The sequence below is a fragment of the Cyprinus carpio genome, chromosome A21 (genome assembly GCF_018340385.1).
Source record: "Cyprinus carpio isolate SPL01 chromosome A21, ASM1834038v1, whole genome shotgun sequence".
Taxonomy (NCBI): domain Eukaryota; kingdom Metazoa; phylum Chordata; class Actinopteri; order Cypriniformes; family Cyprinidae; genus Cyprinus; species Cyprinus carpio.
The window spans coordinates 4,411,670-4,483,758 of NC_056592.1; the positions used below are offsets into that span (position 1 = coordinate 4,411,670).

The 72,089-nt window shown below is 35.5% G+C and overlaps 5 protein-coding genes, 1 long non-coding RNA gene and 2 other non-coding genes across 14 annotated transcripts in view; 6 read left to right on the top strand and 2 right to left on the bottom strand.

Moving 5' to 3' along the window:
• Positions 1–1,236: 1,236 nt before the first annotated feature.
• LOC109047227 lies at positions 1,237–13,063 on the bottom strand. Of its 6 annotated transcripts, none has more exons than XM_042778646.1 (8): positions 11,057–11,461; positions 10,646–10,678; positions 9,842–9,958; positions 6,875–7,647; positions 5,603–5,920; positions 5,301–5,447; positions 3,757–3,860; positions 1,237–1,647 (listed from the first exon to the last, which is right to left on the bottom strand). In XM_042778646.1, exons 4-8 carry the CDS (start codon positions 6,930–6,932, stop codon positions 1,591–1,593), a joined length of 684 nt encoding a protein of 227 aa, XP_042634580.1. In that variant the 5' UTR covers positions 6,933–7,647; positions 9,842–9,958; positions 10,646–10,678; positions 11,057–11,461; the 3' UTR covers positions 1,237–1,590. The 6 variants fall into 6 exon arrangements, with proteins under 6 accessions (XP_042634580.1, XP_042634579.1, XP_042634582.1 ...); XM_042778645.1 differs by having other exon boundaries at positions 6,875–7,651; XM_042778648.1 differs by lacking the exons at positions 9,842–9,958; positions 10,646–10,678; positions 11,057–11,461 and adding an exon at positions 7,720–7,829 and having other exon boundaries at positions 6,875–7,651.
• Positions 13,064–28,065: 15,002 nt separating this feature from the next.
• On the top strand, positions 28,066–35,960 carry LOC109056727 (protein phosphatase 1 regulatory subunit 26-like). Its single transcript, XM_042778641.1, has 2 exons — positions 28,066–28,225; positions 30,802–35,960. Exon 2 carries the CDS (start codon positions 30,869–30,871, stop codon positions 34,271–34,273), a length of 3,405 nt encoding a protein of 1,134 aa, XP_042634575.1. The 5' UTR covers positions 28,066–28,225; positions 30,802–30,868; the 3' UTR covers positions 34,274–35,960.
• Positions 35,961–37,489: 1,529 nt separating this feature from the next.
• On the top strand, positions 37,490–40,689 carry LOC109056741 (28S ribosomal protein S2, mitochondrial). 2 transcript variants are annotated; one of them, XM_042778649.1, is made up of 4 exons: positions 37,490–37,638; positions 37,859–37,948; positions 38,538–38,667; positions 39,825–40,689. In XM_042778649.1, exons 1-4 carry the CDS (start codon positions 37,614–37,616, stop codon positions 40,357–40,359), a joined length of 780 nt encoding a protein of 259 aa, XP_042634583.1. In that variant the 5' UTR covers positions 37,490–37,613; the 3' UTR covers positions 40,360–40,689. The 2 variants fall into 2 exon arrangements, with proteins under 2 accessions (XP_042634583.1, XP_042634584.1); XM_042778650.1 differs by having other exon boundaries at positions 37,575–37,638; positions 37,863–37,948.
• Positions 40,690–41,210: 521 nt separating this feature from the next.
• On the top strand, positions 41,211–44,187 carry LOC109056725. The gene is made up of 4 exons (XR_002012170.2): positions 41,211–41,271; positions 41,932–41,990; positions 42,918–43,063; positions 43,792–44,187. It is a non-coding gene; the product is annotated as an uncharacterized LOC109056725 (long non-coding RNA).
• Positions 42,683–42,812, top strand: LOC122134820. Its single transcript, XR_006153116.1, has one exon. It is a non-coding gene; the product is annotated as a small nucleolar RNA SNORA17 (small nucleolar RNA).
• Positions 43,094–43,232, top strand: LOC122134819. The gene has a single exon (XR_006153115.1). It is a non-coding gene; the product is annotated as a small nucleolar RNA SNORA17 (small nucleolar RNA).
• Positions 44,188–47,280: 3,093 nt separating the features above from the next.
• On the bottom strand, positions 47,281–57,299 carry LOC109056723 (divergent protein kinase domain 1B-like). Its single transcript, XM_042778651.1, has 5 exons — positions 56,755–57,299; positions 53,732–53,866; positions 52,224–52,331; positions 51,090–51,263; positions 47,281–49,642 (listed from the first exon to the last, which is right to left on the bottom strand). Exons 1-5 carry the CDS (start codon positions 56,818–56,820, stop codon positions 48,830–48,832), a joined length of 1,296 nt encoding a protein of 431 aa, XP_042634585.1. The 5' UTR covers positions 56,821–57,299; the 3' UTR covers positions 47,281–48,829.
• A 5,939-nt stretch (positions 57,300–63,238) lies between these two features.
• LOC109056722 (1-acyl-sn-glycerol-3-phosphate acyltransferase alpha-like) overlaps positions 63,239–72,089 on the top strand; it is a 12,085-nt gene continuing 3,234 nt past the window's right edge. The window contains exons 1-4 of the mRNA XM_042778652.1: positions 63,239–63,697; positions 68,865–68,998; positions 69,196–69,371; positions 69,536–69,631. Coding sequence (XP_042634586.1) covers positions 63,516–63,697; positions 68,865–68,998; positions 69,196–69,371; positions 69,536–69,631 — 588 coding nt within the window. The 5' untranslated portion in view covers positions 63,239–63,515. The remainder of the gene's footprint in view (positions 63,698–68,864; positions 68,999–69,195; positions 69,372–69,535; positions 69,632–72,089) is intronic.

Consider the following 72,089-nt stretch of genomic DNA (forward strand, 5'->3'; position numbering starts at 1 on the left):
CATGAGCTTGCGTCTCAGTCCCACATATCTATGTGTATGAAAATGAATGGAAGGAAAAAGTTTCGTCAATCATGTGCTTAAAAACAATATAAGTGGTCCGATTCATAGTGGTTTCACACCTCAGTGTTCAACCATACAGACCATAACTTTTAATAAGCTAATGATGACGCATTTAAAACCTGCAGTTTTCATGACAGCAAACAAACATATGCTGGTGTCGGAGGTCAGTATAGGCACTGATAGGCTAGTTGAAAACTGCAGCTATCTTGGCTAAACTGCCTGTGTGTGTGCGCTTTAATGAGTAATACTAATGCCCCTGCACATGTACCCTGAATAAAGTAAACTAAAGTCAAAATGCTCCCTTACTTGTGTGTGAACTTCACTGTCTTAAGTAGTTGTTTTCTTCAAATTTAACTATTATGCTCCCTGCTAAAATACAGTTATGTTGTATATGTCTATAAAATGAGTAGGTATAGAAACAAAATATTCTCTGTATTCTTTATTTGTCTCACTCTTTCTCACTTTATTTCTTATTTTCTTACTTTGTATGATGTCTGTCCTTCCTCCAGGGGAAACTCCCGTTTGAACAAGCAAACAATATCAGTCTACTGTAAATATCCAATCAAGATTGACTACCACAAAAACGTTTGTGAAAGCGAAACACATTCTGGTCATTCATGTGTTTTGGACAACAGATTTTACAGCCTATAAAGAATGACTTTAAACTTTCTTGTGGTGAAAACTGTGCACAGTGCGATGTAGACAGATGCAAATTCTTAAGTATGAGGTGTGGAAGAGTACAACTTGATGTTGCATTTGTTGTTGGCCATCTCTTTAGATTTAGTCAAAATCTGAAGATATTTGATGATATCATCAGTTTTATTTTCCTATAAGAAATAACCTGTGTGACTACTAATAAATTGTATTTATTTTTTATTACTTGTTGCTTTGTTTGTTTGGTCAACAGAAGTACCCACAAGTGCATCATGTTGAAAATAAGGTCAAAGGAAACCAGATGCACTGCAGTTTCCATTTCCTGCCATTGACCCGTCAATACCATCACAGTTTCCACCCTTTAACTCAACATCTACCTCACTCTCCTCTGTCTCACGTACACAAGTATCACAGTCAATGGTTTTCACAGACCTTTTTTGTAAATGGCAAAAGAAACCACAGTAGTGTCAGAATCAAGTCTAAGAAACATTTCTAAGAAGCCTGAAAGACGTAGCCGACATCTGTACAGCATAAAACTCTTTATTATAAAACTTTTTTACATCTGTCTGGGCATGAAATCCAAGTAGTTTTTCATGCGTGTCAGTATGACACATCTTCATTTTAATTAAAGAAATCTCTCATAAAAAAAATGTAAAAGAAATTAAAATAAGAAAAAACAAATCAACAGAGCTGCTATACAAACAGAGAGATTAACATCTGCTAGCACAATCAAGAGCTTTAACTGAGGGTTTCAAGAAGCCTATCTGAAGATTAAAATCACTTCTGCTATTTACAAAAATGCTCTCATGAAAGGGGAGAGAATGCAAAATGCAATCCAGTGAACTGAACATCATGTTTGTCTTTCCTTTCTGGTTGTCACTGGTCTTCACCCCTCTGTAGATCAAAGTAAGACCAGTAAACAGGCACTTGATACTGTAGAGAGAGAACGAGAGCATGCATCAAACAGTCTTGTCATTTGAAATATAGATGTAATATGGAATATTTTCATCAGAATCCTAGAGAATTTAAAGAGACGTGATACAAAAGAGCAGGTTTGACACAGAATGAGGCTCAAAAGTGTGTCAGTGAGATCTCGCCTCATGCTCTCACTGTGGAATTGCAGATGTTGCTCAGAAATTGTGCTTTATGACATCATGCAATAATATGGGAAGCAAAACAATCCAGAGCAAAAACATTTTTAATTCATTCTAATTCAGAAGAAAAACATGTTTTTTAAGATCAAACCGGCTACTTGTGTCTACTTGGGACACATTTTATTGTGCCCTGTATTACAATGCATTATTGTTGATTTGGGTCAAGGGTCCTTCATAAAAAATCTGTTTTGGAATTTGCATTATGCTAATTTTTGTATGCATATGTATGAATAACTCAAATGACCTACTACATTTCCCAAAATGTTACAACAATCCAGAACACACTCCCAGATGTCTTTTTTAGTGTTTATCCACAGTTAAACCAATTTTATGGATCAAGGTTCAATCACTTTTCGATTTTGTTGAATTAACGTTGATTTGTGACATTGTTTCAACACCTTTTCGACAGAATGAATTTTAGCCTGACTTAAAGTATTTTGAGAACCTTTTTATATCCATTTAGCATGAAATATTATTTCAATGTTTTTTCAATGTTGAAACTACAACTGACATTATTGCAACTATTTCAACATTAAAGGTCAGCCACGTGCCGACTGGGACTTCAGTCCAGTGTGTGACATATTAACAGCTAAAAGTTTTTTTTTTATGTGATATAAACCGCTAAAGGTTTTTTTTTTTTTTTTTTTTTTTACAATAAGAATGCAAAATAACTCCATGGAGCCCTAACACACCCGGCGCAAGGTGCGGCACAAGTGTTTTAGCTAGTTTCAGCCCGATGCAGTTCTCATTTTCCCATCCTGCGCTGTGTTATTTAAATAGCAAACACATTTGCACCCATTTGTGCACCCATGAGTGTGCTGGTCTAAAAAAGAGGTGTGTTCAGGCACATTGCTGGCACGTTGCTATGTTGAGGAACTGAAAATAGACTGCGCCATAGACCAACTCATACCTGGTCTAAAGTCTGGGGCTATATTATTTCTTTGTTATTTAAAGAGCGCATTAATAATATGCGCCTATAGGTGGGTGCACAATGCGCATACACTTTGCTTATTACATACACAGCAGCACGCAAATATTTTTAAAAATGAAAAATTACATTCCGCCATGTAAATAGCGAATGTTGGCACAAGTGCAACTGGCTTTTAAAAGGGATGGGTGATGAGTGAGAAGACTTTATTAATCCCGAAAGGGAAACTGAGAAGACTTTATTAAGGGGATGGGAGATGAGCCTCTGATTGGTTTATTGCACGTTACGCCTAAAAAACACCCATTACTCATTAAGAGATTGGACAACCCGTTTAGACCATGTGTCCAGGCACACCAACCTTTTTCCCATCATTAAACTAGCAAAAGTGCTGAGTGCACCTGCGCCGTGCGCTTTAGACCATGCGCTTAGATCATTAAAATAGGGCCCTATGTATTTCCATGATGATAACTGCACACAAATCATTTAACTAAGAAATTAGTCTTAAGAATTTAAGACAATTTAAGACATTATTTTCCTGTAATGCTGCTTTGGAACAATGTCCACTGTGAAAATGATACTGAAATAAAAGGAACTTGACTGTACATGTAACATCACAAGGTCATGTGACTCAAAACACCTTTGAGTTTTTACAAAATAATACACAAGACATAATTTTCAGTATGCAGTAGGCTAGTATTCTATTTCAAACAGAGCCAAACACCAACATTTGGCGCCATGGGTGTGTTTAGAAACCAACCAACACACTCAAAAAACCGTGTCTCACCAACACATTCATGAAAACAACTTAGTTCAACATATAGTTGTTTTCTGTTACAAACATGTTTAGGCTTTTTAGATAGACTCAGGTTAGAGTTGTATGTTTTTGCATGACCCAACGCATATAATTTTGCCATCTTGTACCAATTATTTTAACTTCTGATGAGGTTGGATCTGACTTACCCATTGGAGGGATCCTCGAGAGGAGCCCGTGCTGCCGTCCTCTTCTTCCATGTGCTCATGCTCCTCACCCTCACTGTTAGGCGTCTGGTGAATGACCACTCGCTCTGAGGTAAGATACAGACATTGAGATTTAGGGCTACATCCAAATATCTATGATGACAATTCAAAACCATACATAATCTTTTAAACAAGACTTGTGTTATTATAGAATTTTTGATCTAGTAAATCTATGTTTGTGCAGGTAAAATAATTACCAGACTGCTCTCATCTCCATTACTGATTGTATTTTTTAAGCAAAAGTAACAGGTATGCCTTTCAAACCTTTCCAAAAAACCAATACGGTTTTCTTTTCTTCAGTTTTATTGGTTTACTCACACATAGAACCAAACAGCTCGCCTTGCCCAGTAAGCTACATAAGTCTATGCAGTGTGCGTGACAACATGTCTACACTGCAAGCGGGCAATGTGACACAACAAAAATATACTGTTCCCATTATAAACCAACAAAGCTGTCTATACTATAAGTAGCATTGCTTATATACAGAGGTATTAAAGTTGTCACATGCAAGCTATGTCCAGATGACAAAAAAAAAAACTGTCTACAACAACAAAAAATTAAATTCCCACTTCACCACAAATAAAATAATTAAAATAAAAAACAATCACCTGCAGGAGTGTGCGAGATATATTAACCATAACACCAAATGGCAAAATGTATGGTAAAATACCAGAGTTTGATTATTTATTAATTGCATAGAAAAAAACATTTATTTCTTGCTTGCATGACTGCAAAATAACCCTAACCCTAAAATGCATGACTGCAAAAAGTAACAATATAACACTTTTTTTTTTACATAAACATAAAATATTAAGTCAAATAAAATGTATATATTTTTTATTAATACACATATATACAAATATTTGAAAATATAATATATTTTTATATAATATAATAATTTAAATATTTTTAAAAGTAATGTTTTGAAATTTTTGTAGCAATTATTTTTATTTTATATTTTTTATTTTAACTAGAATAATAACTGTTACTTTTAAAAAGTAACATTAAATGTGCATTTGAATAAGCTCAACAGTTGCACTTCCTGTGCGGGGGGCCACATGGCTACAAAATCTAACAAGTTTTGACATAAAAGACCTGCTCACACAGCAACTTTGTGACATAGGATACATTTTTATATTACATGCACTTGCATCATTCACTTTACTGTTAGTCAGTGTTTGCAAGTTTTTTTTGTTTGTTTGTTTGTTTGTTTGTTTGTTTGTTTTTTTAGTGGTGCTGTTGTTTAGTCAGCTAAAGAAAATGTCCAGTTCGTCCAATCCATGAATGAATAATAAATAGACACACTGGCTGTGATTACAGTATTGAACTGGGTATAATTGGTGTAAAAAGCCTTATAATTCTTAAGGAACTTTTAATGAGTCTAAGCTTTGCAGGAAAACATAAGTACTGTACAGCAATACCACAAATGATGAAAACAATGCAGCAGCACAAACACACCAGTAATGAGTCTCAGTATTGAAGTGTACCTGATTTTTTACAGGAGTTTCTCATCTTGCACACACTGAAGGCCAAGCAGAGGGTCAGCAGGCCGACGGCAGCAGCCAGAGACAAAGGCAGAGATAGAGGTGAAGTGTCACTGTGTGCAGTCTGAGTGGTTTGAGGCTGGCTAGAAACTTCAACAGAAGAAATAGACTGAATTAGTTGAACTGAAATTATATTTGCATTTTGATTGCATATGATTTTAATAATGGTGGTATTTTAGCTTTTTTTTATTATTATTGTATTGGGATTTGTAGTAAAAAATTATATTGTGAAGGAAGAATCTTACCAGTCTCTGTTTTGTTATATAGTATGTCGCTGACAGTTATGACTGTTCCACTACCATTCTCCTGAAGCAGGACTGGTATGTCTTGAGTCACTTCACAAACATAATGACCTGAAGCATTTTTAAGTATGTTTGTGAGGTTCAGAATTGCACATGTTTTATGTTCTTGGAGATCCTGGTTTAGTTTTTTCTCATGTATGTACCAAGCAACTTTAACATTCTGTATGATTTCATTCCAGCAGCATTTGATTTGAGCAGATTCTCCTTCATTCACAGTGATGTTGGGTGGACTCTGAGTCACAGACAGATTCTCACTTGAAACTGTGAGAAAAGCATAAACACACACAAAACACATGAACGTTTTGTTGTATTATCTTGTGGCTTTGAGGACTTTCCTGTTACTCAAACTGTTAGTATTTAAAACAAATAAATAAATACTGGTAATGGTAATTTTTTTGCCAGGACATTATTCAGCAATTTTACAGACATTTCCGTTAACCCTAAAACATAACGCAATGAAGTGCAAAATTTTAAATACAGGTAAAGCATGCACCTGTAAAAAATAGATACAACCCACTATAAGAAAACATCTCTTAAAAAATAAAAAACCCATCATGATGGTGCAAAACCACTGGTTAGAATCTGAAATAAGACCACATCAAGGTGGGAAAAAAGAAAAGAACATTGTAACAAAATTGTTTTTAAATAATGTCAAAAATAATGGGTGATAATTGTGAAAAAAATAAAGACCACAAAGTCTATCTCTTATATACATATAAAAGCTCTTACAGATCACATCGGTCTAATCAACTCAAATTGGACCGCTTGTTGTTCACAGTATGTTGAGTTCATGCCTACAAATGAGTGACTTAGCTAGTTTTAAAAAATGTTTTACAACAATTTATATGTGCAAATCTTCCACCTTCCTTAGTAGTAGTACCTTTTCATTTCTTATACAGCTCTACCTTATAAAACATATGTTTAAATATCAACAACAAAGGAATAACGAAGAAGAAATTTGTTTTTCTAAACAGATTAACAACACGGCAGAAAAAATTACCATATGCTCTAATTATACAACTAGACAGCTCTTCAAAAGTGTTTATTAAAATAGTCCAAAATGCCACAAAAATGTCTCCTGATGAATACAGAAACGCAGCATCCTCGCACAGCTCTACAGACAGTTGATTTATTTTATTTTGTACTATACAGAACAGTATCCTGGAGCATCTGTGCTGGGTTTTCACTCAGGAAGGAGTTTCAAGTGGCACTTACCTCTGAAATAAAGGCATGACACGAGGAGCCCACACAGGAGTCTGGAGGAACACTTCATTTCTGAGCATCTGCAGAGAATCTGAACTCTGCTTTACTCCCACATAATAACCTTTCACACGCATGAGACACTCGTACTCTCAGAATTTCACCCCCTCCCCACGCAACTAATTTTATCACAGTGAAGCCCACAGTAAACCACAACACTGATCTCGCATTCGATTCACCCAAGACACACTGAAAAACAACCATATACACAATCCCACAATACACACAATCCAACAGAAAGATTCATGCATGCACAAGACATACTATATTTCACCTACTTTCAGGATTCAGTGTAAATCATTGCAAACCATTATGAGTCTGCAAACAAGCAATTATGCAGGAAGTGGCATCATAGACCTGAACAACACACCCATAACTCCATTTCCTGTATGTCTCACAGAGCTGAAACAAAGCCGCCCAGCACAGAAACAGTCACTTCTTCAGCATCAGTCATTAGTGTCTTTTCATCAGTGTTCAGAACAGATTCAGTCTTGTTTTTTTCATCGTCACGCATTGGAGATGTACCTTGTTCAGTGTCTACAACTACATCTGTTTCTTCATTTTCTTTTTCTTCTTCTGTTGCTGCAGTAGTAACTTCAGGTTTCTGGTTGTTGACCCTCCTTTTCTCCTGTTCAGAAACATTCTCACCCTGTTTCGCTACTTCAGTTTCACTCCTCTGTGTCTCTCCGGCCTCCAGGTCTTCATCCATTTTTTCTCCTGACTCCTGACTTTCTAAGAAAGAAAGAAAGAAAGACAGAAAGATCTAAGGGTATTAACTTTTACTTTAAAAATTTACTCACCCTCAAGCAATCCAAGATGTAGTGATTGCTCACCAGTTGATGCTCTGCAGTGAATGGGTGCCGTCAGAATGAGAGTCCAAACATCTGATTAAAACATCACAATAATCCACAAGTAATCCACACCACTCCAATCCATCAGTTAATGACTTGTGAAGTGAAAAGCTTTATGTTTGTAACAAATAAATCTATCATTAAGACATTTTTATTTCTATCCATAAAGTCCTTTATCCATAATAATGATTTCTCCAGTGAAAAAGTCAGGAGAAAAATATGCACATATCAAGCACTGTTTACAAGTGAAAATGGTCCAAAACAGTTCTAAACAAATGTGTCAGTGGATTATGATGTGAGAAAACAACCGATGATGGACTTTTTCACCAGAGGAAGCGTTATTATGGATTCTGGACAAAAGCAACAGTTTAAAGTTCAAATGGTTTGTTTCTTACAAACACGCAGCTTTTCACTTTACAAGACATTAATTGTTGGTCTGGAGTCATGTGGATTACTTGTAGATTATTGTGATGTTTTTATCAGCTGTTTGAACTCTCATTCTGACGGCACCCATTCACTGCAATGCTAAATTTCTCCAAATCTGTTCTGATGAAGAAACACATCTACATCTTTGATGCCCTGAGGATGAGCACATTTTCAGCAATTTTTTCATTTTTGGGTGAACTATTCTTTTAACTACTTCAACTGGTACAAACACATTATTTAACTTTGCTTACCACACTTTGTCTTAACAAAGAGACAATAGTCTATTGGTGCTCATGCATGAAAACAAACTGTCTGAGATGTTGTTAGACACTGACCTCTGACCACAAATTCATACACCACTGCTGCGGTTTTAAAATCTGAATATGCTGTCAAGTGTTTCAGAAAAAATAAAATAAAATCTTATTAAAGATGTCTGTAATGAAATGTATTTGTAATTAACTGTAGACCTTTCAAGATAAGAACTCAGAGGTTGTTAAATAGGGACTTTAATTATATTTATTGGTTGTTTTTGCATGAATTGTATTTCTAATCATCATCTTGGATTTTTTAAATCACTGGAATGCATTCTGGAATTCTGGGATTCTATCTTTTTAGGATGCATGTGATACTTGTAAAATCAAAGGTGTTAAGCATACAGTCTTTTACCTTAATCAGTTTTCACATATATTTTTGTTTCAGATTAAATGTTGTAATTAAGTTTGAATCAAATTCTTCATCACAGAGCTGGTTTGTTCAGTTAAAGGGGTCATATGATGCTGCTAAAAAGAACATTATTTTGTGTATTTGGTGTAATGAAATGTTTATGCGGTTTAAAAAACACATTATTTTCCACATACTGTACATTATTGTTTCTCCTCTATGCCCCGCCTTCTGAAACGCATCAATTTTTACAAAGCTCATCTCTCTGAAAAGCAAGTTGTGCTGTGATTGGCCAGCTATCCAGCGCATTGTGATTGGCTGAATGCCTCAAGTGTGTGACGAAAATGTTACACCTCTTAATATATTGTGATGCCTTGTCCGGCTGTAGCAACAAGACAAAAACATAAAACCCATTATAAATGTGATGAAAACATGATTTCTAGTCGTGTCTTCTTTTGGAAGGCCAAACAAAGTAGTTTCACTTTCTCAACGAAACAGCGTCACACAACGCGGCCATGAGTGAGCAGAGCGACCAGCATGGATCAGCTCCAGGCATGACGAAGCGGATATTGTCCTCTTTTGGAAGGCCAAACAAAGTAGTTTCGCTTTCGCAGTGAAACACACAGCGTCTATATGACATGACGGCGGAGGCAACAACAATACTACAATGAGAATAAAAGGTACGCCTTATTTCTTTGCGTGAACATCTGGGCGGCGTTATGCAAATCTTCCCACATAGTGACGTAGAGATGTGGGGGCGTGTTAGAATGAGCCGTTTCAGGGGGGCGTGGACGAGGCTTAACTTTTATAAAGAATCTTTGGGACTCTTGAGACTTTAGTCTTTGCAACTTTACAGATCTTCTTTATTCACCAAGAACTTGTAACACTCCAAAGAGAAAGAAAAATTTTAAATTGCATCATATGACCCCTTTAAAGGCTAAACAAACAGCTAAACTATATTGTGAAGTTTGTGTTGAACAGTAACCTGGTCTTGATGCTGTGACTTGTTTTTTGTCCCTGTTTAGGTAAAAGAACACCACCAGCAGACAGATGAAGGGCAGACTTCTGAAAATATATATGATCACAACCTCCCGCGAACTACCTGTGAAAAACAATTGATCTTTTTAAGATCTTTTACAGAAACATAAAACCTACCCAAGGGTCTTTGTAGTTTGTTTGTGGCACATCCTACTTTTTAGAGAGGATTTAAGGGAATTCTACAAAAGGGGAAAGCCTAACTTAGGCCTGGGACTCACCAGACGATTTTCAAATCTTAACCAATTTTATAACCATGGTAGACCACAGACAAGAAGACAATTTCAACTGATTTTTAGCCTTATGATCCTTTAAATTTTTTTATAAATAAATAAAAAATTCTGGGTTCATCACTGATGTTTCTATGCTATCAGAAAAAAATGTACAAAAGCTGTCACTGGGGTACCTTTAAGGTACCAATATTCAACCTTTAGAGGTAAATAAAGTGCACCTTTTGAAAAGGTACCTTTCATTTGTACCTAGAGTGTACAAATGAAAACCAGTTCCTTTAGTTTAAAATTTACAGAATCAAATTACTGTATGTTGATATTTACATCTATGATAAAAAAAGCATCAATATTCTTCTGGATTTCGCTTCTCTTCCACTTTTATTAGACACAGAAAACAGAGAGTGACAAAAAACCATTGAGAAACCCAAATCATCCACATGATCCCTGACTCAGCACATTCAGACAACATGGACTAACTGCTACACAGAACAGTACGTTTTCAGTAAAATGTTGTAAGTACTCACCAGCTGCTGGGTTGAAAAGTGTGTGAACACTGACTGAAACACAGCAGATAAATTGGATTATCTCTTAATGCAACAGTCCTTTAATCTGATATTGCTTAAATGACATTATGTTGCATATCTTACAACAACAAATACCATTTTTATTAGACTGTAATTTGTGTGATACAATCTCAGTTGTTGAATGAATGAACATATAGTGATGTTTTGATTTCCTCATATTCAAGCAGGAACTGTATGTACTGAATCATTTTACAAACATAATCACCTACATTGTATTTATTTGGGATTTTTAGAATAAAAGGCACTTTTATGCTGGCATACTTTGCAGGACAATACTTCCAGACTGCTTTTATTCCAGCAGCAGGTGATCTGAATCAATAATGGTGGTCTTTTAGCCTTTTAATAACTTACCAGTTGTTGTTGTTTCTACTAGTATGTAATTGACAGTTATGACTGTTCCACTACCATTCTTCTGAAGCAGGACTGGTATGTCTTGAGTCACTTCACAAACATAATGACCTGAAGCATTTTTAAGTATGTTTGTGAGGTTCAGAATTGAACAGTTCTGTGTTTTATTTTCTTGGAGATCCTGTTTTTCCTTTTTCTCATTGATGTACCAAGCAACTTTAACATTCTGTATGATTTCATTCCAGCAGCAGCTGATTTGAGTAGATTCTCCTTCATTCACAGTGATGTTGAGTGGAATCTGAGTCACAGACAGATTCTTACTTGAAACTGTGAGAAAACCATAAACACACACAAAACACATTAACGTTTAGTTTTATTATCTTGTGGCTTTGAGGACTTTTCTGTTACTTAAACTGTTAGTATTAAAATTTTATTTATTTTTAAATAAAAAATAAATAAATACTGGTAATGGTAATTTTTTTGCCAAGACATTATTCAGCAATTTTACAGACATTTCTGTTAACCCTCACAGAGAGATACTCACTGGAACCAATGAAAGAATTAATTTAAAAAACCCATTAACTACTATTTTTGTGTGTCTGATCAGTATTTCTGATTATATTATAATGTACATTTGATATTTAGAAACATTTTGTGCTGTAGGAACATCTACAGAAGCATACAATATGATAAAGTTTGTCTTAGTATTGGATGAAAAGTGAACTAGAGGTGTGATTGAAGCATATAATGTAATTGTGTTCCATAAAAAAGACCTTTATTTAAAATAAAAAAAACAGCTACTGTAAATTGTAAAACAGAAATATCAACATCTTCCTCACACTAGCAGTATATAACATACACTGCCTGGCCTAAAAACAAGTCAACATTTGGATTTTAATGAGCAAATATTTAAGAGTCTCAGTTAATGTCTTGTAACAGAGTCTCGACTTGGATTATTATTGCAGTGATTAATAAATTTCTAGCATGTTATGTGCTTTCAAATTCTTATAACCATGACCAATTCAGTGCATAACTTTTAATTTCTTAAACAGCCATATTGGAAGACATAACAATGTCCATATTGCAGCATGAAAATGCTAGGATTAATTAGGCCCAAATTGTGAAATAGTAGTTCAGTGAGCATGGGGAATCATTTTCATGCATGAATTGGCCATCACAGAGTCCTGAACTTAACCCTATTGAAAGTTTTTGAGATGTGCTAGAGTTGACTTTTCAGAGTGGTTCGACTCTCCCCTTGTCAATAACAGATCTCAGCCAAAAATTGGAAATAAATGCTGTGATGTTGCATAAGGCTGTCGAAACAATGCCATGATGGATGCACACTGTTATCAAAGCTAAAGGAGAGCCAATGAAATACTAGAGAGTATGACTTTTTTTTTAAATGTTAACACAATTCATTCAAATACATTCAAAGCTAACACAACCTAACCACACTTGTTAGTTCATGCTAATTCTCAGTTTTTGATTTTAATAATCCATTAGTAAATGTTGGAATTAACTTTAGCTAAGATTAATAAATGCTGTAGAAGAATTGCTAATTCTCAGTTCATGTTACCTAATACCTAATATAAGTGTTACCAAAAATATATTATAAAACAGAAGGCAGTATGTAATAAAGTTTATTTAAAAAAAATGACTTTGCATGAATTATGGCTAATTAACATGTATAGACAGATAAGAAAGACAAAATGCCATCAGGGTAACATACCAAATAATAAACACTACCTAAACAAAAGGCACCTTAAACCCAAGATTTGAAAAAAAAAAAAAAATATAAATATATATATATATATATAGCTATATATTTAGCAGCTTAGACTCGATGTGGCTCTTACCTCTGAAGCAAATCCAGGACAAAATGATCCCACAGATCAGAGGGCACGAGAGCTTCATTTCTAAGCGTTTAATCACAAATCCAACTAACATAAGTGCTGTCACACTCGCTCACATTAAAACACACAATCAGTCGTGACTTCGTCAGTGTGCCCATAGGTTCATCTCATGCAATCTCCACCCTCTCTTTCACTTCTGCCTTCTGGTCAAGGTGAAGGGTGAAGAGTCTGGTAAATCATAGTTAACCAACAACACCATTTGTTGTTCTCAGCATTCTCAAAATGGATCTAACTTTACCCAATACTGACAATGAATTGCTGTGTAACTCAGCACGACTGGCTTGATTTGATAAAATAAAATAAAAGTATAACATCAGATTTAAAAAAATAAATAAATAAAATTATAAACTATGCATTTTATAACTGTTATATTTTAAAATGTTCTGCTCATTCTGATGTTGATGGAATTTATTTGGCAGAACTTTACAATGCAATTAAATAAGCATGACACAATCAATGGATGCAAAGGTACAGTAGTTTGTCAAATGTAATGATGATATTTTAGTGTCCTGTAAAGTTCAACATATCAGTTTAACTAATGGACATTCTTAACACTGACCTCCAGAGTGGCTCTTAAATGTCTAAATGCATGCTGGGCACTTCGTTAAAAAACATTATGCTCTCCTAGCTGTCTGCAGTATTTGCGTGTTAATGAACAATATTTGTTTGATCAAACCGACACTTATTCCACAAGACCTTCCAGATCTGAGATCTAAATTATTTTAAAGATTATACCTCAGCTTCATCCATTTGATACATTTGATACAAACTTGCCAGGAAGTGGCTAAGACAACATCTTGTTAAACAGGAAGTCCATCAGTGACTAGGTGGGCTTGTGGTTATCTATCATCTGTTTCCGTATATGTCTTTTAAAACCTTTCAAGCTAGTCTATTAAAGAAAGCTGTAGGGAGACTTATTTCCAGTTGTTTTCAGTTAGTCCTGTTCTGATCAAAAGGCTGAATTTATTACAGTAAAAATAGTAATATTGTGAAATATTATTATAATTTAAAATAACTGCTTTCTATTTGAATATATTATAAACTATAATTTATTCCTGTGATGCAAAGCTGAATTTTCAGCATCATTATTCCAGTCTTCAGTGTGATTCTTCAGAAATTGTTCTAATATGCTGATTTGATGTTCAAGAAACATTTATTAGTATTATCAATACTGAAAAAAAATTTTTAGCAAAAGAATTCACCATTTAAAAAGTATGGTATTTTTACATACTTTGAAGAACAATGAAAAACATATGAATATGATAATCTTTTAGTACCATGGTGTGTTTATCTCATTGTTTGCCATGGTGCTACCATCTGATACCACGACTGTGGCTTTAAACAACTTTGTATTCTCAGGTAGAGAGAAAGCACAAAAATACCCTTTCAGACAAAGCTCAAACAGATCTGAGACAGTCTTTCTTCAAGCACTGGCCCACTAAATCCCCAAAACAACAACAAAAACCTCAAAAAAAAAACAAAAACCTCAAAAAAATAAATCTGGTCGTTTGTTTTTCCCTGGAGAGGATTTTTTCCCCCCAAATGCTAGTTAATGTTACCATTTTTTAAAATAATTTTTGCACTTTTTTTCTCATCATTACTACACTGAAGAAACAAAAATACTATAGAAACAATTTACACTCAGAAATTGGACTTTTAGAAAGTAACACATGGAATTAAACATGACATTTTGAAGTAGGGAGACTGAAACAGTATTTTCTTGTTAAACACTACAATATTCTTGGTTTAAAAATATATATATATATATATATATATATATATATATATTATATATATATATTTTTTTTTTTTTTTTTTTTTTTTTTTCACAGTCTAGGCTACAAAAAATAAATTGCTTCCAAATTACTTGTTATGTTATATTATTACCAAATATTCAGTCTGCTTATCATCTTGTTGTCTTTCAATTAGCACAGGTTTTGTATCTATTTTTGGAACTGATTGATCATATAGGCCTCATCCAAGCCTCGGTTTTTGAGTGAATATTGATTCAAGGATATTTGAAGAATACTGATTCACAAATTATGCTTTTTTCCATTCAAAAACTGAAGTGTATAAGCTCAGATCAATAAGTCAGATGATCTATCAGTTCCAAAAGCAAATACATAAGAAATAATAAGAAAATTAACCAAAGATTAAATCCAAGATTTGATGATATTATAGTTTAACTGAAAGGTATTCAAGCAGTTATTTTTAAAAGGCTGGTCATTTTTGACCAGGAACACCAAATTAGGTAAAGGATTTTCAACAGAGCACCAGGGTTAAATGTACTTAAACAGTACTGAATATGAAAGACTGACAGTATGAAACATTGCTTATACATTTTACATCAATTTTTAATTTTGCTGACTCCTTAAACTTAATTTAAATGTCAGGTTTTTAAATGCCAGAATTTCAATGCAAGTCTTCTGAACCCCACTCTATGTTTATGAGCATTAAATCAGCTTTTCATGTCATTTTGTACACCTTATAACAGATTATAATGACCTTTCCATGTTTTTTTTTAAACCTTGGGCTTTCTGTAAGAACATGGCAACAGCATCCTGACATGAAATCATCAGTGCAGCACCACGCAGCGGTTTAACTTTAGATTTTTGACAGCACAAGAGCAGGAGACTCGGAGAAAACGCAGAAGATGATGATCTCATCTTCAAGTCAAGAGCCTTCATATAGCAGTATGCACCTGCTCTAACACTGTCTCCTAGCAACCAGAGCGCCAGAGACAGAGATTGATTCTTCAGCTGCTTTATGGGTATTGGGTGTCTGATCATGGCAGTTAAATGTTGGCTAATTGAATTGTGATTTTTTTTTGCTGAGCACTTTCAAGGCCGACGGCGCATTTGAGCTTGCATCTCACAGCTCGAGCGCTCCCAAAAACATCCTCACAGGCACTTTAGCCAAGACCGTTTAATTCAGTTCAGATGCATTCTGAGAGGCCTTATCGATATTACAAACGATCATGTGGTACTATAACACTCACTGATTTTCTAACACTCTCTGAGATTCTGGTAACAGAGCTGAACATATTTATAAATATACCAAGCTAAATGTAATCAATAAAACACATATAAATAAACACTGTTTTAGACATTCATGCTCTTAACGTCAACATGAAATCAAACTAGACCCTGTTTATTTGATATTATTGTACACAATTCATTATTTTTTCATTATAAAGAAAAAATAAATTGTTTTCATAATCTTTTCCCAAAATGACATTAGGAAATACATCTCAATATATCTCAATTAAATTATAGCCTTTAAAATCACAATGAAATCCAAATTGAACCTATTTATTTTTTATACACGTTCCTAGCATTATTTTAGTATTTGTGAGATACTAAAATAAGTATCTCAAATAGAAGTTTTTATTAACATTTTGAATCAGTTTTATTTTTATATTTTGTTTTCATTTTTTATTTCAATTAAAGTTTTAGTTTTAGTAATTTTGTTGTCTGATTTCATAATTTTTAGTAAGTTCTGTCTTTTAGTTTTTTATTTAATTTATTTCGGTTTTATTTTTAGTTATTTTAATACATTCAGTTATGTTAAAACTGAATTAAAATGAGAAATGTTTCTTTGGCAACTAGCTGAAATAAAATATTTCTTATTATTTTATTTCAAGTGTGAATTTTATTTCAAGTTTTTATTTTCTGTTTAAGTTAACTATAATAACCCTAAAATAAATTTATTTGTACACAATACAAGTGCATGTTCCTATAAAAATATAAAATAAAAATAATTAAATTAATAAATAAAATTAAAATGATTACTTTCTCCTCCGTGGGTAGGAAAAATATTGATATTTAATAATATTAATCAGTAATATAACATGTTTTAACTTTATCGAATGCCAATGTGCAAATTAAAGTTCCTATCAAAGTCAATATCAAAGTTGAATTTGTTGTGAATGCAGTTTCATGTTTGAATTTTGTAAATGGGCTCAAAAGCTGCTGTAAGGTCATTTGTACACATCTTTTCATCATTTAATTGTTTCCCTGTTCTGCTGTTTATGAATCTGCTTATAAATTATGCACAAAACTTTAGGGGGAATGTCTCGCTTGAAGGACAATGTGTGAAAAAGAAAATCAACTTAGGAAAAGGAAGTGTATTTTCCTTAATTCCCAATGTGAAACTCCACAGAGATGTTTGAGTCAACACCAAACATTAGACTCACTACAGAAGTAAAAATTCATTTTTTGAAGAAAACATTAATGTTTTTGTCCATGCAAAACTCGTCACTACACTCTCAGAGAAAAGAGGTACAAAAGTTGTCACTGGGGCGGTACCTTTGTACCTAAAGAGTCCATATTGGTACCTTAAAGGTACATATTAGTACCTACAGTGAACATATTAATACCTAAGAAGTACAAAAGTGTACCTTTTGAACAGGCACTGCCCCAGAGACAGCTTTTGTACCTTTTTTCTGAGAGTGTATAATGCTATAAGGTCTCTAAGGAGGTGTAAGTTCCAAACAGGAAGTGTGTACACAGATCGTTCCTTTATAGCACAGGACTGATGTTGCCCTCTAAATGAACTTCCTGCCTCTATAATTTCCACCTTTGAATTGCTGAACTCTTTGATATGAACACATTTACTTTCATTTCCTCTCTCGCTCAGTCTCTGTGCTATGGGGCAGAAACAGTAAAGTAAGATGATATTAGAAACTAACAAATATCATTAAGCGCACACACACAGATGTTCCCACATGAGGTGATTTAGATTCCTGCTTAGCACTGCTTTTACTGTCACAATATTAATTACTGAACAGCTGCAAACACATCATCACCTGACTCTTCCCGTAGTCATGGACACTAACACAGCATATTCAGCAACAACTAACATTTAGAACATACAGAATTAACCGAAGTGGAACAATATAGTTCTTTATAACAGATTTACATCATGCAATCACACTCACACACACACACACAAACACACACACACACACACACACACACACACACACACACACACACACACACACACACACACACACACACACACACACACACACACACACACATACAGCTGTTCGTGAAGTCCCACAGGTGCAGAGTCTTTTAGGATGCAGTCCTTTGTGAGTTTGATTTTAATCCATCTCAAAATCGTCCACATTCACATTACATTAAAGCAATATTTCACCCATCCAAGATGTAGATGAGTTTGTTTTTTCATCAGATTTGGAGAAATGTAGCATTCCATCGCCTGCTCACCAATGGGTCCTCTGTAGTGAATGGGTGCCGTCAGAATGAGAGTCCAAACAGCTGATAAAAACATCACAATAATCCAAAAGTAACCACACCACCAGTCCCATCAAGTTAAGCAAAGTCTTGTGAAGTGAAAAGCTCTGACTGTTGTTTATAATAAAAACATTACAAAATAATATATAATAAATCATAATAAACCGAAAACGTCTATCTCCTGTTGTCCTCTCACATTAAAATTGACCAACATATTTTTAAACTAATGTTCTCACATTAAAATTGACCAACATATTTTTAATGAACTGTTTTCTTGCATCAAAACATAACTTTATCCCTTACACATAAATTACACCACATTCACACTAGACAAACTCAATCACATGAATAGATTAATTTTATGGATAGAGGACTCGTATTTTGTCCAGAAGCAATGGTTTAAAGTTAGAAACATCTTAACGAAGTAATTGTTTCTTACAAACTCGCAGCTTTCTACTTCACAAGACATTAACTGATGGACTGGAGTGGTGTGGATAACTTGTGGATTATTGTGATGTTTTTATCAGCTGTTTGGACTCTCATTCTGATGGCACCCATTCACTGCAGAGGATCCATTGGTGAGCAAGTGATGTAATGCTAAATTTCTCCAAATCTGATGTAAAAACTCATTTGCATCTTGGATGGCCTGAGGGTGAGTACATTTTCAGCAAAGTTTCATTTTTGGATGAACTATTCCTTTAAAACGGAGTCATTTAAACCAAGAGGAGAAAGAGGAGCAAACTGCTCATTAAACAATTATTATCACGTGAACATCACTATCTTTACATGTGAGAGCCTGATAATGGCTCTATTGCTTTAAGATGCTCACTCTTTCCTGCTTTTGTTACTGATTAAATTTCCTGCCCTTCAGGGGTCTGCGTGTGGATATGACCATAAAACCTTATATTGATTCCCGTAATGTGCAATTTTATATGGAATTGTGAATTTAATGTGAAATATAATCAGTGAAACAAAAGAGGCTTGTTCTGTCTTGCAGCTGAAAGGTGATTTTAATGTGTAAATGATTTCCTATTCAGCGCCATTCAGGACAAAGACAGGAGAACAGTGCCCCCTGTTGGTAAATACTCAACATACAGGTTCAGAAGAGCATAATTCTACACTACTCTTACTGTTTCTTCAGTATATTGTATTTATGCCGTGCATAGTGTGTTAATTTTCTGTATGCACATAAATACCTGGATGAAAATTGTATTTCTTAAAATGTGCGGTACACAGTAGAACACACTGCATGGCATACTGTCTCCCACAATGCAATGCGCTTGACTTGACCTTCCATTTCCAGTGTGATACATGAACCTGAAGTGATATCAACTTATTTTAGCTTCTCTTTTTTGGCTTTTTATGTAATTGATCTGCCAGCACTGTTACAAAAATGTGGTTATTTTTGAGAGTAACGCTCAAACGTTTGTTTTTGAAAGAAGTCTCTTCTGCTCACCAAGGCTGCATTTTTTAAATAAAAATACAGTAATATAGTGAAATAGTATTACAATTTAAATAATTGTTTTCTATTTTAAAATATTTTAAAAATGTAATTTATTCCTGTGATGGCAAAGCTGAATTTTCAGCATCATTCCTCCAGTCTTCAGTGTCACATAATCTTCAGAAATCATTCTAATATGCTGATTTGCTGCTCAAGAAACATTTCAATCAATGTTCAAAACAGTTGTGCTGCTTAATATTTTTGTGGAAACAGTGATAACGTTTTTCCCCCCAGGATTATTGAAAAGAACAGCACATAAAAAGAAAACTATATTGTTACATTATACATTTCTTTACTGTCACTTCTGATACTCTAAGTCTTAAAGTCAAGCATAAAAATATTTAAAATGTATTTAAATCTATTTAAAAATATTTTTGCATATTTTATATAGATATTAATATTTAAATTTTAATTTCACTGCAACACCCATATTTTAAACACTTAGCATGTTTTTTAATAACCCAAATGTTTATATTAAAATATTTAGGTAACATTAACAACTTTATTAACATTAGTTAATGCAGCAGGTATGATGAACTAAAAATAAACAACAATTTTACAGCATTTATTAATCTAGGTTAATGTTAATTTTAATTCATTGCTAATTCATGTTTGTTCATTAAACATGAACCTATTATACAATTTTAATGTTTCAAAAATGTATTAGCATATGCAGAAATTAACATTCTACACTAACCTAGAAAATAAATGTTGTAAATCCACAGTTCATTGTTATTTCATGATACCTAATGCATTAATTAATGTTAATAAATTAAGCCCAGTATTATTAAGTGTAAAAATTAAAATACTTAATGAAACAGCACAAATTTCTCAGGAGAGATCATTGGCGAGCAGCCGATTTACTCCTCAATTTCTCTGGGGACTGAAAGATTTTTTTTACTTTGGGAGCCTGTGAGCTGTAGCCAACTATACAAAACAGTAAACTGTACTCTGCTAAAATAGACATCCACATATTTTTGGGATTGTGCAGTGTATTCAGGTGAGGACAAAGTTAGTTCAAGCGGACAAAGTAAAAGTTTTGTGTGTGTGTGTGTGTGTGTGTGTGTGTGTGTGTGTGTGTGTGTGTGTGTGTGTGTGTGTGTGTGTGTGTGTGTGTGTGTGTGTGTGTGTGTCTGTCTGTTGAAGTTGGTATAAATAAAACAAACTTTGGGGGCCAAAGACAAACATCATTAAAAGGCTGGCTTTGATTAAGCTGCCCGTTTGTGTGTGTGTGTGTGTGTGTGTGTGTGTGTGTGTGTGTGTGTGTGTGTGTGTGTGTGTGTGTGTGTGTGTGTGTGTGTGTGTGTGTGTCGTGTGCAGGGTCAAACACACACATAGATTAATTTATTCAAAAGGCATATTAACAAAATCTCAGCTAAGTTAAAGGTGCCCTTGTAACCGTGTTTACAGGGACCTTCTGCCTGCAATAAATCACTCCAAAAACATCTATAATCTAAAGACAATTATCAGCAAGATAAATCTGCTGCCATTGAAAACTTTGGGTCATATTTCATCGGAGGAAATTGGCAGCTCAAACCACAGGGAAACAAACTTGTTTGGCGGTACATATCTGATTTTGTTCATCGGACATTGCTTATTTTGTCTCCCTCTCAATCTTTCACTTTCCACTCTTTTCTCATCATCAGTAAATCATTGTAATGACGCTCCTGTGCAATTTCCTAGATTTTCTCTCACCCTTACACCTCACTTGAATACTAACATGTTCATTTAAATAATCATCACCTTCATCTCTCTGCTTAAAATGTGTCTCTTTCTTCCTCATTCGTTTCACTGATTGACATTCAGATAAAGTATGAGAGGCAAGGGCTGGTTGGGACAATTTTCATTCTTTGTTGAATCTCTCATGGAATAATCATTAAAGGAACAGTTCATCCAAAAATGAAAATAGTATAATACTATAAATAGTATTTTCTAGTAAAACCCACTCCAATAATCTTTTATTTACTTTGGAAAATCATTTTTATAGTATACATTAATCCATTTTATCTTGGATATTAAGCACATTAAGTGTGTTTTGACAGGCTGATTACTTTATGTCCATTAGTAAAATGCTACTTTACTCCAATTAGTAAATTGAATGTTTGTTAGGTCAGATTTGTGTGTCTGTTTGTGTGCTTCATTAATAAATTAAGTGCAAATGTCAGTCATCCGGTAGGAAAGCTTGAATGCAGGTGCTGCAAAAGTATAAAGCCACATTCAGCCCTAAATAACTCAGTCAAAATGATCAGAGAGAAACGAGCAGACGAGTGACAGTGTGTCTGCAACTGTGTAGGTGCTACAGGCAGACAAGAAGAGACAGCAGGTAAAAATTATAATGACAGCGAAACACATCTGAATCATCAATCTGAAAATCACACCCATTCTGTCTCCAGCTCTTTTCCTCCCACACATGCATCCAAATACGTTCTTCACAATGATTCACGCACATGCAAGATCCCAATTTTACAGTCCAGACTTTGCAATGATACACTCCAGTCATATAAAACTTCTTAACAAGAGATGCATTAAGACAAAAAAATAAATAAATAAATAAACATGTCCATAGATAGTTAATGTGAAGTACAACACAGCTGTAGTTACTCTGCTCTCAGAGATGCCTCTTTGAACTAAAAATGATGAAGAGAGGTGAAGTTTGCTTTGAATTAAGTATCAGCACAGCGAAAACGTCAAAGCACATAATTGTAACAATAATTGTTTTCTGGAGTGAAAAAAATAGCCAGTCTGCCTTGATTCTCACACTAGTAAACAGCGCCACCATGTGTACAGACTTCTACACTATTCACAACAATTGTAATAAATAACTGAATTCAGCCTGTAATAAATAACTTGTAATAAATACATCTGAATCCCTTCAGCCTAATTACTATCTTCATCCCTTCATTGTGTGGTGTGTGTGTGTGTTCTATTTAAGATGTGTGTGTTGTGTGTGTGTGTGTGTGTGTGTGTGTGTGTACGGTTGGACTATACTGTTTTGGAATGAATACACACCAGCTCATAAGGACTTGAACCTAGACGTCCCCATAGGTGCGAAGCTTATAAATCAATACAGATTGTGTTTGTGAGATTGTAAAAGTTGCAGTTTGTGTGTGTGGCAGTTTGGTGTAGTGTGTGTTTGTGTGTGTGTGGATGAGGATAGTGAACCAGACCGTGCGTGTGTGTGTGTGTGTGTGTGTGTGTGTGTGTGTGTGTGTGTGTACACACACATACAGTACATACTAGAGATGTAATGATTCACTCATGATTCACGATACTGATTTTACAATACAATTTACTCACGTTCTTTTCTTTTCTTTTCTTTTCTTTTTTTTTTACAAAATGTGATTTAAGACAAACTATAAGTGAAAAGGTGTTATTTTATTATTGCTTGGACAAAATGCTGCACATTTCTTTGTGAAATCAATAACAAATAACAAAACTAAACTGAAATGTTAAAACAAACCCCAAAACAAATAAATAAATGACACAAATAGAAGAAATCTCTTCATATAGACAAACTTAGGCTTTGCCTGTGCTCTTTTTATTTAAAATTATGTATATTAATCACAATCCAAACAGATGCTGCATGCATGTAGCATGAGCATTATTTAATCTAAATTAGATTATATAATTTCGAAATATGAATCAAAAACAGAATGGTCTGACATTATTTATTTATTTATTTATTTATTTTTTGTGCAACTATACTACATAAAACCTATCTGCATGAAACAACAACAGCAGTTGGGCTGAATGAGAATGCAAACTCATTCTCTGCCAGCAGGAGGCGCTTATGGAACAGCAGTAATACAGCGTTTCCTTGGTTACTGCTGTACACAGCAGTCCTGCACTCAGGGTTGGGCAAAGATACATCAAAATGTATTTTAAAATAAAATACCAAATACCTTCATTTTAAGTGTATCAAAATAAACTACAAAATACAGCAGCCAGACCATGTATCAAAATAAACTACTGTATTTTTGTATTTAAAAAATACTAAAAAATACTTTTAAAAGGGAGCATGAAATTTCTTGGCAAACCTTCCATCAATTGGCCTATTTGATCTATCGCTTCACTATTACGCTGACTTGTTGATTAAGTAAACAATGTTTGATAGCAACAGCTTTTCTCTGCCAGAGCCATGCAATAAACCTGACATATGCAACCAGTTAATAGATCAAATATTCACATATCCCTGTGATCTCCCAGATGAAGGTTAGTTTTAAAGTAACCAACAGTTTAATGTTTAACAGTTTGCGAATGACTATTTAGTTACTCTGTATTTAATAGCGTAGGGCCTACTTTGCATCAGCAACACTGACTCAATCATGGCAAACTGAACAAAGTGATGGCACCTGAATTCATAGCAACAAGTTTCTAACTAATTATTCATTTGAATGTTAATCATAAATATAATAAATATTATGTGGCAGTCATTCATGCAATGGCACGCAAAATCATGATCCTACTAAACAGCTACTTCAATTAGGGTACAATATTCAGCAATCAAATATTTATTTATCAATCATTGGACAACTATTTGGAAGTTGAAAACAAGCATTTTAACTTTTCAACAATTATTAAATGATCAATATGTTTTGTTTTTTAAATGTAGCCAGAAACGTGTAGCCAGAATGTAGCCAGAAAGTAGCAACAGAACTTGTCAAGGAGTATTAATCCAGCTCCAACCACTGAATCTATTGAGAGCCATAGAAGTATAGAGGACACATACATATTAATAGTGTAGTAAGAACATTTACTTATAATCCAAAAGAGAATATTACAGAGCAGGTACTCCTAAATATTTTAAATGTTCTAACAGAAACAGTCAAACTTATGTGTGAATGTGGGTGAGAAAGTAAGTTTGTGTGTGGGGTGGGGGGGGGGGGTGTATAGAATGAGTGGTGGACTACATTGCAGAGGTCTCTTTAGCTACTGATGCCTTTAAGCAAAATAAGTTTCTCAGAGCGGCTCACAGTAAATGCTGCTGCTCCACGAGAGTTTAGACCATTAAACCAATATCGTGGCATTAAAATGTAATGTTGTACAACACTGAAACACTGTATTATTTTTTTTGTGTGTGTGTGTGTGTGTGTGTGTGTGTGTGTGTGTGTGTGTGTGTGTGTGTGTGTGTGTGTGTGTGTTTGTGTGTGTGTGTGTGTGTGTGTGTGTGTGTGTGTGGTGCTATTAATACAAAGAAAAAAATGGAATGAAATGAAAGAAGAAAAATATTTTATGTTCTTAAAAGGAACATTTGAATGGTGAAACATGAAAAGAAAATATAAAGATAAAAGCTAATTATAAATATTAATAAAAACTATATCAGTATATAATTAATGATAAAATAATGCTGCTTTGTCTAATAACTCATGGTGGACGGTTCTAGTCCTGATCAACTATAAAAGTATATTTTAGTAAAAATAATAAGCTAAACTGACAGCAGCCAAAGACTCATAGTCGTAGTCACATAGCCTACATTAAACGATGTATTGGTGCCTTGATTTTCGTAAATCAGATTTATGATGCATAAATTGAGTAATGGTAAAGGATCAGCAGAGTTCATGTCAGTCTAATGGCTGAGCAGAGGTGAGCTTGAACCGTTGAGGTGTGAAATATAGAAAGAACAGAAGGAAAGAGTGAGAAATGAATTCTGAAGATGCTCTACAGGACTGAAGTTACCCACTGATCCACAAAATACAGACTACAACATCATCTCATGGACCATTTATCTTCCTAATGATTCTAACAAGAATAATGTTGAGATCATTTGCTAATTAAATAATTAAATTAAGATATAAGTGTAACTCGGTGTCATGAATCACAATGATATATGCTACAGTCTACAAAGCATGATCTGAATACCATGAACGCAAGAGCCAAAATATGGTTAAATAGTGACCTTCAACATAAATCTGTAGTAACATCAAAATTATGTTATCCATTCTTTATTTCAGAAATAAACGTTTAAATTATTTTTGAATTTATGCATAAATGCAAACCTTAAAGTCTTGGATACAAAAACCCTATTTAACATTTTAATTATTGTTGCCCAGGAAAAATGATCAGTTTCATTAAATGCATGGTGTCCTTTTGTGCCCAACTGGGGCATGTTGTCACACTGTATAAGGACAATGGTACCTGCAATTTAACACCCTTTCAGTTAAAAAAAATAAAAAATTTAAAAAAAGTAAATTATTTGATGTTATATTATATAAATGATATATATTTATAATCGACTGGTAGATCTTTATCACTGTCCCAGTAGATCCTGAAAATAACAGTAAAATAAGGAAAAAATGCAGTACTTTTGTACTGTAGTTTTCTGTTATTTTCGGGATCTACTGGGGCAGTGATAAAGAAAAATATATCAAGCCTGAGTCTGTCAATAGGATGTTAACCAGGGTCAGAGACGCTGAAGACAAGCACAAAGAGGAGAAAATACTGTAAGCAGGCAGAGAATAATAGCCCACTGTGTTCACGATAGTCAAAATATAGGAAGAAAATATAAATATTGAACTGGGGGTATGGGGTTATGTTAAAGGATTAGTTCACTTTCAAATCAAAGGGGTCATATAATCCAATTTCAAGTTTTCCTTTCTCTTTGGAGTGTTACAAGCTGTTCATGCATAGATGAGATCCTTAAAGTTGCAAAGACTAAAGTCTCAAATCCAAAGAGATATTCTTTATAAAAGTTTAGACTCGTCCACGCCCTACTAAAACCCTTCGTTTAAACACGCCCTTGCAAGTCTACGTCACTGTGTGGGAAGATTTGCATAACGCCGCCCAAATGTTCACGCAAAGAAAGAAGGCATAACTTTGATTCTCGCTGTTGCCGCTGGCGCCATGTCATGGAGACACTGTTTTGTTGTGAGTGCAACGCATTTTACGGAGGATTGTTTCCTGATCCTGGAAAGGCTGTGCATGAAGGTTGTTTCTATAAAGTGGAGCAATTCCAACTTTGCCATGACAGTCTGGCACTCTTGACTCACAGCCTGTAAGTACATTTTCATATTTAAAGAATTTGCCAGTGACTGTTCAAATGCGAGTTTTCAGCAGCGTAGAGAGTAGTGCTTGTTGTTTTTCTTTTATCTGATCACAAAATGCAGACATGGTTTTATGTTTATGTGGCGCGATATTCAACGCAACACATAAAAAGACAGTATAAGTCATAATAATCCATAATTATGTCCCCACTGGATGGTACAAATGCCTCGTTTGTAATGGGTTTTATTGTTTTTGTCTCGTCGGCATCACAGTATGGTAAGGGGCGTTACATTTCCATCACACGCTTGAAGCATTCGGCCAATCACAAAGCACTGGATAGCTGGCCAATCAGAGCACACCTTGCTTTTCAGAACAATGAGCTTTTTAGCAACGTCATATGACCCCTTTAAAATTTCCTGATAATTTACTCACCCCCATGTCATCCAAGATGTTTACGTCTTTCTTTCTTCAGTCAAAAGGAAATCAAGGTTTTTGATGAAAACATTCCAGGATTATTCTCCTTATAGTGGACTTCAATGGTTACCAAATGGTTGAAGGTCTAAATTACAGTTTCAGTGCAGCTTCAAAAGGCTCTTCACGATACCAGACAAAGAATAAGGGTCATATCTAGCGAAATTATCAGTCATTTTCTAAAAAATAAATAAATAAATACAATTGTTTATGCTTTATAAACAGAAATGCTTGCCTTGCACTACTCTGTAATACGTAATCACATTGAAAAGGTCACGTGTGACGTAGTTGGAAGTACCGACTCAGTAGGACTAAGTCAAACACCAAAAAAAAAAAACAAAACACCATTTACAAAAAAAATTAATGTGTCACTGAACATACAACCACTTTTGAACAGGTCTCCTTCTCCACATTTGTAAACACTGAGTCGGTACTTCCACCTACGAATTTATCTTTCATGAAAGATAATTTTAAAAAATCCATAAGAGGGCCACTTTAAACAAATCATTAAAGTTTGAGCTTCTTTGTCTAGATTTATAAACTCTGAGAAAATTCTAGAACTGTGATTTTATTTTATAAATAATAAAAAAAAGGTAATTGTGATTTTTAGTTCTGACTTTTTCTTGCAATTGTCAGTTTATATCTCATAATTCTGACTTTTCTTCTCAGAACTTTTAGTTTATATCTCACAATTCTGTTTTATTTTTCTACCCCACAATTCTGACTTTTTTCTCGCAATAGCCAGTTTATGCCTCGCACATTATTATTATTATTATTTTTTTAAGTTCTCATGGTAGAAACGGGCATCCGTATAGACTTCACGTATACGACCACACCATTAATTTCACAACACAATTCCAGTGCGTTCTGCGGTACTGTGTCTTTAAGTGCTTTCTGAAGGTAAGTCGGAAGGCAGAAGGGGTGCACGAGACGGCTGCGCGCGCCCGCTCCCGTGTGTGAACGCTCCAAAAAATGTGTTAAGAATTTGAAAAGGTGAATCTGTTACACTGGAAGATAAACACAACAGCCGTTCATCAGTCGTAAGGTGAGCATCATCTCGTTATCTGTCGCGTACCTGCAGCGTGCTCTTACTTATGTGATGTTTTTCGTTAGAGGGACACAATACAAAGAGGTTTTTGCAAAAAGAACCGGTGAGAAGTGAAGAGGCCCCGCGAGCGTTATATATATATAAGCGCTTATATCTCATGGCGAACTTCAGCTTTCCTTCTTGCCTTTCTTTGCTACATTTTAGGAGGCTGTTTTATTAAATGTCACATATAAACGCACGACTTACGAACTTCGCCCTAACAGACCCTCTTTTGACACTAAACGAGTGTAAACACGGCCGGAGACACCGTGGCCGGGAGGCGGAAGACGCGGGTTCCTCTGCGGTGTCTCTTAGCTCCGCTCCCCGGACGCGAGTGCAGGCAGAGCCGCGAGCTTCGCGCAGGGACAGCCCGGTGCGCCGGTGAGACGGAGCTCCGACGGCGGATTGCAAAAGCACAAAAAAACACTACTTTCTCGCAGTGAAGTGCAGAGGAGATACAATGTCTCAATTTAGCGGGAGTTTCATTGTGGCATCATAGTAGAGGGAGTTATTTTGTCATAACTTACGGGAGTTTATTGTCTCTGAGGAGATGAAGCGTTGAAGGCGGCGGAGGGGCCTCGGCTACGGCACCGCTCGGGTCTCGATGCATGTAGCCTACATGCACCCTTAAAATTAGCAATTGGATTCGCTATGAGTATAGCTATTCTGATTTCTCTATAGCGATTCTGATTCGTTAACTGTTCTATTAATGATTATTGTATTAAATCGACGGGTGAATATTTTAAATGAATCTATTTATTGTTCATATTCATTCTCCTCAAGTGATGATAGCATTCAACAAACGTAACAAAGCAAAAATAAATGTTTACCTGGATTTTTCTGGTGTATAAATAAAATCATCCCAATAATTGGTTCTAACTGTGTGTTAGATAAAAACTACTAAATATTAAAATACATGTATGTCATTTAATTTAATAATTTATATAAAACTCACCTGGATCAAAACTCATATTTTTTAACACGTTGTCATTACGAGCAACTAGTCAGTAACTACACTAAGACCCAAGTACAACACAACACACTGGCAGTTCTTGGCTAATTAGAAGTAAAGAAAGTAATAATTCACAGTTCAGTGTGTCAGATTCATTCAGCAAACGCTCCGAATCACAAGTGATTCACTAAAAGAATCGGTCCATACGAGTCATTCGTTCGAGGCTCGTACCTCGGTGGTCGTGATGTTGTTGATTCATTAAAAGAATCTGGTCATAAGAGTCGTTTGCTCGGACTGCAGTAGTCGCGACATCGTTGGTCGCTGAATGTGTCAAATTGTGTCTTTACAGCTCTTTTGCAGAAAGTGTGACTATTAATAGTAATAACAATATTATAATAAGTCTATAACATAATAATTGTATATAATATTATAATATAATAATTTACAGAACATGGGATTTATACTAATTTAGTAGGCCTGTGTTGTTTCTGAATGGCCAAAAATGTTGAATATCCCCCACAGATCCTCCTTGCCTGATGATGATGATGGTACATTTTTGAAAATGAACTGAAAAACACAAACCTACTTATCTTTTTAAAATCTAAAATGGCTAAATATCTTTCTGATGTTTTAAGGGAGTTTTTATTTTTGCCTGTGTAACTGCAATTCAATAACTATAAACTTGGCAGGGCTTTAAGCCCTATTACGACTGAATTGTGATTTTTCAGTTTACACATGGAAACTGTGGGCTAAATATTGTATAGTATTTGCCTTTCTGTCAAATGACTGATTAATTAAAAATAAATAAATACAGAATTAAATAGTTAATTGCAATTTTTATTTGCATTTAGCATTGTTTTTTTTTTTCTGCTCTCTTTGACCCAGCCATGACCCATATTTGAGTCATGGGCCTACTCATTTGCCTTGGAGGTTTAGAAACCCAACCATAATTTTTGTACCAGGCTTTAGGAGCCCATAATAGGGGAGACTTGGGAATGTTGTAACGTCTGTTTGCTTTAATGTCAATAACACTGTTTTTTACCCTTGGTCTTTTCAATAATTTGACCCAAAATACGTTCTAACTAATTAAAAAAAAAACAATAATAGAATGTGTTTGACACTCACAATTGTTAAATGTGGGCTTATACACTATCCGATTCCCAAGATTGTTACAACCATTTCTGTCTGAGCAACCATTCTTCTAGCTTGCCTTTTTTTTTTTTTGGATAAAGTTTGGAGCAAATGTATGCATATCACATTAAACAAGGAATCTGCTGATGATACTAGTTCTGTCAGTTGATTTTCATTAACCTGATCGCAATCAAATTATAATCTATTAGTGATATGAATGTTGATTCTTTTTTTCTTTCTTTTTTTTTAATCCAATAAATTGTTGTGTTTCATCCCTGTAGATAATTTCTGTGTAGTTAAAGTGACAATTTCACTCTCAGTGGTCCTGCCTACCATTAATACTTGTGAAAAATTAAACCTAGTCAATTTAAATGTGATATTCTAAACACTGCTTTAGAATTAAATGTTATTGAGGTTGTCAAAATTAAGAATTCTATTTCTTCCATTTTAGGATGTGAACAAGATCACCGGTGAAGTTTTCCCATGCACCTACATCCCTTCCATTCCGACCTTCTAGAATGTTCCTGAAGACAGTTCCTCCGGTGGTGGCTATTCACTCAGAATGGAGGTCCAATAAGAGCTGCAGGCTGCCTCTCTTTTTCAGTGACAGTGCCTCTGACAGTGACCTTGTCTCTGTGAGCAGCACCCCCATCCCACAGAAGATCCAGATGATTATAGAGAGCCTCCACAGCACCCAGTCTTCGGACATGAGCGAAAACGTGCAGACCGAAAAGGCTGCTCATTCCAGCCACGAGGCTGGCTACAAGGGTCAAATGAGACTCATGGACTTGTCTGCGAGATCCCGGCGAACAGGGGCGGACACTAAGCTACAGACCGCCAGACCAGATACTGGTGATGATTCGGACAGTGACGATTCTGTGGACAGAGGCATTGAGGAGGCCATTCAGGAGTATTTAAAGGAGAAGGTGGACCACAAGCGCAAAGGGGATCCGATGACAAGTTCGACCCCAGCGCCCAAGCTTCAGCGGAGGGAACCAACTGTCCCAGATGCTGCTAAACAACACACACATTCCAGTAGTGGTAAGGTGCTAACTGCTAGCAATCATATACAGAAAGCCTTCAGTGAAACGCAGCCCCTAAAGAAGAAAGTCAAGAAGAAGAAGCTAAGCAAAGAAAATCCCTTTAAGAAAGCAGACACGAGTAAGGTTGTGCCTATAAAAAGTCTTCCTCCTCCCAGAGCTAAGAAAGGATCTTCCTCGTCTTCAGAGATGGACAGATCTCCACCTTGTCTAGTCATTAAAGAGGAAGAGGAATGGCTTGATTCAAGCAGTGATGATGGAATTGAAGAGGAGATTCAGAGATTCCAGCAGGAGAAAAAAGAAAAACAGGAAGGTGAAAAAGATGCCCTGAGATCTTCGCGACAAAGGGTGGACTCTGTATCGAGCAGCGATGAAGGTATTGAGGAAGCCATCCGTCGCTTCCAGGAAGAAAAACACAAGCAGAAGAAAAAGAAAAGTCCTCTCAAACCTGCTCAACTTGTGCCTGCGCAACGTAGCAGATCAGCCGTCACTTCTACTGAATGCATGAGCACTCAGTCATTCAAAGTACTGTCCAAGAAGAGCAAGAAGAAGTTGACGACCAAGAAGTCTAATCTCCCTACACCACTGGGTGTAAGCCACTTTTTGAACAAGTGTACATCCCAGGGCTCTAAAGTCAAAGGGTGTGCACCACCCCTTTCAAACCCAAAACAAACCCACACTGAACATCAGATCCTTTCCAGTCTCAAGGTCAACACTGCTGAGCTGATGTGTGCTGAGGCCATTCTAGACATCTCCAAAACCGTCATGCCCGAGGTGTTTGAGCCTAACTTAAGCATTGCTAACAGAAATTTGCTTCAGACGCCAACATTCCTCACTGTTGCACCATCTGCGGATAAAAGTGATGAAAGCTCTGTAGACAGTGAGGATGGAATTGAACAAGAGATAAGAAAATTTTTGGAACATAAAGCAAAGATGAACAAAGAGCTTCCAAAAACAGCAGGTGCACCTACGCCAGCTTCAGGAGATCCCACAGCAAGCAAAGAACCAAAGAAGAAGATGAAGGAAATCCAGCCGAATAAAGCAGTAAGGCTCTCACTGTCAAAAAAACGCAAGTTCAAAGAAGAACAAAGCAAACTTTCCAGAGATGGTGAATTAGTTTTGAATGTTAAAGAGGAGCCTCCAGGGACACCTCTGATTCATAGTTACGCCACCAGACCAGAGCTTTTAACCACTCCCACTGTGACTTCACATTCAAGTAGTCTAGCCACCATGAACTCCCCACCTCGTAAGGGTACAGATAGTAGTGCACCCAAAGACAAAGGTTCCACTTACAGTATGTCCAGCCCAAAGACTGTGATTGGCTCAGAGAGAAACGACAGCAGTGACAAAAGCAGCTCCCTGGACAGTGATGAGGATCTAGATGCTGCAATTAAAGACTTGCTTAAGACAAAGAAAAAAGTCAAAAAGAAAGTGAGAGACATGAAGGCAAGAAAAAGCGGCAGACCTTCCGAGGCATCATCTTTGGATGCTGTGAAAAACCAGAAACCTTTAACAGACCAGAAGAGCATCCCACCTTCCAAGCTTGTTAAGTCTGGCATCTTGAAAGGTGGCAAAGAGACACTGAATGTTCAGACTAAAAATGACAAGGGTGATAAAAGCAAAGCAGTTAAAGGCAAATCGGAAGTCCAGAACATCAAACAATCTAAAAGCCATGCACAAGCCGACAAGGTGACTGGGAATGGTGGGGTTCCCAAGCCACAAGATGTGGACATACCTTCCAGTCCACATGCAGATGAAGGTGACAGTTCTGTGGACAGCGATGATAGCATTGAGCAAGAGATCAGGAGATTTCTAGCTGAAAGAGCCAAGGAGTCTGCGCCTCTCGCTGCAAACACCAAACAAGAGGAGGGGGCCGTAGACTCCTTGACCTCACCTGCGGAGTGTGATTTTAAACCAGAACCTCAAACGATTCTAATTGAAACTCCAGTTTCTACTTCAGCATCAATCTCTGGTAGACTCTTCAAAAGTGAAACGCAAGCAGAATCCATAGGCATACCTGCAAGATCCACGGATGCACCTGCAGAACTCAACAAGGGACCAGTCCTGACACCAGGCAGCTCTTGCATTATGGGTTTTAGGAGGACCGAAAGTCAAAAATTTGAGATTTCAACTCAACGAGATCCAAACAACGGCAGCTCCCAGATAGGAAAGGACACTCCAACAAGTCATACCATCAAACCCAACTCCTTCACTATGCCCTCTGAGAGCTCAGAGATGCCCCAATCATTGGGTTATCAACACCAGAACCTATTCCTGATGAGACCTGTTAACAGCAGTATGAGCGACGTCAAGGAACTTTCCTCGGCAGACAGTAATGACCTTGCCGTCAGCCGCCAGAGTAGATCAGCCACTAGGATGCCTTTGAAGGAAGTAATTAGTTCTCTTTGTCCATCGCCTATCTCGAAACCTCAAATTAGTTCCCCTGCTGTCTCCACTGGTGACCTCTCGACCTCGGCGACCCCTAGGGGCAGGACAGAGAGACCTTACTTGCAAAACCGCCTGAAAATTGACCGACGCCTCTCAGATAGACCACACTTATCCCCCGCCACCTCACACCTGTGCCAGCCCTCACCTGTACTGCAGGACCACCAGGAAGGCAGTGTAATCCAGTTACAACTGGACCAGGCTGCTTTCCCAGCACCCTTAGCAAAAACAAACCACCTGCAGGTCAGCCAGATTGAGGCAATTGAGTCCACTGCAAGTTTAGGAGAAAGACAAAGGGAGGGAGGAAGTGTTAGCAAGGAAGAGAAAGAGCAGGAAGATAAGGAAGAGAAATGTGTTGATGAGACAGATGTAGAATCAGATGAAGAAAGGAAAGATCAGAAGAAAAAAGACAGGAGGATGCAGCCCCCTAATCAGTGAGTACCTACCTGTTCTCTCCAGACACACACACCTATCAGTTGAGGGAACATGGTCGCCAGAAGCCCAGTACGTATCCATGCTCTTGTTCCATCTAAAATACGAAAGACTTCTTCATAAAATTGGTATTTTGGTCATTGGTTCGGGCGGATCTATGGATCCAAATCTGTGATTTGCAGGTATTTTGCAAGATTCCCAACCATACAGCCGACATTTTCCTTCGGCTTTAAACATTAGTTGTTTTATTTTAGCATTAGCCTGACGGACTGCAGCGTGTCATCCTGCATTTCAATGTTTCTCTCTTTTTGTACTGTATTATTTAGGTTCCAAGGGAGGTCACCTAGGACTCTTTGAGTGTACCACATCCTTTTTTTGTATGTTTGTACATTTATAAATATATTTAAAAGCAGACATGATGTCATGAGAAGAGATTAAACTTTGTTTTTTATTGTTTTAGTGTTGTATTTTCTCTGCAGCAGCTGCTGCATTTCTGAATGGATCCTGGTTTACAAACTTTGCTTTTTGAGAAATTTTAATTAGAGACTTCGAAAAGTAAGGTTTATGAGTTTACATGTTAAATAGTTCCCAGGTTTAAATATTTACCCTAAGAAAGTCAGTTTTTTTTTCTGCAAAAAATTCCACAAGTTAAATACAACCATGAAAATTGCGTCTTTAAGTACTAAATTGAATGAAGGACTGCAGAATGTAAAGGCCAAGGGAATGAAAACGCTTTTGTTTGCATCAGTGCATATTAAGTTGTTACCCATTCACAATGGTTCAGCATCATCATTTAGACCCTTGACCTCTGAGAAGATGGTCTGAGTCACCTTTCAGTAATGTTCCTGAGGTTTCTAAATGAGGAAAATCTCCTCACTTCAACAGTGAATGACTAAGATGGGCCTCATTTGTGAAACACAAGCAGAATGAATTTCCATAAAATAGTTCCCAAAGCCCTTCTTGTGTAAATTGTTCCATTCAATTCAGCATGACAGTCTACGCAAGAATATTTTTTGAGAAATTTGTTCTGCTTGTTTCATAAATGACACCCTTTATGTATTTATATAGAATGTGTATGAAAAACAGCCATTTACTTGGTATTTAAATTTTACAGAAAAACTCCAGTAGCAGTTAATGTATCCTTGATGATTTTTTTATTAAATCTTCAAATCACTAACTTGCTCTAAACAAGCATATTTTTTTCACAATGTTCCCTCTTAACACATTTAATGTACTTGGGAATTCTTTATATTCATGTCATAACCAGGTTATTTTTTGTACAACTACAACATTCAAAGATTTATATCAGACTGCATATTACAAGGATGAAACTCTCTCTTTCAGTGTCTCAAAATTCAGTCATCTTTTCTTTGTTGCACATTTCTGCATACTTATCAAATCGCATTTGTCAAGTCACACCAGTCCCTCCCTCTCTTTGCACCTGTTTCTTAGTTCCTGTTTCTGTTGCTTATTATATGTAGGTGTTTCCTATGTGAAAAGAATGTTATTTATTTTTGTTTATAGAAGAGAAGAAAGTAAAGACTCATGCTGACTATGCTGGGCATTGCCAGCTTTCATAAATATTTTGCAAAAAAGAAAAAAATAATTTTTTTGGTCCCCTGCTTTGCACAGAGAAACAAAACTCAAACTGTATCTCTGAAGATGTATAATAAAAATTGACTTTGAGACACAAGGCTGTATGGTTCTTACACTCTCTCTCTCTCTCTGTTTGTGTGTGTGTGTGTGTGTGTGTGTGTGTGTGTGTGTGTGTGTGTGTGTGTGTGTGTGTGTGTGTGAACATGCACGAACGTCTGAATTCCTGTACATGTTCCTGATCAGTTTCTTACACAGCTTCCTCTGTGTTGTATCTTAATGTAAAGATATCTAACAGATGTCTTAATTGATGCTAATGCCAGTCTTTTTTCTTGCATCACATGTAACTGACTGACAAATATTCAAAACATTATTATTATTATTATTATTTAGTTCTGTCCTTCTGAATGTTTTTACTCTGGAGTAATTAAATGCTCATCAGGACACAAAAAGAAATGTCCTGTCGATTATTCATCACAAAAGAAGATTCCCTAATGCTGTAATTTAGTACATAAATAATTTAATTAGTTGTTACTGAATATTTTATTACACTGTTGTTTCTACATGCTGTGTTAGTTGTTGATTCATGATATATCAGACCAATATGATAAACAGTTGTTTTTTGTTTAATTTAAACTGTTTTCTATTATGTTTTAAAAAGTTTGTTTCTATTGTAAATTTTGATGTTTTGATTTGACTTAAAGCATGTAAAATTCTAGTTTTTTTTGCTTCTAAACTGTAACGCTAAATTCCCAGTGAACACATCCTAATAAAACACAGTTTAGATATGCCTGCCAAATGTATACATGTTTCTAACTTGTATTTATAACATCAGCAATCAGATTGGTTTGCATCTCACAGATGCATAGACTGACCGTGTGTCTGTATGTATAATCTGTGTATTGTTTGCTCCAGGTCTTTGTCCACCTCTATAGATCCAGGGCTGTTGTTAAGTCCCTATATCGCCCTGGACACGGAAGAGAGGAGACTGAAATTCCAAACCAGGCGCCTCCATATTCAAAAGCAGCTAGAGGTACATAAAAAGAATGTATTAAAAATGCATGCATTTACTTTACACACACACTGATGTAACAGATCTGATACACTTTGTACATGTAAGCTTATATATAGTCGAACTCATGGTTGAGTTTTTGATTTTATGTGTGTGTTGTAGGACAGCAAAACAGTCAAACGAAGGCTGCAGTTTGTGGTCAGCTTGATCAGGTAAATATACTAATTCTGCTCACTTTAATCACACTTACTTAGTATAGAACGACAGCTTAGGTTATAGATGTTCATATAAAACATATTTAGATACTTTCTGGTTGTTAGGCATTAGTGGAACATGTTCATAATGTTTTGTTTTATTACAGATAAACTGAAGCCACTGGAAAATAGAATGAAAAGGGGGTTCACGTGTTCAGAGAATATTATAATATGAAGTATATTTAAAATAATTAAATCTTATATATTGGTTTTATTGGGTTTTTTTTTTTTTTTTTTTCTTTTACTGTTCCAATTACTAATTTAATTTTATAAGCGTTCTTTATTCGTGTTATTTAAATTGTTCATTGTAATAAATTGTCACCGGATCATTCAATAAAGTTTTGGTTCGTTTAAAAATAACTAGGCCATTGTGGTACTTGTAGTTCGTGAGTTGTGTGATGCAACGGTTTTATCAGTCCAAAGCACTGTATTACCCACAATCCTGTGCACTCTTCCTTACGCTCATGGGCGGAGCTCGAACGGAAACATGGCAGCGGGCGTCTTAAGTGGAGGTGAATTAAAACGTGTTTTTATTTAATGTTAATTTACTTGAGTGTAAAACCATATTATAGTACCAAGTAACAACATTATAATATAACGTCTTGCAGTGACATAAAACATTACATGTGAAGTCGTGCTTTTACAAAGACTTTCTGAGCAGTTTTGCAACAGACTTTGGATAAAAATGTATGTACCGTTTAATAAATGAATTCAGTATATGATTGGTTTCAGTAAGGCAGGTTCTCCGGGGCCCTCGGTTGGTCTCTGCTGTGCTCTCGTGTCACGGACAGACATTCAGCTCCGCAGCAGCGCCAGACACCGGTGAGACTGTCCGAGATGTGATTATTAAGTTATTATTATAAGACATGCATACAGAATATATGAAACCCAGCGACCTAGATATAAAGTTTCTGTCAGTTTATAGTCTATAAAAGGGATTTTAACTTGGAGTCACAGGGGAGTGCTGGAGGGTCCATGTGTATGTTCAGAGAAAAAGGTAAAAGTTATAATAAACTATATAAAATATAATCAATACATAAGACACTACAGTACTCTATAGTGCATATAAACTTAATTTAGAAAATAAATCATATTTGGGGTCTGTGACATCAAAAAAATGTTAAAAACCCTGGTATATAACAATTTTGATAGAGTGCTTTATCTTTATTTGTGCCAGAATCTGTCACCAATCAGTGTTTGATTCAGCTTGCTTATAGATTTATTACTCTTAATTTGGTATGTAGACTTTAATGCAAATACAGTATGTGCTTGATATGTGTTGTTCTTCTGTAAAGCAGTAAAAATGTTGTTAAATAGCACTATATAAAAACTTGACTCTTTTGAAGAGATTGTAACGTATACTATTCATTCGTAGTTCATAGTTGTTTCTATGTTTGTGTTGCCTGTTTAGCTGCTACAGAGAAGATCCTGAACTTCCCAATCACTCAACCGGATTATTTCCACTTGTCTGAGCTCTTCACTATAAAGGACCTGTTTGAAGCCCGTGTCCATCTTGGACACAAGAAAGGCTGCCGGCACAGGTGGGTCATTGACATTAAAGGCATAGTTCACCCCAAAATTTACTCACCCTCATGTATTTCCAAATCCATAAGACTTTTGTTCATCTTTGAAACACAGAAGAAGATATTATTAAAACACATAAATCCAGAAAGGTTATGAAGAAAACATAACCATATCAACATCCTAAAACACATCCATATCAATCAAGTGGATGTAAATAAATCTGTTTATTATATAAAGCAATCATATCTCTTCACAAGACTTTGATTAAACCACTTTAATAGTTTTAAAATGTCTTTATAACCTTTTTGGATCTTTTAAGTTTTGGTTACCTGGACTTCCAAAGGAGGGACGGAAATCTCTATAAGGTTCCCTTAAAATCTCAATTTGTGTTTAAAAGATTATCCGAAGTCTTATGGGTTTGGAACAACTCGAGGGTGAGTAAATGATAACAGAATTTTCAGTTTTAGGGAACTATCCCTTTAAATTTTCAAGCAGTGGCTTGCAGTGTAAAATGATGTAATTATTATCAATAATTATAATAATATAATAAATCTTATAATGATACTTTTATATAATTTGTATTATTATTTTTTGTATTTAATTTATTTGTAACTGAGTGTATATGTATATAATTGAGAAACTTTTGTACTTTTTATATCTATATACAGGTATAAATAGAAAGAGAGAGAGAGTAATAGTTTGGAAACATTATGATTTTTAAATATTTTTATTGAAGTCTCTTCTGCTCATCAAGGCTGCATTTATTTGATCAAAAATACAGTAAAACACTAAAATTGTGAAATATTATTTCAGTTTGAAATAACTGCTTTCTATTTGAATGTGTTTTAAAATTTAATTTATTTCAGTGATGCAAAGCTGAATTTTCAGCATCGTTACTAAAATCTTCAGAAACCATTCGAATATGCTGATTTGGTGCACAACTATAATTATATAATAGTTATTAATAATGGTTCTTCTTCATATCAACATTAAAATACTAAATTTTTTTTTATATAAAAAAAAATATATAAAAAAAAAATATAAATATATATATATATATATATATATATATGTATATGTATATATATGTATATGTATATATAATTCAGTTTTTATGACCTCATATTTATTTACATACATATTTCTGAATGCTAATGTGTGTTTCTGTCTTTAGGCTGATGGAACCATATCTGTTTGGTTCTCGTCTGGATGTTGACATCATTGATCTGGAGCAGACAGCAGAACACCTCCAGCAGGCGCTGAACTTCACGGCTCACGTGGCGTACCGCGGCGGCATCATCCTATTCGTCAGCCGCAGGCGGCAGTTCGGTCACCTGATAGAGACGACGGCGCGAGAGTGCGGCGAATACGCTCACACGCGCTACTGGAAGGGCGGCCTGCTCACCAACGCCCCCATCCAGTACAGCCCCGGCGTCCGGCTGCCGGACCTCGTCATTTTCTTCTCCACGCTCAATAACGTCTTCCAGCAGCACGTCGGCATCCGAGACGCGGCCAAAATGAATATTCCCACGGTCGGGATTGTGGACTCTAATTGTAACCCCAGCCTCATCGCATACCCAGTGCCCGGCAACGATGACACTACTGTTGCCATGGAGATGTACTGCCGGCTGTTTAAAATGACCATTAATAGAGCAAAGGACAAGAGGAGGCAGATGGAGCTTCTTAGGGGTATTTCAGCCTCAGTATGAAGCAGGTCAATGAGAGTCTGTGTGTGTGTGTGTGTGTGTGTGTGTGTGTGTGTGTGTGTGTATGTATGTGTGTGTCTGTTGTCCTCACATAGAAAGTTCAGTGGAAATATGAGTTCAAAAAGTAACTGCAGTTAAAATACAGATGTATTATTTTGAATAAAGTTCAGTACCTAAAAACTTGAAACACATGTAACCATCCTAGAACTATGGAAGCCCATTTTCACCTTAAAAAAGATAATTGCAACTTTATATCTCACAGTTGTTTTTTAGAATTGTAAGATATAAACTCAGAAATGTGAGAAAAAAGTTAGAATTCTAAGGTTATATCTCACATTTCTGAGTTTGTATCCTGCAACCCAAAATTCAACCCATATCTCAAATTTCCAATCTCCCAACTCCCAATTTTCCTTAGTTCCTGACGTTTAATAAAAAATAAAAAGGGTAATTACTCCGTTTTATCTCACAATTCAGACTTTTTTCTCAGAATTATGCTTATATCTTAACATTTTTATATTTTTTCTCACAATTTTGAGAAAAAAGTCTCAATTGTGAAACATAAACTGAGGAGGGAAAAAGGCAAAATTGTGAGAGAAAAAAAACAACTGTGAGATAAATTCCAGTGGCTTCATACTGAATCTGTATTGCTTTTTAATATATTTTCATTGATTTCTTGTTATGTGAACCCAATAAAGTTAAACAAATCCGTAATACAATGTTTATTTTATGTGCTTATGTACTTAAATGTGAACAAACAAATTTCATACACATGCCTTTCTAAAAAAAAATTACATCTTATCTTATTAAATCAAACTTTTCCTTTCCTGCACCTTCACGTTACCTCAACTACAATATATAAATATCTTTAGCCACTCCTCTTGACTGGATTTGTTCTTTATTCATTCTACGATGAAGGTGAGAACAGCAACTACATATTGCATTAATATATCTTGATTTAACAATGTAAACTTGGTGCATTCGATTTTATTATGTATACAATTGCATATACAGTATGCGTACTTTCTTTATTAATACTGTATAAGATCATGTGTATTATGATACTTAGTAATGATAATGAGGTTGTCGTATAGCGTGGTGTAAAATAATATTGACAATGCATTAATGACAGTAAATTATGGTCGTTTGTTACATATGCAGTATTTAGAGACAACGCTGTCACCTTCTGCTTAAAACTGGCCGACACCGCCCACGTGTTGCGCGCGACCGCGTCAGCCTGTAGTTTAACGCCAAAACGTTGCACTGCAGTGCAAACAACCTGAAATCTGCTCTTCAGATCTTAAAAAAATCCAACGGAGTTGTCGTGTTTAAGTACTGTGGGTTATTTTTATTCTTGCACACAGCAAGCGCTGCCTTTTGAGTTGACGCAGCGCGGGTTGCAATAGCGTGCTCGTGTCAGTAAGGGGCGTGAGCGCGCACCATGACTGACACTCGCTGCTGTCAATCACTGTGGAAAGCACTGGAACCACACTGAACCCTCTTTAGTGAGGGGTCTAATTTACAGAAGAAAAAACCCCAAAGAAATAAATCTGTAATTATGTTTTAATTCCACTACAGATCCTGAATGAAGAACTACTACTAACTGTTTGGAGACCACCATGATATTTCACCATCAGGTAAGGATTTACTCTGTCAGCAATATTTAAGCATAGATGGTGGGTCTCTGCTGAAGTACAAATTATGTTAACTTAAAATAATTTAAATGATAAGTTGAATTTAGTGTTTCTGCCAAAATTAAATCTTAAAGACATTTCGAGGTGATAAGAGAAGTTAAAAAAAAAAACTCATATAAATATGTTCTACAGAAAAACATTTAAAACACACAGTTGATAATTTTTATAGTTTTTAAATTGTGCACAATTTGTAACTTTTTTAGATTGAAATGTTTGAGTCAGTACATTAAAAAAAAATCAATACTTTTATTCTGCAAGGGTGCATTAAATTTAAAAAAGAAAAAAGTGAATGATTTCTAAAAGATCATGTGACACTGAAGACTGGAGTAATGATGCTGAAAATTCAGCTTTGCATCACAGGAATAAATTACATTTTAAACTATATTCACAGATTTATTTATTTTTTAATTGTAGTAATCATGATATTACATGTATCAATAAAAAAACATAAGAAATCTTACTGACCCCAAACTTATATTGAACATTTTTTATTACTATAAGTATTCTACATAATCTCTCAATTAATATCATAAAACTGCATAATAATTATATACAAATCAGAAAAATATGTTTTTGGCTTCAGCTACCCATCATCATGTGTGCAGTGTTTGTGTGTAGTTGTGTGTTCTCTGGGTTTTGCCCCATGAGACGTAACTCTGGCAGTGATGCCACTGTTGTGCTAAAAGTGGGCAGAAAGAAACTGGCTTGCGATCGACCCTGCTGTCCTGTATGGTGGACCGGGGGCTTGGAACGAGGCCGGATAACCCAACCCAGACCTCTGTGTGTGTTAGTGCCCATATCTGTCTATGAAACCCTTTACGAATACCCCATTATTCCCCATTAATGTTTCTTTGTTTTTGAGTATTGTAGATTCTAACATGTGTGACTCGTGAACTCAAGACAGCACAAGAAACAGATGAAATGGAGCTGCACTTCACATGGGTTGTGACCTAGAGTCTTAAAACAGTACAACTCTGTACAGAGGTCAGAGGTCGACTCTGCAACAAGCTGGAGTAGTAAGTAACTCTCACATACACACACGTTTTGTGGCTCCTCGAGGCGTTGCAGCGCAGCTGAATGTGCTGTGTCTGTGTCATGAGGAAGCAAAGAGCAGCAGGGCGCTAGAAACTACACTTTGTACCCATAAATTTCACAGTGCAAAGAATGAATGACAGCCCCTACAAACCAGCATGAGACCCTGTTTCAAGCAGGGATGTGGGACCTGAGCATGATCTTAAAGACCCGACAAACAGACCCAGACTTTGCCATTTCCATACAACTTTACACAAAAGCTGGTATTTGCACTATTTATATCCAAAGTAATATTTTAAGATGAACACTTGCTGGACTGAAGCAGCTTAGGTTCGCTTGATTATCCATACATCAGTTTTTAATAAAATCATGTTTAAATGTATCAAAAATGATCATCAGGCCTTTTAGGAATGCTTATTTGTTCATCTCTTAATTATCATTGTATTGCATCACATTATATGTTTTAATCATAAAACTAAGCATAAATATCTTACTAAGACATTATTGGGAGATATGAACACTGAGATATCTATGCATTTAATGCAAGTAGTCTGTTATACTGTTATTTTAAGATCTAATTGATTTACATTGCAACCAATCAGAATTTCATTTACTTTTTGTCCATATAAATATCAGCAAGAGCACCAAATTGCATAAGTTTTACTTAGTTATTACTTAGTTTGCTTAGTAATTTATTTTGCTTTAATTTCAGAAATATGACAAACCATATGGAACAAGTCAGCTGACTGCAACATTTACACTTTGTGTGTTACATACCTGTCTGCGGTTGTTGATCTCCACTTGCTTTTTGGGCCATGATGGAGTAGACCAGCTGAACAAGATCATCTGATCATCACCCACATTAGTGCATGACACTTTATTCTTTATTTTGTAACAAGCTACTGAACAATTGTTTCACTCAATTCAATAATCCATTTATGTATTTATTTTGAAGGACAAGTCAAATAGTCATTATCACAAAATAAACCCTCTTTTAAATAACAGTTTTGATCTATTTTTTGTTGTTGTTGTTGTTTTTATTATCTATAAGGTAAGCTATGCTATAATGCAGTGTTTAATTATAGCATATTTCATGAAACTAACAAACTGACACATGTAATTATACTTAATTTATTACTTACTACCATTAAAAAATTATTAAATAAATAACTTGTTTTAGGTTTGACCAGCTTGTGAATTTACATGTTTTTGTCCTGTTATTAACACATCCTTTTGAAGGTGAGGCAGTTTTGGGAGGCCTCTCTGGACTAATATATGCTGATTCCTTGTTTCTTTCTAAAGGTTGAGTAAAAGGATATGTGCTCTTGTGTCTTCAGAACAAATGCTGTACTTTGTGTGCCTGTGCTGCACCGAAAAAAAATACAAAAAAAACAGACACACATATTTTAAGTTTCAAACATTTACTTATCAATGAATAACAGCTGAAAAAATGAAGGTAAAATAAATTAGTATTTAGGAGCCTTAACAAGGCCCCTTGCTAATTGTGCTGCTCTCCTTACAGAGGCACTAAAGAAAAAAATAAACATGACTAGTACATAAAAACATTTCATAACAATGAAATTGTACTAAAGCCTACTGCACACTAAAAGACAGAAACTCATCATCCTTTGTGATTTATGTCTGTGAAATCAACTCAAAATCACCTAAATGTACCTGAATCTGTGCAAGAACAAAATTTCAGGATCGTTCCCAAGTTGGGGAGAAGAATGATCTTGAAAGTGAAAAGAGGAAACAAGTTTTTAAATGTGCAGTTGGTTCTTCTTGTTGGTTATTTGAGGGATGTGCATGTTGTTTAGCAGTAATGAAATGTGATTTGAGATTTGATTTGTTACACTATAGTGTAAGAGCTGTTTATAAAACTACCTACTAAGAGTCAAGGAGATGTTTACAGTATTGCACATACACTTTCAGGTTTATATGCAGACATGTTTTATAAGCCTGCACATACACTAGGACTGATTCCTTAAACTGTGTTATTTGTTTACCGTGACACCATAATTCCATTGAATCTAGGATTAATGTTAAAGGGTTAGTTCAGGGATTTTCAACCTTTTAGGTTGTCTAATTTCACTAATTTTTTTTTTAACTGTTTACGTTTACTTAAAACAACCGACTGTGCTTAGAAGGATACTTGTCAAGACAGCCATTGGTATTCACCTGCTGTCTGAGAAGGCTATCTGTGCACTTCAGGTGTGTGCACGGTGCGCATAGAAACGCTCTATCACAGCGCTCGAATACCGCATTGAGATGTCTTGGGCTTAAATGGCTTAAAATTACTTTAGTGTTTAAACTGACAAGACTTAAAACACATGAGAATGAAAAACTTTCTTGAGGAAGCAGCACTGGCCTGATCGTTAAGATAGTTTTGGGGGGCAGGTGACAGATGGGGGGCTGAAACCCACCTAAAAAGTGTTTAGAAGCGCCCCTGGTATAGCATGCGTAATTATACTGAAACATAAATATATAACCAGTTAACTTGACTCAATGTGATGGCTGAGCGTGTTTCTGAGATAACATGCCAATGCGTGGTTGGATTTCTGACATGGCTAACCGTAAATCATCTTACACTGTCAATAAGCGTGACTGATACTTGAGCCAACTCTGCTCTAGTCTCAGCCTCAGACGTCATGCCCACGGACCGTTGGCTAAATGTCTGATGCATATGGGACACAAAAGTGGAAACACTTCACGAGTGTCGAAGTCGTCATCGGATTGGTTGAATTCTACAGGATTTCCGGGAGATGTGTGTGTCGCGTTCTTTAACGTTCTGTCCGGAAACAAAGATGCCGTGGCGCCAAACCTCCTCACGAAAGAAGAAAGCCGTAGTGTTTACAACTGTGATGACGAGCGCTTATCAGGATCAACTAAACGCAGGATTTTCAAAAGTATGTGAAATATTTAAAGTTCGCAGCATAGAATCTTCCAAATACGTCCGAGAGTTTTACACACCAGTCTGTTATTGTGGCAACATTTCCACACCCCAAAACGTGACGATGAAATGAAACAAACTGTGATTGGTTGTTTGACATGTCGGTCGAACGGCCTCATGGGCGGGCTTTTGGCCAATGAAAGCTGCCATAAATACCAGACCTTCAGCCGTCAGTCTGAAGGTCTGGCTACACGAGACTAACTCTGCTCTAACTGTTGACTAGCAGTGGGAGTCAGATTTCCCCCAGCGGATGGCTAAAGATATGCTAACTCATATTCATAAATACTCATGGGAACATTTCTAAATTAACTGATGCTCGCGCCCCCCAGGTTGAAAACCCCTGGGTTAGTTCACCCAAAAATAAAAATTAGCCTATGTTTTACTCACCTTCAAAGCATCCTAGGTGTATGTGACTTTCTTCTTTCAGAAGAATCCAATCAGAATTATATTAATTTTCCTAGCTCCTCCAAGCCTTTCAATGGGGGTAAACAATAAATTGCACTCAACAGCAAAAAAAACGTCAAATAAAGTGCACGCATCGGTAATAAAACGTTCCTCACACAGCTCCGGGGGGTGAATAAAGGCCTCCTGTAGTGAATCCATGCATTTTTGTAAGATAAATATCCATATTTCAAACATAATAAACACTTTTTTCTCACTTGACTGACGTTCAGGCAGATGACGTAGGATGTATGCATCGTGTGCGCACCTCTGAGAAATGCAGGAGCAAAGGAAACAAAGTTTCCCTAATTTAGCAAAAGAAAACCAGTCTCCTCTTGGCCTATATCAAAATCCTCCGAATTATTTTTTTTTTTTAACAAATCCTCTTTTTGTGCTACTAATGAACGCTGTTTTGTTTTGTTTTGTCTCCACATTCGTCACTAATCCTGCAAAGTCGACGTCCTACGTCATCCGCTGGAATGACCTCCGCCTATGACAAAAAAACGAAAGTGAGGGAAAAGTGTTTATTATGTTTGAAATATAGATATTTTTCTTACAAAAACGCATGGATTTGCTACAGAAGGCCTTTATTCACCCCTCGGAGCCATGTGAGGCACGTTTTATTATTGATGCGCTCGCTTTATTTGACGACTTGTGGACTGTTCAACTGCAACACCCGCTGACTGCAATGATAGAGCTTGGAATAGGCAGGACCATTTTTAATATAACTCAGACTGGTTTCATCTGAAAGAACAAAGACATATACACCTAGGATGCCTCAAGGGTGAGTAAATCACAGCCTAATTTTTATTTTCGGTTGAACAAACCCTTTTAATAGTATTTTTTTTTTCCAAACATTCAGACATTCAACACACAAACCCTGAGAAACACAATAGGTAATCTCACAGTTCAAGTACAAATCCCATCACAAACTCTCCAGACTGCTTGAAAAAGCAGTATCCTTTCTGTGAAACATCATCCTAGAACGAGCACACACACTTAACACAACATACACCCTATAAAGACATAATATATAGCCTTCACTTCTTCCTATTTGATGAATTCAGTGTTGACGTCTTGGTTGTGTTACATGTTTTGGTGTACAGTCCCAACACTTCCTGACTTCAAAGTTAGGGTGCTTTCAAACATTGCTAAAGATCCATTTCTTCTGTACTGAAAGCCAAAATAGGTGTGGCTGTAGTTTATCCTTCAAGAGTAGTGTTCCAGGAACAATCCTGCTGTTATAACCAAACGCTGCATGTCTTGCTTAAGGGTGTCGTGGTTGTAGAGCCAGACCATCCTCTTAGAAACTCTTTCCTTTGGTGACATCTTGGAATTGACCCTACTTTCCTTGTGCTTGCAGCCCAGATCCTTGACCAAAAGTTCACCAAGAAGGACCCATTTGTGAAGCGGTCGCACGGTCAAATAAATGTCCTCTAGTTGTCTTTGTTCTTTACTTCACCTAGGACTTTTCAGCCAAAGGAAAGAAAATCTTCTGAAGGTGTTTTTATAGGGTTAAAGGGTCTTCAGGGGATTCATTCAAGAAAAATAGAGGGTGTGGATGTAGAGCAAGACTGTCCTGTCTGAAACTCTCCTTTCCATGGGTTACTTCTTGGAACTAACCCTATTATCCTTGTGCTTGCAACCCAGATCCTTACCCACAAGTACACCAAGCATAACTCAAGATATCATTTGGGAAGAGGATACATGGTCAAAGAAACGCCCTACAGTTGGTTTTCTCCAATTAAGTCTTAACCTTGGATATTTTGGCAAAACGAAAGAGATTGTTCCGAAGGTTCTTCTATTAGCATTAAAGGGTGTTCAGTTGAGTCACTAAAAAGTAAAGGAAAAAGAAAATGGGGATGTAGAGCAAGACCGTCCTCTTGGAAACTCTTCCCTTGGGTTTCTTCTACTAGGAACTAGCCCTACTATCCTTGTGCTTGCAGCCCAGATCCTTAACCAAAAGTTCACCAAAAAGAACTAATTTGGGAAGGAGTTGCATGGTCAGAAAAATGTTTTCACTTATCTTTGTTCCTATTGAACAGTCTTCACCATGAACCTTTCGGGCAAAGAAAAAAAAACTCTTCTATAGGTGTTTCTATAAGGTTAAAGGTTCTTCAGTTGAGTTGTTGAAGTAAAACAGAGGGTGGGGATGTAGTGTATTTCCTTTCAGAACTTCCATTCACCAACTTCCCATGTTCGAAATTGATGTTCAACGAATTTGAAGTCCGTAGTGGCTGTCAGAGTTCAGCTATTCTGTTAGCGCCCCAGAACCTACTGTACTGATCCCACTTTTGTTCTTTGGAAGTCTCCAATTCTCTTGCTCTTCATTGCCTTTCTCTTGATAATCATGTTGGTCTCAAGAATACTTGGTATTTGAGATCTTCTTCCACAGTAACGTTTTGAGGTTGTTCAAAACAAGGGAATGATGCACTTCCATCTGCGAGGCCAGTCCACTGAGAGTCACACAGGTGCGTAACTGTTTCTCCAGGTCCTCCCTCAGGTCCGATGGTGCTCCGAAAAGCAGGAAGTCTTGCAGGAGTGCGCACACCTTGGCCAAGTTGGGCTGCACCACCTCCGAGTTGCACTGCCTTGCCAATCGGTCACACGTTGCGGTACAATCCCGCCCATAAGTACAATCAGCATTTGCCTCGCAAGTCCTCCCTCGTAGGAACCCCTTGACAGTTGCCTCCGATGCTACGCTTTGAAGGTCTGCCATTTTAAAGTCGTATTTCTCATTGTAGCCGACCCGTCTTGGGCTTGCATCACATATGTAGAAGCTTCCATATACACCATGGAATACTTCTTCGACGAACTCTAGCAGGCCGATGGTGATCCGAGCCCTACGGGGCCACGCAGGAGCGAGCCACTGGTTAAGAGTGACGCTCAGCACCGCAGGAAACACTGGCTGCAGCCAACCGGGCACCTCCAACCTGAAGAGGGCGCTGTGTGCTACGGGTTCAGTCACGTAAAGGTCTCCGCAGAATCCCAGCAAGTGGGGAGCGTGTTCTTTATCTTGCAGTGCCACCATTAAAACAAATTCATTGATCTGAAGCAAAGCCCACACGGATTTCGCTTCCGCTAACGAAACTTTGCCATCGCCACTGACATCCGCCAGAGAAATTACACGATTTACAAGTGTGCCAAGAGATGACTGCTCACCAACACTGTCCTATAAATGAATGGAAGAGGGAGAAAGACATTTTAGAACCTACAATGTTTTATTTTGTAGACTGAATATTATTTATTGGTAACTGAATTAACATGTTTTTAATTGTTTATACAGAGATAATAATAAATTAATGGCCAAAAACTAAAATAAAATGTGAATAGCAATTTAAAATGCCCAATTAAATGTTTTTCTCAATTTTTCACACTTCACTGGGGGTAGGACATTGAAAGGATTGTTCCTTTAAAAATGTAAAAAAATGCCAACAATAACCTTTATCTTATGTCACAGCCATGAACTCTGATTTACTACTTTCCATTTCTAGTCGAGGTTGGTAGTATTTATAATTTAGAAGGGGACATTTTCATTCTAGAGAGCATTTTATTGGAGAAAAATCTATATAAACATATCTGTATGAGATCATTGTCAATATTTTTGGATTGTTTTCCTGGGAGATGAAGAGTAAAAATAATTTGGCAATTTTAGTAGCAGCAAGCATATACACTAGCATACAGATTAGCATCAACGCTAACCTACATGGACTACCAACCAGAAAACTCATTTTTATTTCATGAAATCTTTAAAGCAAGTCTTTATCAGCATTATGCATGTATACTGAAGCATGCACGGCCATTTACTGCATTTTGTGTGGGTTGTGTTTAAGTGTATGTTAGTGTTGTTCTCCCCTGTGACACTGAGAGTGAGTGTATTGTTCTGGCTGTGACCTTTTCAAGTTCCTTCAGTTATTTTTGGCTTCTCTACCCTGTTACCCCACTCCCTCCCCTGCTCTCTCTCCATTTTCACCCTCCTACAGGGGACCTTGAGGAACAGCCGAAAGCTCAGAGAGGGTTAGACGGTCTTAGATCAGTTTTCTGCTTTGCTAAGCAGGACATAAACCTCTCCAATATCATTCACAACAAGTGCTGGGTGATATATTGAAATATTCATGATATATTCCAGATCATTTGATTGGGGATTTGATTCTTTTGGGTCACCACATTTGTCATATATTAAAATGCTTTTATAATCTATCAAAAAGTTAAAATATCATAAGCTAATGACTGTTAAGTGGAAAAACTGTGTGGAAGTACTGATTTTGAATCAGATTCTTACTTGCATTTAACATTCTGAATTTACTTGAAATCAATGGCTTTTAGGTTAAAATAATGGTTCAAATTAAATGCATAAATATTGGGATATCTATTCATTGTCATGAAAAGATTAAGAAATGATGAGATACAACATTTTTGGCTTTATCAGCCAGCCATTGTCATAACATCTGTACCACAACAATTCAAAACATCAAGTTCTAGAATTTAAAAACAAATGTTCTAGAAATCATGGAGTATAAAACTGGTTTCTGTGTAAACTGTAGGTCTGATTTTTTGTTATATTTGTGTATACTGTGAAAAATTAAGAAAAATAATAATAAAAAAAAATTAGATAAGACCTTGAGAAAGGAATGCAGCATCGCTCTGAATTCATCCATGGATGTTCCACGGGTGGGTTTATCGTAGAGGTTGTTGTCATGCCATAGAGAGTCAGGACCGTTTTCTCCTCTCATGCTCTCTTCAATCCCACACTTTACCAATACAGCTTTCTCCTTCCACACAGCACTGTATACCTGCAATATAGTATATTATACATAAATACATATTTTGTGGGCCAGATGCAATTGAGACCAAAAATGGTGTGTAAATATATGTGACCCTGGACCACAAAACCAGTCTTAAGTCAATTGGGTATATTTGTAGCAATAGCCAAAAAACATAGTATGGGTCAAAATTATCGATTTTTCTTTTATGCCAAAAATCATGTTCCATGAAGATATTTTTTAAATTTCCTACCGTAAATATATCAAAACTTAATTTTTCATTTTATAATATGCATTGCTAAGAACTTAATTTGGACAAATTTAAAGTTGATTTTTTTCAGTATTTTGATTTTTACAACTATTTATTTTAATAGTTGTATCTCGGCCAAATGTTGTCTGATCCGAAAAAACTATACATCAATGTAAAGCCTATTTATTCAGCTTTCAGGTGATGTATAAATCTCAATTTCGAAAAATTGACACTTAAGACTGGTTTTGTAGTCCACTGTCACACACACACACACACACACACACACACACATATATATATATATATATATATATATATATATATATATATATATATATATATATATATATATACACACACACACACAGTGGGTATAGAAATATATACACATATTATAGTTACTGTAATGTAAACAAAAAAATACATTTATACATCATGGTAGTACATTAGGCTATACAAATATAATGTAGTTCAATGTTTAATAATACTAATAATTCATTTAAAAAAATAACATAGCAAAATAAATTAATATATTGCATTATTGCAATATATAAATTGAATACATTATATATTTTTCAAAAAGTAAATATAAAGTAAAATGTTTAAACGCAGTACTTCTGGCAATAAAACTGTTATGAAAAATTAATGCAATACAAAATATAGTTTCTTATTTTTTCATTTAAATATGACCTGGACATTTTTTGTGTAAATCATTTATCTGTGTGTTTTTGAGAGTTTACCTGGTGCGTTGGTGTCACTGAAAGACATCGCTGAAGAGACAGAGTTTTCTCCTCGCAGAGAGACTTGCAAACCGATCCAGAGATAATACCTCTGCGATAGTGATCACACTAAGACACACACACACACACACACACACACACACACACACACACAGACTTATGCTTGGGCAACAGGCATTAACCACAACCATCTTGTCATCTTTACTTGATTTAGCAGTCATGTGCAAACAAACGGAGGACAAACTGGCCAGACAGAGGGCTTCATGATGTCATGATGGACTTATGCTTGGGCAGACCCACAAATGCAAAGATCACTCTAAAGGCAGCATATTACTTCTTCTCATCTGCATTCTCTTTTCCTTCTCGTTTTAATTTCTGATATCTACAAAAGCGGTTGTTAGGGCACATGTTGCAAAACACAAGCTGAAAAGGGCTTTTCTTCCCCTGGGCCTCACTAAGTGACTAAATTACAACATTGACACACACACACACAGAATCCTGAATAAATATTTTACCACTGTTTTTTGTTCAAAAAAATATAGGAAAAGTAATAGATTAATTTATGATAAGAGTGCACCTCAAAAACCTACATCATAACAGGAGTTCTGACTTTTGTCAAAAAGTCTTCTTCGTTGCCTTTTTCTCTGTCACGATTTAGAAATCATCAGAAATTATATATCAATTGAAAACTTAATTTAAAATCTCAAAATTCATCCTTACAAAACCAAAATAAAACAAAACATTACATTAAAATCAAAATACCAAAAACATTCAACAAAAAAATTCAATAAATGATAGTGAAATTTCACTTTCATGTCGATGTGTTTAAAAATGTGAGTGACAGTTAAGGCACTGAAAGCCACTTTAGTTTTTAAAGGGATAGTGCATTAAAAAATAAACATGGTACTTTTTCATCATTCTGAAGCTTGACCACAATACATTTTTGCTATATTGAAAAGCACAGTCTGATTGTTCCACTAAAAAAACGCCACATGATAGAAAAATACAGGATGGTACAACATAAGAGTGAGCAGATGATCTTTTTAAGAAAAAAAATACATGACTGTGAATATTAATCATCACAGTAAGAGGAAGTTCTACTTTCCTGAGGGGTTTGTGTTTGCATCCTGAAGACAGAATGTGCAATTAAACACAGTCACACTGCATAATTAGCCTACTGTTACAAAAAAATGTGAATATTTAAAATTGGCATCCATAATGGTATAATTATGATATGTCAGCTCTATTGCTTCCTCCTTTTAATTTTCCAGTTCCTCTCTCATATGTGGGCTATGACTTTATTACACCATCTGTGTGTGTGGACCGTATGCGAACACACTGAAGTGTATGTCAATCATCAGAAAGTCACTCTCCGTCTTAAACTGCAATGCAATAAAGTGGCAAATCCTCTCTATTCCATGTTGGTTTTTCCTGAGGGGGGAGGAATGGTGCTCATGGGAACAGATGTGCACCTAAACTCATGCATTATGGAGGATGCAGTGACTTACGATGAGCATGGTACAGACGTGTCCTCTGCAGAGCTCTGAATAAGAGGAATACTGCATATAGATCACCCAGCTGGCCACCAGAATCCCAAACCACGCCACCAACAGGTACTTGACCTTAACCGCAGGTAAACGGGACTGAAAAAACACATAATAAACTTAAATATACACACAACAATATTTCACATGACATAGATAAACTCTCATTTTATTCAATTTTTATACACTTTCATACATGGAAATAAATAGGATACATAGCAGAATTTTGCAATGTGACTTCAGTGTAAAAAATCATGCAATTTTTATCTCTTTACGCAACCTTTGACATATTTTGACTACATATTTTTTATAAAATTATTTAAAATAATAAAAACTATTTTTAGTATTACACAGAATATTTTTGACAATTAGAAAAAATTATTATATCAAATAAAATTTCATTATGAATGTGTGTATAAATTTATACACAGACACACACACACTCAAAAATAAAAGCTAAATTTAATATTAATTCACATATCAAATTAAAAAGATGATTTTAAAATATGCATTTAAAATGAAAATTTTACATGTATTGGTGTACATTATGGCTAAAATGTTTGCTTTGAAGAGTGACAAGCAGAAATGTAAATGGGAAGTCTGATGTGGCTCTAATTTCATATAGTATGAAAAAATAATATTGAATTACATTATGAAATGTGATGATGACAATGTGATGAATATGCCAGGGTGGAGTGTTTTATGCATATGCAATATGTACCACATTTAAAAGATTATTTGAAAAACCTCACAAAATGTTTTTATTTGAGCATAAAATTGGAAATGGGAACTTTGGCTTGTGATGTGAACATAGCTTATGCTACTTTGACAGACTGAGAGGGAGAAAGTGACAGAAAGAGATATTAGTGGTCATTAACATGTGCCCTAACAAGATTAAATGTAGTCTCTTGGACAGTTTTCAGGTGTAAAGGGCACTGAATGCCAAAGGCAGCAACTGTTCTCTGTGCTGGAGCGGGAATGTGAGTGTGTGTTTGTGTTGTGTGACTCTGTGAAAACACATATCTGATTACTGCCTGTTGATACAGACAACTGTTATTAGATACCTGAATTCACTCAGTGTGTGTGCGCTCGCTGAAAACAAGGCTTGAACATGCAATCAAAAATCAACTGCAGTGCACTTTACAATACATTCATGTCGTATAAATATGCACTGAAACTTTTAAAGGAATTGTGCACCCAAAAATAAAAATCCTTAAGAAAAAAAAAGTTTGTTTGTTCATCAGAACATGCAGCTTTTTGCATCACAAGGTGTTAATTGATGGACTACAGAGGTGTGGATTATTGTGATGTTTTTATCAGCTGTTTGTACTCTCATTCTGACGGCAACCATTCACTGCAGAGGATCCATTGGTGAGCGAATGATGTAATGCTAAATTTCTCCAAATCTGTTCTAATGAAGAGACAGACTCATAGACATCTTGGATGGCCCGAGGTTGAGTATTTTAAGCAATCTTCATTTTTGGATGAACTACTCCTACAAATACAACAAATGAGGCATTCGAGCTTTAAAAAACATGCAAAAAATTAATATGGCCAAAATGTAATTAATTATTTACTGATAGTTTTGAAACATCTCATTTTAGCTCTTCTTGGCACATGCATTAAAGCTCATGAAAGTAGCGATGTTGTATGCATGAAATAGTTCTTCTTTATACTCCAGTCTTGTCAGTGAATCTATTAATTCCAGCCTGAATGGTTTGCTCACAAATTGAACTGAATCGGGTTCTCAAATTCAATAAACTCAATAACTCATTATCAGTCTGTTCTTCGAATAAAAAAAAAAAATTGCATGGCTTCTGAAGAGTTGCAATACAGAGTACAAGTGAGATGGACCACTTTTATGATATTTTTATAATGATTTTGCATCATTCTTGAAGATTGAAAGCCTCAGCATTGTATAGGGAAAATACTCTTTAATTATTCCTTCTGTGTTTCACAGATGAAAGAAAGTCATACATGTTTGCAACAAAATGAGGGTAATGACAATTTTCATTTTCTTGTGAACTATCCCTTTTATAGTGGTCTATTGTCTGTTTAACCTGAGGAACTGAGATTTTGTTTAACTTCAGGTCAAGTCCCTGCTGTTTTCGTTCTCTTGTACGGGAGAAACGAAAGATGCATTTGTCATCTGTGACATCTTCAGCACAGGGTTCAGCAATGAATCTGACAGAGTTGACCTACACGGTCTCAAACGGTAACAGTGTGCACTTACAGTGAGTGCACTTATGAAAGAGGGCTCTTAGTGCGGATCTACAGAAACACTGTCAGCATACTGTGTGCATTAAGCTCTCAGACCAGACGTGTGTGTGTGTGTGTGTGATTAGCTAAACCTGGAATTAACTGCAACAATTAAAATGACAGATCCTCTATCTTATGATTTATGTAACTTGTGTTTTTAAAATTCAGAAGAATGCAATACACATAAATCAGGAGCTACAGTGACGGACATCCATGAATATGGATCACTGGGGCAAGCTGTCACAATGGGTCACAAAGACTTTATTTCAGGAGTACAATTATGCAAATGCATTTTCACTTTAATATTTTTACATGGTACCTTTTACATATTTGCTGACTCATTTGTGCATTTTTTTTTTTTTTTTTACTGTTTGCATTTTGCTGAAAAGCCTATAATAGGTTATTTAATGGCAGATCAGGGTTGTCACAAAATGTCAACCTGTAAACATTTTTTCTGAGCAAAAATAGTGAAAATGTCCTAGGCTGAAATATGTTTACCTGGGTAAAAAGTGACAACTAGCCCCAGTTTCCCTTATCATGGTGCTAAATTACTTCCATGTTCATGTGTTTACGTAATATTCATGCAAATACCATGACCAGGAAACATTTATGGTGCCATGTTCAAAAACACGGTGATACCATGGTACTTTTGTTTTATTTCGAATTTTTTAATAAGGTTTCTGATGGAAATATATAACCAAACATTGTCATCCAAGCATTAAACTTACCTGTAAACCCTTAGACAAGGGACAGAAGAGCACCAGGTGAACCAGCCTGCGTAAACTCCTCGGCATCTTCACAGTAACACTGATGATTCACAATACAAATAAACACTGCCCTCCAAACACGCCTTCACTTTCTCATCTCGTCTCCTCCATTACAGGCGACGCGCCAGCGCATAAAAGAGCAAAAATACACATTTACTCTTATTTTATCGCCATGTGCTTTCGTTTCAAGATGCAATCGGCCGTGAGATGGAGAAACATCCCAAGCTGGTGGTGCTCAACTCAAGGACACGCGCGCGCACACGCATCCATAGACGCGCGAGCTCCGGGCATCATCCTCGCGCGACGAGATGCGGCACGGCTAAAGTTGCTTTAAAAACCAGTTCTGACATCTGCGCGTTATTTAGACCGATGTTTGATTCTAAGGGACTCATTGTCCCAAAGATCAGCGCGAATCGGGTGGATGAGGTGGTGCTGGGATGAGAATCACTGACGATCAGCTGGAGATTCGGCCTCTCTACGACTCTACAAAGCGCCTTAAAGGGGAAGAGACACTAATTTACGCTACCGACAGAAATACTGTCCCTTTAAATGTCATTGATTACAGCAGAATAGAAATAAGGGAAAATATATTCAAATATCATTAAATAAAATATAATAAAGATGAGATCAAATTTATTTAATTTCAAATCCTTTAATTTCGTTTTTTTTTATTAAAAGAACAAGAATACCCATTAAATTTGACCACAGACATTAGGATATAATTAAGACAAAATAACTTTAAATGTGATTAAATATAATAAAGTAAAAATAGATAATAACCTTTAATTTTAAATTAATTGGAATATGATTACGACCAAAACCCCATGGGGCTAAACAGGGGGGAAAATAATAGAATAAAATCCATTTAATATGAATCATCAACAATATTTTATAATAAAACAGAAAAATAGAGAATTACTTTAAATGGAATGGAATAGAAAATAAGAAAAAAAATCTATAAATTCAACAGTATTTTCTGCACATTGGGTAATTAGTAATCTAAAAGCGACTGAAGTGTCACAAATTTGTCATTAATAATTATTTAAAAAAAACAGTAACTATTTATTTGATTATCAGGTTACAGTGTGCATGAATAGAAAAGAATAGAATAGAATGAGATAAAATACCTTTAATTTCAATTATTTATTTATTTAAAGGTAAAAATAACCCTTACAATTTGACCACAGACAATAATATATAATTAGGACAAAATAAGACTAAATAAAAACAAATACTCATAACCAATACTTTTTGATTCCACAATATTATAGAATCCTTTGTATTATAAAATCCCTTTGAAATCTAAAACGTGAAAACAAACACCAATATAGTTTGATTAGTGATTTTACGTTATTTAAATATTAAAGTAAACATCTAAAACGTGAAAACAAACACCAATATAGTTTGATTAGTGATTTTAAGTTATTTAAATATCAAGTTAAACTGTGCATACCTTTTTATAAAGCATTGTATACAGGCCACTTTCAGGCTGTTGTTTGAGTCTTTCTGGTTCCTTTTTTCTTATGTCAAGCCTTCACACTCCTTCTACAGCCAGGTTTGTGTTTGGACATGTTTCATCTTGTGTGTGACACTTTGAGAGCGAAACATTCTGCATTCCAGAGACCGTTCAAGAGAGTGTACATTCACTGCATGAGCAAATATAGTTTAAGGGGAGACACTGCAGGCAAAAACAGTGTTTTTTCATGCACCTGTCAATATTTAGATTTATGTGCTTTTCATAAAGTTTTTTTTCAGTTGTACGCGGGTCACTTATGGAAAACAAACATCCAAAGACACGGTTAGTGTTTCTTTTATAGCACTTTATCTATTATGTCAATAGATTTCAATTACAATACATATTTTAAAGGGCCGTTTTCTCAAAATGAGTTTTTTTCTCCAACTCTCTGAGCCATATATCTCCACTTCAGTGGCACTTTACACACACCAAACTTTACATATTTATTCCTGTCTATATTCTGAAAGTTTTTTAACAGAGGGATTTTCATATAAATTTTCTTGATTATATACCAGCACTTTATTCCCCAAAAAATGGTGAAAATATATTTTTTTTCTAGCTGTTCAAAGTATTTTCTGAATTAGGAGTGACAAAAAGAGATACCAAGGATTCCTTCTGTAAAAACATTGTGACTCTAATATGTCAAAAAAATTAACAGAATTTTGAAACTGACTTCATCCTGTGTTCAGATTTTTGGTACTAGAAATTTTTGCAAATGAGCGCATATTTCATTAAATAATGCCTTCATTTCCATATTTAAACATAACATTTTAGAAAACGTGTAATACAAAAAATGTTTGGGCAATTATCAATGTAATCAATCAACTTGGGTAAGTAATCAATTAGTTTAAGGTAACACGTGTGTGTCTGTGTGCATGCATACTTTAATTCTAACATTACATTAAATGTGTGCATGGATAGTTTACTTCTTATGTGACTTTAAAATAATATTTTAGTAGTATTTTATATTTCACATTTGCTTACTTTCATTGGATCATTTCAGGTTGCATAATAATGCTCACAGTTGTTAAGTGCAAAATAATGTGCAATATATTCTTGAAATTCATGTTACGGACACCAGAGGGCGATAAATGTTAATGGAGAATTTTGCTTGTCTTAAATTAGAAAGGAATGTTTGTTTGTTTGTTTTTAAATAACGAATATTTTCAAGGATAAAACACCACTTCTTATCCCATTTCTGGATTACCTCCATATGAAAGTTCATACAGTCAGAGATGGGCATAAATACATGAAAATGTAATTAAAATACAAATACAAAATACTGTGTGAAAGAATTTACTTAAATGCAAATTACATTCGTTTTTTTTTTTTTTTTTTTTTTTTCAAAGGATTAAAAATACATATTACAAAAGGGTATTTTGTATTTCAAATAGCTATTTTAAATACATGTATCTGAAACACTGCCCATCCCTGCATACAGTATCTCATCAGTATGACAACATCTATTCTGGGACAAAATTTAGCTCAAAATTGTCACTGTAGCGGGTGACATGATGTGGTTTCTGCAACATTACTCTTTGACCTCATGATATGAAGAAACTTTGCTATGGCTGGCTGTTTAACTCAGATGAGAAAATGTCAGCTTTATGACATCAAAAGACAACTCTTTCCAAAGATTAATCCACAATAATAATCCACAATAAGATCTTAATTCAGTGTGGTCACTTTCAAGTGACTCAGAATGTGAAAGAGGGTTCATATTGACATAATCATACACACTTCTTACATACATTAAAAAAAAAGTAAACAACAATAAGAATACATAAGAAAAAAAACACCAAAAAAAATTATACTAAAAAAATTTATATTCTCATCAGGCTCCTATGTTTATGTTCAGTTATTTTACTTTAATGGGAAAGAAAAGAATCTATTCATTGCCATTAAAGTGAAATTACTGAACCTACACATAGGGCCCTGATAAAAATGCTCATTTTAGAAGAAAATTTCAAATGGCACTTAAAGGCTTTTGCATCTGAACTCTTCATATATGCCCTTATATGTCAGATGAATTATCTGGGAATAAACACATACAGTCACAGAGCTTTAACTGTGGTCAGGTCGCATTTAAACACTTAAGTGACCGCAGCATTGAGGATCTGCTGTATCTGATTACACACCCTGATCAGCCATTTAATCTTGTTAACTAACTCCTGTTAACCTCCTATAATCCTTAATCTGCCTATCCGCTCCTCAACACTTGGCAACATGAATTTTCCTACAGGCATTCTAAAATTGCAATTAACTCAATTTTGGGGGAAATTATTTTGCATTATAGCAGTGCTATTTTAGTATGTGAAATACTATTTATTTTATTTTTTTCTGTTTTAATTTTCATTTTAAAAGTTTAGTCATTTTGTTGTGTTTTTTTAAGAATTATAATAAAAAATAATAAAAGTAAAAATATTTCCTTTTTTTTTTTTTTATTTTAGTTTTAGTTATTTTGGTACATCAAGATAAACTAAATGAAAATATGAAATGTTGACTATCTATTAACTATCTGAAATAAAATTTATTTTTTATATTTTATTCCAGTTAACTTATATTTTATTTCAAGTAACAAAAATGTTTTATGGTTAAAGGAACAGTCTAACCAATAATGAAAATTATCCCAGGATTTACTCACCCTCAAGCCATCTTAGGTGTTTAAAACTTTCTTACAATATAAAGGGCGTTTTTAAAAAAAATTTTAAATATGAAAAAATTTCCTGACTCTTCCAAGCTTTATAATGGCAGTGAATGGGTTCGAGACTTTGAAGCAAAATAAAGTGCATCCAACCATCATAAAAAGTACTCCACATGGCTCCGGGAGGTTATTAAAGGCCTTCTGAAGTGTTTGTGTAAGAAATATACATGTTAATCTCTAGCTTCCGCTCACTGTTGTACGTGTGTTCACGAGAGAGTGGTGTCCAGCGGAGGACGTAGGAAGTAGACGTAATGTAAACTCCAATGAGAATAGTCTTGCAAGATCCACAAGATTTGTTTACACCAAAGGAAAACCAGTCTCCTCTTGGCTTATATCAAAATCCTCCAAAATTTTTCTTTACAAATCCTAATTTTGTAATTTTAATTTGTGTTTTGCTCTCTCCTCTGTGTTCGTCACTTCTCACAGCCCTATGCCTTCATCCTACGTCGTCCTCTAGATGCCACTCTCTTGTATTTGTCTAAAAGAAGAAAGTCAGATGGTTTGAGGGCGAGTAAATCATGAGGTCATTTTCATTTTTTTTTTTTTTTTTTTGGGTGTGAATGAACACAATGAATGAATGAATGAATGCATGGATGGATGGATGGATGGATGGAAAATGTACTTGTAATATTCTGCCAGAACATTGCCTAATAATTTTACGGACATTTCTGTTAACTCTAAAACACAAGGCAAAGGAGATGCAAAATTCAAAATACAGGTAAAACACCTGTAAAAAAATCAATAAGGAAAATGCCTTCAAATTATATATATTTTTTATTTTTTTATTTTACAGTGCAGAAATAAGAATTATTAATACACTGTGGAATTTTCCAATTTATTTACAGCCTGTAAAATACCCACACAGACTGAACAAAGTACGCAAATCATGCACAGACACCTTTACATAATCAAATCAGCTGTAAAGTCTGTATTTCGGTGGGATCAGTGCTCAAGACTGTTAATCGCGCTGAAAATTTTCATAAGAAACTGAACACTGCACTGTTCCAGAACATTCCAGGCGTTTCTTACACAAAACAAATGTTCGCATATTGTGTCTTTGTTCTAATAAAATAGTTTCAGGTAACACTGCAAGTAGCAAACACACATGACAGGGAAACACAAGCAACCAGTACCCGGAAACACACATATGGGAGGGATTCAAACTTACAGCAGAGCTTGTATGCACAGCACGAGAGCGTGGGGAAGTCCGATTCATTTGAGCGAATCGGTTCGTTCGGACGGTTCGTTTCAGTGAACTGGTTTAAAGAAAACGGTTCACTAATTTGATCAATTTAACCTGATCATCAAACAGTTGTTCTAGTAGTTAAGATTGTTTAGTGGTTTTTCACTAGCAATGTGGCCTAAATGTATTTTTTTCGACACAACAATAGACTTTAATCATTTGACTAAAATGCATTATTATCACTACACTGCATTATTATAAATAATTTTGTCAATGTCATAAAATTGTTTTAAATGTATAGTATAACCCAGAACCGTTTTTATTGCATATTCTTATTATTATTTGTCTTGTGTTCGTTCATTTTTATTTTATTGACTGTTATGCATACAATATTGCCAAAGCATAAATACACACGCAAACAGTGTCAGAAAAGTAATAAAATTAATAAAAAAAATATTAAAGAACAAGATTTTCACTATTAATGTGGTCTGAACATATTTTCATTAGTAGTATATTATTATTAGTCTCATTATTAGAATTTTTAATATTGTTGCTGCAGTTTGTTTGGACTACAACAATAAAAACATTGTATTATTTTAATTATTAAACATCGTTTTCTCAGGGTTATAAAAAATATCTTTTACAGTATATTTTAAAGTATAACAATTTTTATGCAAAATATGCATTATTATTGTTATTGCGTTTTTAATTTTTTTATTTTGTCAGTTATTGTTTTGCATACAATATTGCCGAAGCATACACACATAAACAAAAAAAGAGCCAGTTATGTTACAAAATTAAAATGAAAATAAACTGCATTATACACTTTTATTTCTCTATTTGTTTACTTATGTATTTATTTATGGACTTTACCTATGTATTTATTTTTGGACTCGGTTTGATAATACAACGTTTAACAGTTTTATAGAAGGAACTATAACTGTAGTAGTTTGGTGGAAACTTCTAGTTGTAAGTGGGTCGTTCACAAATCCCGAGACAGAATCATCTCAAAGAACCGGTTCATAAGAATGATTCGCGAATCGAACAGCGCCAGTTACACACAGCATACGGTCAAAGGTTACGCACGCAGCGCTCTCGGTGGATAACCCGCGCCTGGTTCTTGTTGACATTCCTCTCATTGGCCTGATATTGCGTAAACGACGAGCGGGGGAACGCTAAAGTTGGTCAAGGGTGCGTCTTGGATGTGGTGTCTGATGTAGACTCGGTTCGGAGTTGTTCCCGCGCGGTCCTCCCTCCACTCCACACCGCTGACCTTCTATCATTTCTCGACAGCCGGGAAAGAGGCGCTGGTCGCGGGTATGGATGCCGTGTGGATGCTCCCTGTGCTGCTGCTGGTGCTCCCGCTCCTGTTATGGACCAGCAGCACGTTCGTTTTCTATTTCAAAAAGTGCTTCTATGTGGCGTACATGATGCTGCTGGCCGTTATCACCATTCCGATTTGCATTCTTAAAAGCGGCGGCAGGGACATTGAGAATATGAGGTGAGTTTCCAACAACGCTCGTCACATAATGTTTCGTTTCTACACGTGTGCATTGCTTTAGGACACTGGGCTGTCATTTTATGTGGTTATAGTGTTACAGTAACAAATAAGCTATGAAACATATCATACTATACATTAAATTATACATGCAATTACATATTTTGAATTGCTCGTTTATGCACCCACATATGCTTCCTATGATTGAAGTGAAGAATGCATTGCATCTGTTTAAGTTACCCGGACAGATGTTCGGATCACGGTAGTGAATCTTTAGCCAGCTCGCTAAGTAACGTTACAGCTGAGTTCACGCGAGAACACGTGCAGGCCTCTGTTTAGTATCTTTAATACGTTATCAGGGTGATGCATGAAAAAATGAAGCTCTGTGTTGTTTAACAACTTAAGGCGATGTAAATATGTGGTTAGCGCGAGTGTTTCGCCGCTCGTGGGTCTTTAAGCTGCGTGCTAGCTGCTTTAGCGTCTCGTGCAAGCCAGAGATGGCGACCAAAGCGTGTTTGTTTTCTGATGATATGATGGGAAGGTGTAAAACCGATGTAGGTTGCTAGTTACGCATGCTCTAAGACTTTCTAGTTTGTATAAATGAGGTCGTGATGGATTGGTCTCACGGCTCCGCTGGTGCAGAGTTCATGCTGGTCGATGGTGCTAGATTAAAACCAACAGTCACACTCGTTCTCACCATTGGACAGTTGATCGATAGAATTGCGGATTCCAGGCCATCAGTTTAGAATCAATGTTCGCGCCGAAAGTCGCTTTAAAAGCTTCCGTGACACTGTAGAATGTCGCTGTCATGGTAACAGACGTTCTAGAACAGAACTCGAACGTCCCTCACTGTGAGCCAACACTGATTGACAGAAAAAAGGATTGTCACTATGTTCAAATAATTAATCGTGATTGGATTTTTTCTGTGTCGTTTCATTAAAAAAATTTGAAGCAGAAGTGATTTTAATCTCTTTTCCCCCTCGCAAATAAAGCAAAATTGTAAAAAATCGGTATGAATTCCTGATGCACTGAAATTTCGGCAACCAAAAATATTTGGCTGAAAAAAAATGTTAATTTTTGATTTCAGAGGGCCAAAACCATTGAGCAGAATGGAATTTAATGTGTTTAAACAAATCATCATGGAAACAAGTTTCTAGGACAGCAACTATTTGAAGGGGTCATATGATGCTGTTACATTATTTTGTGTATTTGGTGTAATGCAATGTGTTTATGCGGTTTAAGGTTCAAAAAACACATTATTTTCCATATAATGTACATTATAGTTTCTCCTCTATGCCCCGACTTCTGAAGATTTTTACAGAGCTCATCGAAAAGTGAGGTGTGCTCTGATTGGCCAGCTATTCAGTGCGTTGTGATTGGCCGAATGCCTCAAGCGTGTGACAGACTGTATAAAAACATGAACGTAGTGTCCGTGACGTCACCCGTAGGTTTCTGAAGAGCGTTTTTGAAGCCTAAAGCGGAGCCGGTGTCATGAGAAATCGAGTCCCCCCTCGAAATCGGGTCCGCTTAGGACCCCAAGTGATCCCATTGGCTCAACGAACTTTTAATGGGTATTACTTTTAGCGCCTGATTACAATTCCTGCAAAATCGCGCTTTGATTTATGTCGTTTGAACTTCGTTATAATGACCTTTAATGTCTTTTAAATTAGATGTTTCATACACTAGTATATAACCGAAGCTATAGGTTGTGAAATCAAACATTTCTCGTTTTTATTTTTTTATTTTTACAGATTACATTCTGTAAGTTGCTTTTATAAAATTATTTTAGTTTGAAAAAACAAGCTACCGCATCTCCGATTAGCCATACTACAAGCTATCGCGACAGCTTTTGATCAGGCATTTAAAACAGCTACTGTCTTGGTCCTAAGCGGACCAAATTTCGAGGGGGGATTCTTTTTCTCATGACACAGGCCATTTCCATCTTGGCAGCGCATCACTTCCAGATAATCAATAATGGGCAAAGAGGTGGGAGCTGGTTACTGAAACCACACCCACCCTGCACGATGGCAGTGTCAGCAGCAGCAATCCACCTGTCACTCAAGTGGCTTCGCCCATAATTATGCAGAACTTTAAGGCTTAATATAATTTAAATGGATGAGTTATAAAAAAAAAAATATTCACCCCCCTCACAGTTGACATGAAGGGCAAAATTAGCTATTTAGACCAAAATAATTTTTTGAACCAGGCTGTAAACGTTTTTTTCTGCTGAAAAGTTGGGCATTTTAACATGGGGAGTCTATGGGACTGACTCCCTTTTGCAGCCAGCCTCAAGCGGCCAGTCGATGAATTGCAGTTTTAGTCACTTCCTTGTTGGCTTCACGAGAAAGAGAAGGAGGTTGCCACTCGGTGTGACAGAAATGTTCCGCCCCTTAACATACTATCCCATCTCTCAGGCCAGTAGCACGACACTCAGACCAGCTGCTCTGCTCGTGCACATCCCATCATCGGTTCTTTTTTAGCAGTTCAGTCAATGTACTGTTAGGAGTAACTGAATAACTCGGGAAATTGGTTTATTTCGTGTCAGAAAGAGTGTAAGGCACATTTATAAACCGATTAAGTTATTTGTGGATTAGTGCGAACTGGAGACGCAAACAGTTTCAAATGATTCAGTTCGTTTTGCTGAGCTGGTTCGACCGGTTCACTAAGAAGATCCGGTTAAATAGATTCCTTCACGATAAAACCCATTACAAACGAGGCATTTGTTGCTTCCAGTGGGGACATAATTACTGATTATAATGACTTATACTGATACGCACCGCGTAAACAAAACCATGTCTGCATTTGTGATCTGAGAAACAACAAACAACAAGCACTACTCTACTGCTCAAAACACGTTTAAATCATCATTGGTAAATTATTTAAAAATAAAAAACGTACTTACAGGCTGTGAGTCAGAAGCGCCAGACTATAATAATTTTTTGAAGTGTTGATTATTAAATAAATTTGATTAATTCATTCATTATTAAATTAACTTTATTGTCGTTTTTGGCTAAATGAGAACTTTAATTTCAGTTTATGCAAAAAAAAATAAAAAATTGTGTATCACTAACCAAGATGTTAAATTACAATTGATATGAATGTTTTCAGGATAAGTGTAGACCTGGATGAGTGACATTTTTGAAAGTATGAATATTTCATGTAATCTCAGTTAAGAGGCCTTAAAGGCTGTATGCATGCTAATTATAAAATAATTTTCAAAATGCTGTTTTAGGAGTAAGACATTTCACACGTGATGTCAGCTGTACCAGCTGATGTACTATTATAGTTGTAGTAATTTTATAGTTAGGGTTTAGTCATTTTATTATGTGTTTTTGTCGTTTGTATTAGTTTATTTTAAGCAATGTCTATATAGTTCTGTAGTTTTTTTTTTTTTTTTTTTTTCAGTCTTAGGTATTTTAGATCTTAAAGTTACACTAAAATAAAATCAATTAGCTTTTTTTATATTTTATTTATTATTTGTCCGTGTTTTGAGTGAAATACACTCAGGATCTGTTGTGTTCAGTGTGTTCTGCATCACCTGTTATGAAAAGCAGCCTTGTGGTGTGTCCTTCACTAATAGAGTGCATGTGATATGAAAATTGGAGATCTGAGGTCTGCATACACACAAAAGTTCCTGTCTGTGCCTGTCCCGATGTTCTGCTAGAGACTATTGCTCACTAAAAACTACAGAATTTCTGCTCTTCTTAACAGTTGGTTCATTCACACACATGGTACAATGAACACACTGGGCACCATAGAATACCAGACACCCATTTATTGCAGTTATTAAACACAATCATCTCTCCCAAGTTGAAGTTCACTGATATTTTATGCCGGCTGTTTAGTGATTCAAGCTATCAGTGCCATGTGTGGGGTTTGTAGATCACAGGTGAATCTGTCCAGTATCCAGCAAGGATGCCAAACTTATTGGGTAAAAGGTGAGAGATGACAAGGCATTATAAATAAATTGGAAAAAAGAGGCCTGTGCCAGTGACCCAGTGTTATTTTGGTATCTTTCAGAAGATACGGTTACAGTTTTTTAAATATCTTGGATCTTGAAATGTTTTAATTTGTGCATTTTCTATTTTGTTTTAATTTGAAAGCTTTAGTAATTGTGGAGTTTTTATTTGATTAGTTATTGTTTTTTAATGTTTTTGTTTTAGTGATTTTAGCACTTCAAGTTAAACTAAATGAGAACGAGAAATATTGCTTTGTCAAGTAAAAAAAAGGAAAAGGAAAAATACAGTTAACGTTTTATTTTTTATTTTTTTGAGTTAACTATATTCTTCATGACCTGTACATTTCAGATCATCTCCATTTATGTTTCACAATAATAATAAAGCCAAGCAGGTTTGAAATGACCTGAGGGTGAGTAAATTACGATGGAATATACATCTCAAATACACTGTAGTACCTTTGAAGCTAAATTGTGATCTGTAATGTTGATAAACTTCTTGTGAAGTTTAAGATATACGGTAACCGCCGAGCTTGGCAGGCTTTAAACTCTTGTGTTCCTTTCTGCTTGTGTACCAGCAGGGTAGCGTGTTAGAGAACAGCTTGACATTTGTGATAATAGAGTTTATTTAGGACATGTGTAGTAACTAATACAAATAATTAAATGATAGTACTATATGCAGTTCCATAGCTGATTGAAGTACTGAGCTACTTTTTAAAACCCTGATGTTAGCCAAATTAATGTCCAAAACAAAATGGTAATTTTTTAATGCTTTTTTTTTTTATTATTATTATTATTAGAGTGCACTTTTGTTGTTTGTGTAAGAAAGCTAGACACGTTGTCACTAAATTTAGCATTGTCAGTATTTGCATGTCTGTTGTGTCGTGTGTTTTTTTTTTTTTTCTTCTTTCTATTCATCTCAAAATACTGAAAAAAATGTACAAAAAAATTCAGCACTGAATAATCAGAAATGTGTTGTTAATTTTAACAAGCCATATTACAGAGATTGTCAGATTTAAGTTGAAATGTGGTACAAGTGCATTGGTGGAGAACAGTACGGCTCGTTTTTTTTTATTTTGTATTTACGGAGAACCATTGCACCCCTAGATAAACTGTGGAAAAGTCCCATAGACTTGCATTAAAATCAGTCTAGAAGCAAGGAAGAAATGGTTATTGGTCATGTTCTGGATTGAAATGTCTTTTTGCTTCCTGTAGGGTCATCAGGTTCATGGTTCGCCATGTGAAGTACTTCCTTGGTCTGCGCTATCAGGTCAGCGGTTGGGAACATCTACAGACAGACGGTCCCTACGTCATCATCTCCAACCACCAATCATCACTCGATGTGCTAGGTGAACAAAAATACACAACCAATCAACACTGAGTGTGTTCGGTATTACTATTATTAACACTTTAACCTATGAAAGCATGGCTAGGATCGCAATCTGGCAAAAAAAAGCCATGCATGTATTCAATGCACACCCAGATGTCACATGATCATACTAGTGCAGCCAGTCTTTCTGTGCTGATTCTCTCCTCCTCTCTGCAGGCATGATGGAGATCCTGCCGGACCGCTGCACGATGATCGCTAAGAAGGAGCTGATATGGGCTGGGACAGTGGGCATGATTTGCTGGCTGGGAGGAATCGTCTTCATTAACCGCCAAAAGACCAGAGACGCCAAGAACGTCATGAGTGGTGCCGCTAAAACCATGTTGGCCGACAAGGTCTGTCACATCTGACAAATGGTGGTTTACCTGACAATTCATTCAGTTTGAAGCTTTTAGGTTATTAATTGATGTTCTATGATCCCACTGAAGCATAATTCCTTCATTAACTTGAGAGGTGCTGTAAACAAACTCCTTTTGTGATTGCATTGAACTTTCTCTAGATCCGATTGTGGGTGTTTCCAGAAGGCACACGGAATCAGAACGGCGGGCTCTTGCCTTTCAAAAAGGGAGCGTTTCATCTGGCCATTCAAGCACAGGTGAGTGTCCTTCTCTTACACTTGACCTGATATAACCTGACTTGTAAGTGCAAAGTACATAGCTTTCGTCATTTACCTGGCACAACCAGAGCAAGCTTGAACTCAAAGGTCCCTCATTAACCCATGAAACTGGTGTCACGGGTCAAAGGTTGTAAGGGAGACTGACTGGTTTCCTTCAGGTAATCCATCTCATAAACCATAAACTAGGCATTAACACTATCTATACATTTATTTCACATTTATACTTATTCACATTTCATAGCATTTGTACATATCACACCTGTATACACAAATACCATCTATGCTCTATTTTTGTATATTGTGTTTTTTTTTATTATTATTTCCTATTTACTTATTCTATCTTTACTATCTTGTCACTGTGATGGGTTTGTTCTGTGGAAGCATCTGTCACAACAACAACAACAAAAATCCTCGTATGTGTAAACATACCTGGCAATAAAGTTCTTTCTGGTTCTGATTCTTGACTCATGTGGTGTTGCGTCTTGTCCTCACCAGCAGAGGTAGCCGTCGTTCCTTGTGTTATTTAGTGTTCAGCTCCTGTGATGTTTTAGCGCAGCCACATAGAAACTTTCACAATAGTGCATTTGATCTGCATCTGCACAAACTCATTTCCAAAGCCACACGAAACATTCCTTTAGCATTTCTTTCTTTCTTTCATGTGGCTTGCTTATAAACTTGAGAATTAGGCCAGTTGGATTGTATTGGAACAATAAAATTCATGGCAGTTTTTTTATATATATATACATATACACACACAAAATGTTTCAAAATGCAATTTAATATTATTGATGCATAATTTTGTTATATTTAACTACATTTAAACATGAGTTAAACCATTTAAAACCTTTATTTTTCAATTCATATTCATTTTAAAATGGTAGTTGATTTCTTTCTTTCTTTCTTTCTTTCTTTCTTTCTTTTTTTCTTTTATTTTATGTACATGTGTAAAATGTAGAAATATATTGAAGACATTTTTTACCTTTCAAAAAGCAGTTTAATATGTAAATTAATAATTTATTGTTATATTTAACTACAATCTTAAAAATGATGTAAACAATTTTCAGTATTTATTTGTCAGTTAATATATATTTAAAATTGTTAGACAAATATTTTATTTATTATATATAATTATATTTATATACATATAAGTGTAAAATCTAAAAATATAAGCAAAATTATTAACCTTTTAAAAATGCAAATTCATATTTCAACTGATCATAATTTTATTGTTATATTTAACTACATTTTAAGCATGGAAGGTTGGTCTCCTCATCTCGTGCTCACAAAGTTTGCATGTATTGGATTAAAAAAAAAAAAAAAAAAATATATATCAATATATATATATATATATATATAATATATATATATCTATATATATATATATATATATATATATATATATATATATATATATATATATATATATATATATATATATATATATGTATATATATACAGTAAAAACCGTAACAAATGCCATTTAAAATAAGTATTATATTTTAAAAAATATTTTTAAGTGTTTTAATATGGGGGTGTTACTTGCTAGTTAGTTATGAGATGCCAAAAACAGGTGATTGCCATTTGTGTCATTTAACAGATAATTTGTGATTTGTACATTTGTTTTTTTGAATTCCCATTGAGTTAGTGCTTTAAAGGCCCCCTGAAAATGGTTTGAACGCAGTTTTTCTTGTTGTTTTGACATATGTTCTTTCGAAACAGGATGTTAGGGCAGGTCATAAAAACATAATGCTTCTCTTTTTTTGTTTTAGAATAGACAATAGCTTATTTCACAGCTGACCAAACCACTAACATATTGATTAGGCTCAATGCTAAAAAAGCTTTGAAGCTAATCTAACCAGCCTTACACATCTCTCTCAATTAAAAGTAAAACACTACAACCACATTTCCATGGCTACAAGAAAATGTTTTGGATGATAACTGTAATGACTGTTATGTAGATCATTTGTCACAAGTTCATATGAGGAGACTGAAAACTAAATATTTTAGAAAGTTTGTGTGTAGCTGCTTTTTAAGTTCAGAATAAAGAAATATGAATCATGTGTGTGATGATGCATACTGATATCAAAAATGGCAGACTGACATAATCAATACCAGATGAGCTGTGAGTTAAGGCGGACAGACATCACTTAATCTACACCAGAATAATGGAGACCTGATGGTTCTCATTAGTTACAGTAAAATAGCTGAACTATCTTATCTTATCTTATCTTTTATATAAATATATAAGTCTATATATAAGTCTTATCTTATCTTTTATATCTGTGTTTTGCATTTGGGCATTGTACAGACATAATGTGCGCCCTAGGAATATTTTACATGGTCTAGACTTTAAATAAAGTAGGAATGGCTTAAATTCCGGATTTTAGAAAAATGTTTGGAAAAAATATGTGCAATTTAATGTTATTAATGTATCACT

What these genes read in the sequence shown, in the direction of transcription:
- LOC109047227 (XM_019064932.2), bottom strand. Translation starts at nt 11,414, where the DNA reads ATGTGTTTTGTGTGTGTTTATGGTTTTCTCACAGTTTCAAGTAAGAAT. An exon ending in AGTAGAAACAACAACAACTG is followed by an intron (nt 10,679 to 11,056) that starts GTAAGTTATTAA and finishes GCTGTGTTTCAG; the next exon opens with TCAGTGTTCACACACTTTTC. An exon ending in AGTCACAGCATCAAGACCAG is followed by an intron (nt 7,652 to 9,841) that starts GTTACTGTTCAA and finishes TTTCTTTCTTAG; the next exon opens with AAAGTCAGGAGTCAGGAGAA.
- LOC109056727 (XM_042778641.1), top strand. Translation starts at nt 30,869, where the DNA reads ATGTTCCTGAAGACAGTTCCTCCGGTGGTGGCTATTCACTCAGAATGG.
- LOC109056741 (XM_042778649.1), top strand. Translation starts at nt 37,614, where the DNA reads ATGGCAGCGGGCGTCTTAAGTGGAG. An exon ending in CGCAGCAGCGCCAGACACCG is followed by an intron (nt 37,949 to 38,537) that starts GTGAGACTGTCC and finishes TTGCCTGTTTAG; the next exon opens with CTGCTACAGAGAAGATCCTG. An exon ending in AAGAAAGGCTGCCGGCACAG is followed by an intron (nt 38,668 to 39,824) that starts GTGGGTCATTGA and finishes TTCTGTCTTTAG; the next exon opens with GCTGATGGAACCATATCTGT.
- LOC109056723 (XM_042778651.1), bottom strand. Translation starts at nt 56,820, where the DNA reads ATGCCGAGGAGTTTACGCAGGCTGGTTCACCTGGTGCTCTTCTGTCCC. An exon ending in ACGTCTGTACCATGCTCATC is followed by an intron (nt 52,332 to 53,731) that starts GTAAGTCACTGC and finishes TGTGTGTCTTAG; the next exon opens with TGTGATCACTATCGCAGAGG. An exon ending in CAGTGACACCAACGCACCAG is followed by an intron (nt 51,264 to 52,223) that starts GTAAACTCTCAA and finishes ACTATATTGCAG; the next exon opens with GTATACAGTGCTGTGTGGAA.